The 67,005-nt window shown below is 54.0% G+C and overlaps 1 protein-coding gene across 1 annotated transcript; it reads left to right on the top strand.

Moving 5' to 3' along the window:
- The first annotated feature begins 22,841 nt into the window (after positions 1–22,841).
- AXIN2 (axin 2) lies at positions 22,842–50,536 on the top strand. The gene is made up of 11 exons (XM_004592963.2): positions 22,842–23,303; positions 24,491–25,465; positions 34,016–34,156; positions 41,481–41,583; positions 43,711–43,851; positions 43,954–44,477; positions 44,729–44,923; positions 45,226–45,456; positions 45,926–46,021; positions 47,016–47,183; positions 50,410–50,536. Exons 2-11 carry the CDS (start codon positions 24,651–24,653, stop codon positions 50,534–50,536), a joined length of 2,541 nt encoding a protein of 846 aa, XP_004593020.2. The 5' UTR covers positions 22,842–23,303; positions 24,491–24,650.
- The last annotated feature ends 16,469 nt before the right edge of the window (positions 50,537–67,005 follow it).

Here is a 67,005-nt window from a genome sequence, read left to right as displayed (position 1 = left end):
CTCCCCCAACCCTGCCCCATTGCTAGCACATTGGCCCTAGCAGAACCCCAAAGACAGGTAGAGCAGGGCCTTCCCTGGCTAGCGTTGCTGGGCAAACTTCAGACAGAGCCCAGGTGCTGTGCCCAGGCATCAACGCACCTGCGGTCACCCTACAGGAAATGCCAAAGGCAACAGGGCACCACCTCCTGGTCATGATGGCCACTTGGGCCCAGCTCAGGGTCCCCAGTTCCCCAGGTGCTGGTTAGGAGCTGCTTAGACTTCCAGGTCACTGGGGGATCCAGGCCTTCCTGTGTGTGGCTTCAGGCTGTCCTTTTGGCCGTTAGAAGTTTTAACAAAAGGCCTTTGAAATGGATCAACACTTGACCAGCTGCCAAGGCAGGCGGCCTGAGCCTCCCTCCGCAGGCCAGGGCAGGGCTCTCGGACCAAGTTCCTGGGCCTAGCCGGTTGGGAAGGTTTTGCCAGGTCCCTGCACCCCTACCATCAGGCCTCAGCCCAGAGCCTCCTAGGCTCCTGCACAGGGAGCCACCTGCCACCTCCAAGGACAGGAGCAGGGTGGAGAGGAGGAGGTGCACCTGAGGTCCCCCAGGCTGGCACAGAAAGGCTAAGTTCCCTGGAGGCATGCCACGCCCACAAGGCGTGCCCGACTCTCAGAGGGGGATGTACTCTCCAACAGGCCAGAGCTGATCACCTCAACTGCAGCCCTGTCACTCCGCAGTCCTCAATCCAGCTCAGGCTTGGGGAGACCTCAAAGAAAGCAGCAACACCTGCCTGCCAGCTAAGGGTTGTTGCAGCTAGAGCCGCAAGCCCAACTCCTGGATTGAGCTGTGCGCTCAGGCCTGTGGTGGGAGGAGGGGCAGAGCAGGAGAGCAAGGGACAGTCCCCTTTGTGCCTCGGTCAGCTGGCCTGCTCTGGAACCAGGAGCCCTGTGCCCCTTGGCCTCAGTGCCTGCAACACCTGTGATCTGGGCTGCTCGTCCAAGTTCACTTCCGGCCTTTGTATATGTATACACATATACATACATATGTATACACATATATACTCTTATTTCTTTAAAAATAAATAAAAAAGGAAAAAGGCTTTATTTGTTTTTTGTTTTTTGTTTTTTGTTTTTTTTTTTTTTGCTTTATTTGTTGATTTGAAGAGCAGAGAGAGGGATGTCCCATCTGTTAGTTCGCTCCCCGTATGCTCACAATAGCCAGGGCTGGGCCAGGCTGAAGCCAGAGGGAGCCAGACACGTGGGGTAAGCAGGGACTCAAGTAGTTGAGCCATTGCCTGCTGCCTTCCCAGGTCCATGAACAGGAAGTGAGGTCCAAAGCGGAAGCCAGGCAGCTCCACCCCCAGCACCCTGGTCTGGGGAGCGGGCATCCTAAAGAACAGCTTCAGCCGCCGCACTGCAGCGTCCATCCCTCCTCACTATTTGAAGTCCAGAAAATACCACTTGGACGAGCTGTGCCAAAATGATCAACCGTCATGGAGGGGAGTGTTTGGAAGAAGGGCTTGTGATGGACAGCCGTGTGTGCGTGGCCAAAAGTGATGCCCCGTAGTACACATAAGTTCCGTGCAAAGGCTCAATGGCCAGTTCGCATCTGGGGATGTGTGTTCAGCGTTGCCTGCTGGGGGGATTCACTCCAGGATCCAGTCTCCGAGCTCTTTAAAACCATCTGCTCATTTAGATATTACATGCCACATGCTCTGATGCCTTTCCAGGAAGAAAGAACTAAGAAGCAACAGGAAACATAGCATGGCCTTCCTCCTACCACCGCCCACCGCCCCCAGGGAGCCTCCTGCCTCCCCCAGAGCCCCTTGTCCACAGAGGTCAGGGGCACGAGCCGGTGGCACTCGGAAAAAACTGCTGTGTGTGTGTAGAAGCTGGTAACTGGGGCTGGACTTTGACTTTCATGGCACTGAAACCAGATGTCTCAGCGGACAACACATGTGTGGTATGCTGGAGTGAGCTCATGCGTTCAAGTCATAACAGTCATGTGCTCAAGTCCAGACTCCACCATTTACTGACCGGGTCCCCAGCCTCACAGGCCCGTGTGGTCACAGGGCCCAGGATCTTGTGCGAAGCTCGAGTTCTGGGCTTGTCAAGGTAAAGACATCTCACCGTGCTTGCTCTGAATGTAGCCCCTCGCTACCCAAGGACAAGTAGAGTCTAGTGTTGACATGGGGCTCCCAAGAGACCCCAGTCACCCTGTGACCTCCCTGCCTCTCCCTTCACCCCCCAACTCTGGGATACTACGGTGAAAGAGACAGAGAGAAACTGATGGGGCTTAAATGTCTGCAGTGGCCGCAATTACAGTTTAGACTTTCTTTGTTTGTTTTCTTGGAACCTGGAGAACTGAAGATAGGTAGGCTTTGCAAATGGCCTGGGGCCAGGGGGTAACATTTTAGAGGGAAGTCTCCCGCTTGTGGGTCTACCAGGGAGAGGATGTGTTGTCCTCGTTGCTGATTGCCCAAGAGAAACATGACGGTGTTCCTATTCCTGTAACAAGGACCAGGTTACCCTGCGGGGCTAAATGGGTGTGGAGCACCTGGAAGGTTTGGCCAGTTCTGGCTCTGCAGAAGGGTGAGGGGTGGGACTTGGAGTTAACCTGAGGCTGACTGAGTGTCTTGCCTGACCCAGAAGGGCGGCAGGCTGGCAGAGACCTGGCATGGGGCTTGAACAAGACCTGTCCAAGTGTCCTTGGCTGGTTGATTTTGATATGTACTTATCCTGGAGCCTGAAGAGGTGACTCAGTGATTAGTTCCTTTTTAGGTGGAAATGGCGAACCTCGTGGTATCTGTGGCTTTGGGATGGATCTGGCCTTAAGGGTCAAAATTCTAGCTTGTGTACCTTCTCGTCACTTGCATGAAGCTTCCAGGACAGCCCTGGGTGGGAGTCTTTCTTTGCCACTTGCCCTTGCGTGACATGACCCGCCCTTGCAGCAATGAGCTGTTTTGTGGATTTACAACATACCTTTAACATTCTTTCTGTTTATTTTCGTATGTATTTTTTATTGGAAAGGCAGATTCAGAGAGAGAAGGAGATACAAAGAGAAAGATCTGCTGACTCACTCCCTAGGTGGCCACAATGGCCAGACTAAGCCTATCCGAAGCCAGGAGGCAGGAACTTCTTCCGGATCTCCCATGTGGGTGCAGGGTCCCAAGGCTTTGGGTCATCCTCTATTGCTTTTCCAGGTGACAAGCAGGCAGCTGGATGGGAAGTGGAGCAGCTGGGACATGAACCAGTGCCCATATGGGATCCCAGCGGTTGCAAGGCAAAGATATAGCCACTAAAATACCGTGTCGGGCCCATATCTTAAACATTCTTTGAGAACTTTCCCAGGCTGGCATCCCCTCCCTTTTTTTCTTCTTTTTTAATCTATACGACAGTCTTAGAGATAAGAAGGATGGACAGACGGAGACAAGGACATTGAGTCACAGATGGGAACTTGACCATGCCTTAAGGTCTGTTAACCCTCAGGGGCAGCCTTTGGGTGAGCCCCAGTATTTGCCATCAAACACTGCTATAACCATTGACATGGTTCACAGTGAGCTCACAGGGTTAACACAGGGGCCAGCATTCTATTCTCTGTCATGATCTTTACCCCTCCCAGCTGGGAGGGAACTTTCTAGAGCCACAAGATTCCCTCCTTGACAAAATGGAGCTAACTCCATCTGTCCAGCTGAGCTTTCCGTGCCGTGTAGTTCTAAGCCATGCCAGTTCTTTGCAAGCACTCATTCCCGGCTAGGCGCTGCTGAGATGGGTGCTCGCCGGGTGCTCTGGCTGTCCTTGGAGCATCACACGTGGGGACAGGTGCCAGTGTTCTGCTGTTTGATGCATTTCCCCGCCATGGACCCTGTCTTTCACACTTCCATCCATGACTCTCCCTCTTGTGTCTCTGGTGGAAGCTACCAGAACCTACTTTGAGAGAAGTCAGCATTTGCGTCTCCCACCAACTTTCTTCCAACCAGTGACTGACAGGTGCTAAGGTACCCATCTTCAGAACTGTTTGTCCCCAAGCCAGGCCGATGGTGAGGGGTGGCTCCTCCCCTCCCGGTTTGCACAGAGTGGAACCGGAGTGAACGCCCCAGGGTTTCTTTATGTTATGCCCACCGTGGCTTCCTTCCCATCTCTGGCCCTGTCCACTTCCTCACTGCCCCGTAGGTTTTCCTGGAGATTATTTCCTAAGAATTCACAGGAATTCCCATCTCAGGTCAGCCTGTGGGGGACAAAAGCTGGAACAATCACTGGAATACAATGTAAATACTCAAATTCCACATCTGAGATTAGTGCAATGGACTCCCCAGAATGGGGGGGGCTGCTTTCTGAGTCTCCACCCTCCTCCGTAAAACCCATCTCCAACACTCCTGCACCGCGGAGGGTTTATTTTTAAAAAATACAATTTGGATTATGGGGTTCTCTTGCTACCTGGCTTGAGACCATTTGGTGGTCAGGTAAAGGCTGTGCTCTTAGCAGACCACTGAATTTCTTTTTTTTTATTATTCATTTTATTACAGCCAGATATACACAGAGGAGGAGAGACAGAGAGGAAGATCTTCCGTCCGATGATTCACTCCCCAAGTGAGCTGCAACGGGCCAATGCGCGCCGATCCGAAGCCGGGAACCTTCTTCCGGGTCTCCCATGCGGGTGCAGTGTCCCAAAGCTTTGGGCCGTCCTCGACTGCTTTCCCAGGCCACAAGCAGGGAGCTGGATGGGAAGTGGAGCTGCCGGGATTAGAACCGGCGCCCATATGGGATCCCGGGGCTTTCAAGGCGAGGACTTTAGCCGCTAGGCCACGCCGCCGGGCCCAGACCACTGAATTTCTTCTTGGCCCAGCCCCACCCACCTCCACCCTTACCCATCTCAGATGCAGCCTGGTGGAGGAGGGGACACGAGGCAGGGGAAGGAGCAGTTCCCACTCCTAAGATGGTTTGCATCTTCTGGGGGTACCATCCCCAACTGTCTTGGCTGCTTCTGCCACTTTGTTGGCCCATCAAGAGCCAGTGCAGGGCCCCTTGCGTCTCACCCTGCACCCTTGGCCCTCCCTGTTGTTGCTCCATTGTCTGTTCCTATGTTTAGCTCTCCCCACACAGCGAGGGCTCCTGGAGGACAAGGCTGTGTCTGCCTGCCTGTCACTTATACTGCCCTTAAGCTTTGACCAGTGTGTGGGCACACAGCAGGTGCCACCAGGGTGGACAAGTGTTACCATGGATCTGGTGTTGCTCTGTGAGGAACTTCAGGAAGCTCGGGCTGTGCACTAAACTGCATACACCTCCCACTTTCCATCTCCAAGTCCATGTGTTGAAGTCTAACCCCCTGGGATTTAGAGCTGGAGTCTTGGCTGTGATTGGATGGGAGTGAGAGCTATCTCTCACTACTATGCAAGCACGCACCCAGCAGGCGGCCATCTGCGGACCAGCAACAGGACCCTCCTGGGGAAACAGATTGGCCAGCACCTTGGTCTTGGACTTCCAGCCTCCACAAGGGGGAGAAAATAACTCCTGTTGTGTAGCACCTATCTGCGCGTGATGACAGTGGAATGCTCTTTTGTTTTAGGATATTCCGGGCCAGACTAGTCTAAAATCGGGGGCCAAGTCGCTGACCCCAAGGCACGACCTGCTGAGTCTCTACCACAGATCTTCAGATATGGGACTCCCTGCCACCCCCCGCAGGGACTCCCACACAGATGGCAGGTGCAGCTCCAAGCGTTGTCTGCACACCATCTCACCGGACAGAACTAAACCGCTCTCACGGCCACACCACTTTGTCTTTTGGATCCATTTTCCATCTGGGCTTCTCTGAGTCCTTGAATCTTACGTGATGTGAGCATTTGCATGCGATGTTTGTAGTAGGCAGCAAGGCCAGCATCTCCCCTGTGCCCCTTAGCTGGGCAGCGTGACTGCAGCAGAGAACAGAGCAGGCAGCCAGCCACTCCGGCCACTCTCAAGGTGTGTGCACATGAGCCTCCGCCGTCTGGGCCCTGGGTTGCCAGTCCCTCTGCCTCCGGTCAGGGCCTGCCGCAGGGGCTGAGTGTGCGCTCTCTTTACTCTGGCCTGCTGCAGGGACTGGCCGAGGAGGGACAACCTTGACCTTGGCCTGCTCCCATCTGCAGCCCTGGCCCCAGAGCAGCACTCAGTACTTCTTGGGGCCTCCGGGACTCCAGAGTGGCGCCACCCGCCCTGTTGGGGCCAGCACATTGGCCTTGACTGGGCTGCCTCTGCCAGCAGCCGGCACTGCCCCTGCCAGGAGCTCTTAACTCTGGTCCCCCCAGCCAAGGCTTTGCAGCCTCTTCATGAAGAATGAGGCTGTGCAGCTTCCTCGTGGGTGGATCAGAGCCCCCGAGGGGCCCCCTTCCTCCCCAGGCTATTGTCCCTTTGGGGAACAAGGTGAGTCCTTCTCAGGGGTGCCCGTGAGCCTTTTCCGGAGCTTCTCCAATGGTCTTGGAGCAGGTAGAGATGGACAGAACCCCAGCCTGGCAGGAAGTGTCCTCGGGTTCCCATGCAGCCTGCCCTGTGGACCCAGGGCAACATAAGAGTTAAGTTCTGGGCTGAAACTACAGTGTTCAATTTCTTTATTTCCTGTTGATGACATTATTGCCTTCCTACAACCATTGACACATGTTGCTTTCATCTGTTTCATTTCAAGACATGAGTACACTCGCTGGAAACTATGCTTAATAGCTAAACTGAAAACATTTGGATTTCCTTTCCTTCTGTGACTCTTTGCTGGTATGCTGTGTTCTCTGCTGGGTTTTAGGGGAGGTGGGAGTGGTGGTGTGCAGTTTTTTTTTTTTTTTTTTTTTTTTAATTTTCCAGCCACCATTTTTAACCCAGCAAAGAGAAGTCGCCAGTCCCCTGGCCCAGTGCCCGAGGCCCATCTGCTGTACAGGGACACTTCCCTGTCCTGGAGGAAGCCAAGCTCTCCCCGTGTGGTGTGGTGTGGTGTGGTGGGCATACAAGAGCATCCCTTCCTTTGCCCACTCTGTCCCCTGCCTGCCCAGGAGAGGCCTGGCACGGTGGGCAGGTGGGGGGTGGGCAGGTGGGGGTCTGTGGAATGTGGCCATGCCCTTGAGTTTGGACTTTACCCTTCCCCAGCATTCCTTGGTGGCACCAGCCTCCATGACTCCTGACTTGGACCTTCCAGGTGGAAGCTCTAGAATGGAGAAGTCAGCCTGTCAATCTAGACCCCAGGCTGCAAAGAACTGGTGGGCCCGGCTGCTTGCGGAGGGATCCAGGCCGGCCTCTCCCTCGCATGAGCGTGCATGGAAAGGCAGCCTTGGAAGCAGGCCAGCCTCATCTGGTTAGAATTGGGTTTTTCATGTGTTTCCAAACCTGATTGAAGAGCCATGGCCACTGCCATTCGTCCCCTGCCTGGGCCAGGACAGCACTGCCTGGGGACACAGAGGGCAGAAGAGTCTGCCCTCAGAAGGTCATTGCCCACCTACCCTGAGATGACCACCCAACTCCTCCTGGCTCCCCCAGTTCATCTTGGACATTTTCCTGTGGGGAAGCCAGATGGGGGAGGGGAAGAGCATCTATAGCCTGGTTTCGCAAGAGAGCATTTATAGGGAGCTTGCTGTATACATGGACCCTTGTGGCCATTCTCCCATTTCAACTTCCTGCAGGAAAGAGGTTTATTCCCATTTCTCAGCTTGGAAAATTGAGGTGCAGGAAGAGTGAATACATGCGCGCACACACACACACACACAATTTCTGCCCAAGTTCCCACAGCTTCTGAGGGTGAAGGCTGAAATTGGGAAATGAAACTGGACCTGAGGTGGCCAAAGCCTTCAGGCTGCAGCCTCCTTCTCCTCCTCCCCAAGGATGGAGCAGGTGCCAGGACCAGGAGGGGTACACTGTGCTACAGATGTGCCTTATGCCTACCCCATGGGGGTGTCCACCCTGCGTCCCTCTGGTTCGGCTGTCTGCATTTCAGCAGGGTGGACATTCACAGAAAACGACTCTGTAAACCTAATAAGCCTATTTTCTCTTTAGCATTTGTTTCTTATTATTTAATGTGAAAGGCTGACAGCTAAGCCTGAACCACACCTAAGCCAGGAGCCAGGAGCTCAGTGTGGGCTCCAAGGTGGGGAGCAGGGACGCAGGGCCTTGAGCTGGCCCCCAGAGTCCACATGAGCAGACAGCTGGATCCTAAGGGAATTCCACCACAGGTGTGCCCACAGGGGATGTGGGTGTCCCCGGCACTCGGGGCTGAAGCTCTTTGCCAAACATCCCCACCCCTTTCTTATCTGCTCATGTCCTAGCTGTGGGTGTGTGCATAAGAGAGTGCCTGAGTCGTGGTCAGAGATGGAGCTTGGCATGCCCGGGCAATGCCATGCTGCCTGTCACAGGTGGTGTTTCTGAGAGCAACTAGGCCCTGTTGGATTGGCTGGAAGGCCCCGCTGCTGAAGCCACGCAGCATCCCAATGGCCTTGAACTCTCACCGTTACTGCAGTGCTAGTAAATGACAGCAGACTGGCTGATCGGAAGCACAGAGGGTACCTGGGTTTTGGCAGTTCCTGTTGACGTTGTTTTGCCTTTACGATGATGTGAAAGTGCGCCTTGTGTGTTTGACTTCCTGTCACAGTCGTCCAGACAGAAATGCTGATGCTCAGACCTGGGTAGCCCTGCTTGGCCTGGCTCTCAGTAGCATGTTGGCCTCTGGACCTCAGTTGGAATGCCAAATCCTACCGAGTGGGCCACTTCTGCTCCCCCAGGAAAGTGAGCAAGTGAAGGCTGACTTATCCCAGACGGTGGCCGGACTTGATCCGCGTCCTTGCTGGCCCTCGCCTCTGGCCGCTGGCTGCTGGCCATCTTGCAGAAGAGCGATGGAGAATTAAGAGAGCAACCCAAAGTGTTGTGCCTGCCCGCTATGGTGTGGGCACTCCTGGCTCCACCGTCACTGGCTGCCACATGATCTTTCCCACGAAGCCCTTCAGCCCCTCTAGATGGGGTTAGCTTTGTGCCCCTGACACCTGTGCTGTCACACCTCAGCTCTATGCTAGAGTGAATGCCACTTTGCAAATGTTGGACAAGGGAACTATACCCTGGGAATTGCAGAGCATGTCCCGCCCCCCGGCCTGCTTGTCCTGAACAATCCGTTCAACACAGCGCCGGCGGCCTGCAGGAGTGGCCGGGTGGGTGAGGGGGCCAGGACATGGGCCTGAGTCCTTCTCTGAGGGCCTGGTCCACAGGAAATTGTGCCTCTGTGGCTGTTCTGGAGCCCTCCCCGCCCTGGGTGGGAACAGATGGCACCCGCTCTCTGCTGTGTCTGTCTCCCTCATCATCTTCCTCCCTGAACCCTGAACCCAGGATTCAAAGAGCTGAGGCAGGGACTCACACTTGGGAATGACAGAGTCCTGCAAGGTCTTATCAACATGGAAACTGCCCCACTTGTCTCTGGTTTATGGCAGCTCTTCCCCAGCCCTGTTCCCTTTATGGCCCTTTTACTGCCTCCCAGCCCGCAGGGCTTCAGACAGCGCCGGCTCTCAGTGGCGGAAGATGGCGCCAGGGATGGAGCCAGTGCTGGCCTGGCTCTCCTCCCTCTAGGGCACAGGGTTTGGAGTCCTGGATGCTGGGCGGTGCCGTCTAGAACATCTGGGATGACGCCTGACAAGGGGGCCCTGGAGCCAGTCCCAGGAGATAGAGGGGGCTCACCCTGCCTGGATCTCCAGGGTGGGCTTGCTGAGAAGGAAATGAAGATAACATGGACCACCAGCCAGCAAACATTCTGCTTGCAATGTCCAGCAGCTGTGGTGGGCACTGTGCCGTGGTGACCTCAATACCCCCAGCCTCCTAGGTCTGTTTGCTGCCCAGGACCAGGCTGTGGGACACACGGGGTAGAGCTGAGGGGCTGTTTTGGTCACAGGCAGCCCTCATGAGGGGTTTGTTTGCCTCATTCTATGGGTGGAGAAACAAAGGTAACAGCTTAGTTAGAGTCATAGCTGGCAGAGCTGGGATTTGGATCATTCATTTCTCTGTTTGCTTCTTCATTGCATTGTGTCACTTTCAAAATAAAGGGAAGCTTTGGTCCCAGCTCAGTGCCCAAACAAGCATCTCAGAAAAAAAAATCTAGCACTTTCTAGGTGCAACACCAATATCCCAGTGCAGGACATGTCTGGAAGCAAGGTGGAAAATAGACTTCAAGAAGGGGCTCACTGCAGCTCCCTACCTCCTTTGCCCACTTAGGAACCAGCCATGGGGTGCCCTAGGTAAGGTCCAGCCCTGAGAATACATTTAGAAAGCAGACAACTTCTAAATTGGGGGTTAGGGTTTGCGGAGGGCTCAGGCACAGAGCACAATAAGAGCAAACATTGGATCAAAGCTATAGAGATGAAATGTCAAGTTCAGGTCGTATAGGTGCAATGACAATAAACAGCCATCAGAAACTTCCTGGAGCTGGGTCTCAGGTTAGGCAGACTTCCGGCCTGACACTGCCTTGGATCACCTGGGACCTCAGGCGGAGGTGGGGAGTGGAGGAACAGAGGAACAGGGACCCCTCTACAGGCCAATTCCAAAGAGGAAGGGGCAGAGCTATGCACAACCACCAGGTTGATGTTGCCGCTACTTGGGGAGCCACAAGGAAGCCAGAGGGCAGGAGTGTCCCCATCCAGAGCCAGCCCCCTGGCAGATCAGCAGTGGATATAGCAGGGTTAGAAAATGCAGTCAGCAAAGAGATGCACTCACGGTACCCGTAGCCCAAGTCCTGGGAACTTGGTTTGCCTTCCTGAATCGGCAAGGCCTGGGGGGAAGGCCCCCCAAATGACTCCTTTGCTCTCTCCTGACTCTGGGCACAACCCCGCCCAATGCTGGGCCCAACCCCGCCCAATGCTGGGCCCACTGTACCTTGCAAAGGTACCCAACTTGCCTCACTCACCACAGTCCCCAAGCTCATCCTGAAGACTGTCAGTCACTGCAGACACATCCAAATGCATCGTCAGCATCAAATACATCCAGAATGAACAGGCTCACTGCTCCCCACCCCCACCTGCTCTCAACCAGCAGCTTCGTTAGCCTCAAATGCCAGGGGAGACTTGATGGGTTGGCAGCCCCTCCAGGGTTCTTTGAGGAAGCGCTTGGGCTGGGGAGCCGAACGCAAGGACCCAGATCAGGCACATGTAGCAGGAGGACACAGAGCCAGGGCAGGGACTCCTTGCGCAACAGGTGCAGAGAGAACGGAGTGTGGGAAGAACATGAGTCACGAGCCTGGTGCTCAGAGGACTGGAGAGGAGCTGCAGGGCCTAGATCCCAACTCAGGCTCCTGTTGTCACCTTTTTAAAATTTTTTTTTCCTGTAAGATTTCTTTTTTGTTTATTTGAAAGGCAGAGTTATGGGAAGAAAGAGAAATCGTCCCTCTCCAAATGGCTGCAATAGCTGGGGCTGGGCCAGGCCAGAGCCAGGAACCAGGAGCTTCTTCCAGTCTCCCACACGGGTGCAGAGTCCCAAGCACTTGGGTCATCTTCTGCTGCTTTCCCAAGCACATTAGCAGGGAACTGAATGGGAAGTGGAGCAGCAGGGAGCCGGTGCTGCGGATAGTGGCTTGACCCTGACAATACCAGCTCCTCCTTGTCACCTTAAAAGCATCCTGTCACCAAGACATGTCCCAGGGAGAGCAGCTGAATGCAAGAGGAGCAACCCCTGGGCCATCATACAGCTGTAAGGACAGAGAGACCCACCCTGCTGCAGGGTGTGTCTGCCACCACTCCTCCCCAGCAGGAAGCCAGGAGCTGCTGGGAGAACTCTGGGCTAAGGCGTGGGCATTTGAAGTTCCTGGATGTAAGTCACAGCTCTCAGCTTAACTTCCAGTTCCAACTTCCTGCTAAGCCACCCTCTGCGAGGCAGCAGGTGATGGTTTAAGTACTTGAGGTCCAGCCACCGACAGGGGAGACTCAGACTGACCAGCCTGAGTCCAGCCTGGCCCAGCCCTACTTGCTGCAGGCGCATGGGGATTGAACCAGGGGAGTGGAAGATACCGCCTATCTGCCTCTGCCTGTCTTTTTACCTTTTGGGGGGAGTGGGGGGTGGGGAAGTCAGGTGTCTTGCTGAGGGGCCAGCACACAGTACTTGGCAGGCCCAGTGAGGACCAGACCATGTGAGACCAGCAAATGAAGCTCAGACCACGGGCTGAGGGTGAGGCCTGGAGGATAGGAGGTGGTGGTGCTGGGGGAACCAGCAGGCCAAGGGGTCACCAGTGCTGGGCACAGCTCTGGAGTCCTGGCGCCAAAGCCAGCTCCCACACGCAGGTCCCTGGAGCAAGGCTTGGGGTTGCGGGGCAGTGCCGTGTCCTGGGGGGAAAAAGGCAGAGCTGGCTCCGGCATGCCACCTCGGCAGGTCTTGTTCCCAGTCACCCACAGCCACCATCCTACCTCTCCTGCAAGAGCCTCCACCACAAATATCCAATCAGTCTCCCATAGCAGGCGTCCCTGGGGGGGCACTTCCTGGGGGACCCAAAGGCGGGCTGCACTGGAGGTGCACTTTCCCTAGCACCCTGGGCAGTGGGCTGCAGGGCCAACAGACCCCTCATTGTCTTGCAGAGTCTAAGGCTGTCACCTTTTCACAGGGGAATTCGGAGCCTGAGACACCCTGGGGATGGCAGTAGAGCAAAGGTCAAAGCTCCAGGCACGGAGGCTGGGGAGGGTCAGGTCAGCTAAGGATAAGCCCAGTCGGGTGAACCAGCTGTTTGACCTCCACCAAGTGGGTGGCCGCCCGAGGAAGTGGAAATGGGGTGTGTGGGGCAGTGAGGCAGGGGAGGCCTCCCACACCCACCCCGCATTCCCATCCTGGGTGGCTGCCGGGTGCCTTTCAGGGTCCTGGCCTCTGGAAGCCGTCCTGCAGCTGGGGGCATACCCAGGGTGCCCTCCGCCCCTCCCACCCCGCCACACCCTGCAGCCACCTCTCAACCTGCCATTCACACCTCTCCCATTGTCCACGTGGAGTCGCCCCACCCCATCTCCTCTCTGACCTTGGCCTGAAGAAGGGCTATTAGGCAGGAGAAACCCTCTACCTCCACACTCTACCTTCTATCGGGGCACCAGGTCTGGATCGTTTTTCTGATCTGGGAATTAAGTGAACATTTCGCAAAGGCAGACAGATTTAATTTATTGAACACATTGATCTTGGCAGTTCTGAAGAAAGAAGAGCTGGGGTAGGAGGGGCACGGACCCTATCCAAGTGCAAGGGCTGCCTCTGGCTTTGCCGGTTGCTGCTCCAGCTCTTGAAGTGGGTGGCGTCTGCTCCAGCTCCCTGGTCAGAAAGGTCGCATTTGCTTGATGCGTTTTTTTCTTTTATCTATTTTTCTTTCCCGAATATCCCTTAAGTTTGGGTGATTGGTTGAGGTTATCTGGATGGATTTTAATTTTTTTTTTAAAGATTTATTTGTGTATTTGAAAGGCAAAACAAGAGAGAGACTTGCAACCGCCAGGGCCAGAAGCCTGGAATGTCACCAGGGTCTCTCTCAATGGGTGGCAAGAACCCAAGTACTTGCGCCATCACCTGCTACCTCCAAGGGCATTAGCAATAATCTAAAGGGCAGTGGAGACAGGGTTTGAACCAGGTGCTCAAATCCTGGGTGTGTCCCGAACAGCACCACAGCATCTACTTCTGTCATCTCAACAATTATTATTTCTTCACCACCCGCACATGTTCTGCAAAAAAAAAAAAAAAATCACTTGGGTCCCCAGAGGAGATGTTGGGGTACACCTCTTAGTTCACTCATCATCCTAAAGTTTTTGTCAGGAAAACTAATGCAAGTTTTTAAAATTGGCTGGAAACACAATGTAAGCTATCGTCTTTTGTACAAAATGTATAAGTGAAAAAGAAAACCGTTAGGCTCAACCATACTGAGGTGCTGCAGTTTCTCCTTGTCTGTCCAGTAAACACATGCCCAGGGTTCCCTGGCATGACGATGGTGGCCGGAAAATAGTATAAGGTTTTTACCATCTCTTTCTGGGTCATCCCGATCAGAAATCCTTCCATCCCATCTTGTCTAGTTCACTTTCTGCTTGGCTGTCCAAAGATCATTGCTGTTTGGAGAGCTGGGTCCCTGTCTGGGGGACATTGGGTACTACAGTTAAATCTAGGTGATGCCTTTGTGAACATCTTAACTTGGAGGTGATCTCTAACAAATAAAGTTCACGTTTACCTTAAACAGATGCTGGCTCTCCACCAGTGGTGGGGACAGGTGGGGAGTGCAACAGCAGCCCAGATGTTATCCTGAACAGGGCTTCATATCTCTCACCAATAGCCCAGTTTAATCTCAAAATGATTTGATTTTCCCTTCACAGTCCATGTGGAGAGCTTTGGTAGATTTTCTAGACACTTCTAGCAATCTTTGAAAAGCTTCACATCTGTTGCGACGATTGCCAGTTTCTATGTATTCTCCATCAGCGTGCTGGCATCTAATGAGGCAGAGACGATTCATGTCATCTGTATGTTTGGCAACTTGGTTCTTTCTGTTGGAAATCAGACTAATTGACAAGACTTGTGACTGGGCAAGAGTCTTTTCCTTAGATCGGTCTGGCCACTTCTGCCAGAACATGGGTCTTCATCTTTGGGTACAAAAGCTGGATGATCATTCAGAGTAGGTTAGGTGAGGACTGGTTCCTGGCCATTTCCTTGTTTTATGGCAGGGTTGCCTCCTGACTTCAGTGGTATAAGTGACAGTCTTTTTAACAATCTAGTATCAGGGGCTCTCCCATCCCATGCACCAGATTCTATGTGTTAGGAGACAGGTCCAGCCATGCTCACAGGGGAGGAACACTGGGCATGGGTCCCAGGAAGAATCAACCCAGATAATGGCCACCATTGGCTGCTGCTCATGTAGCAGCTAAAGGCTCCACTCTGGCGGGATACCCCAAAACCCTGCGCCAGGACCTCGGCTGGTGTGAGTTCTGATCGGCTGCTAGGTATTTTATTTATCATTCCCGTCTTCCGTCTAGTTCAGCCACTTGACAAGTCCCCTAGATGACACTTAGAAGCAGGTCCTGGGCTGAGTTACAAGGATCCTTAACCATAGTCCTTGTCTTCAGAGAATTCATGGTCAAGCCAGTGGAACAATGAAGCACCTCAATCCAGATGTCTTGTGGCAGGTGAAACCCAGGTGTTGCACGAGTGTGGAGGAGAGGTGCCAGTCCCAGTCCAGGGAGAGGGAGGCAGAACTGGAGTGAAGAGGTGCAGAGGGAGACCAGCTGGCGAGGGAGGGGAGGAGGGCATCTTCAGCATGCATGCACAAAGAAAAGGAAAATATGAGGCCACCATGGGTGACTGCGCATGATAGAGGGCATGATAGGGGGTAGCTGGAGACTGGCCTGATTGTGAGTGCTACGGGCAGGGTCTGGGGCCATGACCTGAAGGTCATGTGCAGGCAGGGCAGGAGGATTTAACTGCAAGGGAATGACTTGGGAGTGGGGACAGCGTGATAACTCAATTGGCTTATCCTCTTCTTGCAAGCACTAGGCACTGGTTCATGTCCGGACTGGTCCACTTCCCATCCAGCTCCCTGCATGTGTGGCATGGGAAAGCAGTGGAGGATGCCCCTGGACCCTATACCCATGTGGGAGATCTGGAAGAAGCTCCTGGCTTTTCATCAGCTCAGCTCTGGCTGTTGCAGCCATTTGGAGAGTGAACCAGAAGATGGGAGATCTTTCTCTGCCTCTCCAATAAAAATAAGTAAATGTGTTTAAAAAGGGGGAAGAGGGATTGACATGGTCCATTTTTGTAAAAACTGGTGTATTTACTTATTTGAAAGAGAGAGAGAGAGAGAGAGAGAGATCTTCCGCCCACTGATGCAGTTCCCAAATAGCAGCAACAGCTAGGCCTGGCACTCAGCAGGTGATGGCTCCAGTAACTGGATCTCTGCTGCCCATGTGGGAGATGCAGATGGAGGTCAGGTTCCTGAGATCCTGTCAACCCAGGCCTGGGCTTTCTCAGGAATTTGGGGAGTGAGTCAGCAGACAAGACATCTCCATCTCTCTCTGTCTCTCTCTGTTTCTGTGTATCAGTGTCCCCTCTTTCTACCTTTGAAATAAATCTACATAGAAATGGAAAAATAACGGACTTTAGAGAGAATATAACTTTAAAAACTAAAAACTTAAAAAAAAATGATGTTTACATAGTGGATCAGGGTGGGAAGGATCTAGAGTTAGGGAAAAGTGCTGAGATGATTGTTTCCAAGTTTTCTTTCTCTTCCTCCTGTATCTGGGGGAAGTGGAGGAGACAAGTGGAGAAGCCACACCCAGCGTCCCAAATGTCCCAGTACCTGGGGATGGTGAACGGCCACCTAATATTAACCCAGGGTCCCTGATGGAGATCATGTTCCAAGGGTTCTGCTTAAGAGGTTTCCATAGTTCTGAAATGCTGTCCATCTCACTGATCCAACGATTAGGAAATCCGTCTAAGGTCCACTGGCTGACATAGTCCACCCTAGAGTCTCCATTCGCCCAGATATTTGCTGTCAATGCTTGGCTGGTGTGGTTGTCCAATTTGTTCTGTCCTCCTTCTTCTACTGTGTTAACATGTCCTCTGTGGACACTAGTGGGCTGTCATATCCTCCATGTACATCTGGGTATGCTGTCCACTGCTCCATCTTTTCCACTGAGGGGGCCCAGTTCTGACACATGCACTCCATGGTCAGTTCACTGATCCTGCAATTCTCCCCATGGTTGGAGTTCTGAGTGCAGGAGTTCAGTTGAGGGGAACCCCCAAAGAAACGTGGTCTGAAGTAATCCCAGACCTGAGTCTTGTATGTGTTTGCCTGTATAGGGTCTGGCTCAATCTATTACCTATATCAGCCTACACACATAGTGGTCATTGCAATTACTGGGTTAGTTCTGCCTATAGCCCTGGCTTTTACACAAACCAATGGGTGCCGCAGCCCAGACCAACCCAGTTCATTACACACTCAGCCTTCACGTACACCAGTGGGAACTGCAGTCTAGTCAGAGTGACCCCCAATGACCACCAGGCCAGCAGCCAGCCCTTGTTCCTGTGCATGCCAGTAAGTGCAGCAGATGGTCCAGTCTTTCCCAAAGGAACTAGAAACTTTGTGGATCAGTTTGACTATTGATGGAGTCTTTTAACTCCAAGGGCAAGATGTGCAAAAACTCAGTCATTGATAGCTCTGATTATAATCCATGTTAAATGCACTTGAAAGCAAATCAAATTAAGTAGCTTTAAATTATAATTTAATGGGGCCTGGCGGCGTGGTCTAGTGGCTAAAGTCCTCACCTTGAACGCACTGGGATTCCATATGGGCGCTGGTTCTAGTCCTGGCAGCTCCACTTCCCATCTGGCTCCCTGCTTGTGGCCTGGGAAAGCAGTCGAGGACGGGCCTGGGGCCTTGGGACCCTGCACCAGTGTGGGAGACCTGAAAAGAAGTTCCTGGTACCCAGCTTCGGATCGGCGCAGCACCATCCATTGTGCTCACTTGGGGAGTGAATCATCAAACAGAAGATCTTCCTCTCTGTCTCTCCTTCTCTCTGTATATCTGACTTTGTAATAAAAATAAATACATCTTTAAAAAATTATTATTTAACTATTTTTTAAGATGTATTTTTTCTATTGGAAAGTGAGGTATATAGAGAGGAGGAGAGGCAGAGAGGAAGACTTTCCGTCTGTTGATTCACTCTCCAAGTGGCCACAATGGCCAGAGCTGAGGCGATCTGAAGCCAGGAGCCAGGACCCTCTTCCTAGTCTCCCACGCAGGTGCAGGGTCTGAATGTTTTGGATAATCCTCAGTTGCTTTCCCAGGCCACAAGCAGGGAGCTGGATGGGAAGTGGGGCAGCTGGTATTAGAAATGGCGCCGATATGGGATCCTGGTGTGTTCAAGGCGAGGACTTTAGCCGCTAGGCCACCACGCCAGGCATTTGACTATGTTTTAAGTGTAACACTTCTGCAGGTCCACTGAGGGAAAATGCCACTTTCCCCCTTGTGGCTTGAGGATGCCCACCTTGGCACTGCCAGTCCCTCCTCAATAAAGGGAAGAGGAAGTAGGAAGAGAGTGGCAGGAAGTAGGATCCAGCTTGTACCCCCTCGCTCCTCCTCTCCAGCTCCTAGCTCTCCCTGAGGTGGAACAACCCACTGAGATACCCAGGGAGACAGCTGTCACCGTAAGGACAAACCTGAGGGAGATGGAACCAGCGCATTCAGGTTGACCCCCAGGTCCAGGGTCAACGCCCGAGGTAGGTCAGAGTCAGAGGAATTTCAGGCTGAGCCCTGTTGTGAATCTTCTAGAAAAGCATCCTACACAGTATGTAAGCACTTTAAAAACCTTGTGGCAAATGAAACGCAAAGCTACCCTTGGAAAAAATGGAATTAAAAGCTACACTTATTGGGGTACAAAACATTCTGCAGTCCATGCATGGTTGTCAGTATTATGCATTTGCAAGAACTTGTTGGAGCCCTTTCATGTGGAGTCCTGCCCTGGAGGCCAAGGCCCCTGGAAGCACAGGCTCCTCTCACTGGCCCTGCCCCGGGGCCTCCTGACCCTGGTGTCGAGGTTGAAGAAGATGGCGTGAGATCCCCTGGAAGGTTCCAGCTCAGCTCTGACTGGGGTGAAGTTAACAGTGGAGACAGGCCTTTACCATCTCTTGGCTGAATTTTCCTCATCTCTTAGAGGATGGTTTAGATGCGCTGGTGCTTATAGGGCCCCTGTAGTGTCTTAGGGGGCCTTGGAAAGTGGCACAAAGGCCCTGCCTCCTTTGGCTCCTAGGGGACTCCAGTCCAGCTTGTGGGTGTCCTTCCTGGGGAATGTGGCTCCTTACTGGAGGGTGTCTTGGCTGGGGAAACAGAGGCTTTCTTCACAGAACAGGTAGCAGGTGACAGTGGGAGCACCAGGACCACCCAGAAACAGTCACTGCATCCTGGACACCTGCTACGTGCCACACACGCCTTTCCCTGGATGCTGCGCCTCCTAGCAGCCTTCATCTGCAGAGTGAACAAATGGTACTCCAGAAGGGTCAGGGACCTTACTGCGCTAACAAAGTCACTGAATCATTTCCCACCACCTTTCCCAGACACAGGTATACCAGCCAAACAGACTTTTTCCCCAAGAAATAAAGGACAGAGGGGCTGGGTCTCAGAGCTCTGTCCCTGTGTCCCGGCAACCCCAGCTGGTGCCGACTGGCCTCCATTTGTTACAGTGCTGACCACAGGTAGGAGATCTGGCCAGGTGCCTCCATAGTCCTGGTCTTATTGTGATTCTGGGGACAGGAATGTCTCTGTCCAGGTTGTAATCCAGAAAAGAAGAAGGCTCTATTGCCTTCAGCTTGTCTGCACTTGGGCAACATGGCCTGTTTGTCTTCTGTAGGGTTTTCTTTAAGGAGGGGTGGGAATGGAGCGTGAGCCTGTGCAAAAGATCCATCACCTTGCTTTCCAGTTTCCAGGCAACCGTGCAGGATTACAACAAGTCACATGACCGCGTCGCTGCCAGGGAGAAGGGGAAAATGGAAAACTGGGCTAGCTTGAGCAAGGGGCCAGGTATCAGCCAAGGACTTGGGACTCACCCCCCAAGAAAAGTCCCAACGGGCAGTGAACCACACACAGGCTGGAAAAGGCTTCAGGTTTCTCAGCACGTAGTCCAGCCACCAGCTATGAAGCTGGGGATGTGGGAGGAAGGAGGCCAGGGCAGAGGGGGATTGGCAGCGATGGTGGGGATGCTGTCAGTGGCCTGAAGTGAGCCAGGCACCCAGAATTCAATAAGACCCCCATGGGTCTCCTTCTAGCCTCCACACCCTTTTGGTCTAGAGGAGCCTTTCTGCATGAAGCTGGCTGGGGGTTAGTGAAGGGTCAGTGGGGACAACGGGAGGAGAGGACCACCCCCCCACCGTGAAGACCAAGCTTTCCACTTCCTCTGTGGAAGCCTCCTCTTTGGGAACAGTGTTTGTTTGGATTTTGGATGCTTTGGTTTTTCCATCTCCCCTCCCCAATGGTGAGTATGTGCGTGTGTGTTGGGGGCTGGGATGGCGTCCTTACTGCTGCTGATAACTGTAGGCACTTCTCTGGCAATGCCTCCCCCTCTGAATCCACTTTTTGTTCCAGTAATAACACCCTCTGTGGCCTCGGGACTCCCGGGAACCGCAGAGACAGTTTGGTTCTTGGGATTCCTGGGGGTTGGGGTGCCAGTAGCCGTGGATCCCACACATCCTTTCCGCTATGATGCAGGCCACTCCTCCTGCAGGGGGGGCGCTGCGGTCAGTTCCTGAGAGTCAGACTCTGACAGTCCACCAGCTCCTTCCTATCTAGTAGTTGTTCCAGGCACAGATGGAACCAGTTCACAGCCCAGTTCGCAGGCTTTGCACCAGGTTGACTGCCCAGGGCGGCGAGCCTGGAGGGGTGGGCCTTGGGAAAGGAGCTGCCTCCCTCATCCCCCATCCCAGGTGCCCAGGAGTTGCAGCCTTGGGCCATGTCAGTTCCACAGCCCTTAAGGCACCCTGTAGACTGGGAGGACAACAGAAGTGGTGGAGTTCCCTTTCCTCTTTCTATGGAAATCTACTCAGTCACACCTGAAGCTCCACCCACATGCCTCCTCTACACGTGAATGTGGTTCTCCATAAAGTTCATTCTGAAAGTGAATAAAAGCAAGCCGGAGAGCTGAAGTCTCCAGCAGCTTGGCCTGTCACTTTCTGCATCTCTCTGATTCACCCTTCCATGGTGCTCAAGAGGAAGCAAGGCTGCCCAGCCCATCACCTGGAGGGATGCGCACACAGATGCGCGAAGAAGGGATATTAGGACAGGGGGTGTATTTTCTTCCTTTAAACGGGAAGGAAAGGTTGTGCCTTAGAATCATTTAGGGGAGGACATGGAGGTGGAAGTTCAAAGGTGACAGCAGGGTGAGAAGCGTTCAATATACCAAGCCTGCGTGTGGAGCAGAAATCGGTGCTCGGTGTCTGTTTAGTACGGACCATGCGGGAGGACCAGGTCCCTGGAAGCGTGGAGGCACGTAGCTGTTTTCTTGGGCACGGTTCACGTGTGCGCAGTGAAGGGACTGACTCCTGAACTTTCAGGGCTGTAAAGTCCGCTTTTCAATCCCCGCGCCAAGGCACCCACCCTCTGGCATCCACTAAATGCACACCCCACCTATCCCACCTCTCCCAATCGCAGTACTGTTGTCACCCAACCTCTGAAGCCCCGCGCACCGGCGCGCACGTGCGTGCGCACGGCCCTTGGTCCGCTCGGCCAGTCGAAGCCCGGCTTAGAACTCCCTTCGCAAGGTTCTCCAAAGGCCCAAATTCTCAGGGAAGCTTGAACAGCGATTGAAAAATGTTCGATGATAGGAAAAAAAGAGGGGGGGGGGTGGCGGAAATCTGCTTGCTTGCAGTTCTGGCGGTGACCAGAATGCTACAAGGAACTGTTGCATTCCAGAGCCTGGGAGGGCCGGGCCAGGCAGGGGAGCGGGCGAGAGCCAAGAGGCCGGAGAACTTGAAAGACGAAATCCGAACTCGGGCAGAGAACGCCCCCATCCCGGGGCGGGAGGCGGGGGACGCGACCGGGGGCTGGCAGGGGGCGGCGGAGGGCAGGGGAAGGGTTAACGCCCGAGCGGAGCGTGCGCCGGGTGGGCGGGGGGCGGCCGCGGGGCGCTGTCCCTTTAAGGCAGGAGGCGCGGGCCAGCCGAGCGCCACGGTGATTGGCGCGGCGGGATCACTGGCTCTCCGCGCCCGGCCCGGGGGAGTCGGCTGGAGCCGGCTGCGCTTTGATAAGGTCCTGGCAACTCGGTAACAGCCGAGAGCCGGGAAATCAAAATAACCCCACGGAGCGATGGAGCTCGCGGCTGCCCGACGGCCGAGGCGCCCGCCTCCCCCGCCTCCCGCCCTGCTGTAGAAGGTGCGGGTGGAGACCCGGGCCCAGCCCGGTGGCTTCAAAGGAGCCCCCTTCCCTCCTTCCCAACCCGCGCCTTGGGCTGGGGGGGCGAGGGCGAGGGAGCGCCGGGCCGGGCGTGGGCGCGGGGCGCGACCCTGGGGGGCTCTGCGGCGCCGAGGTCGGGCCCCGAGGTGGGTGCGGGCCGGGCCGGGCGGCCGGGGGCTTGGCTGGGGGCTCGCGGGGGGCGGCGCGGGGCGCGGCAGGCGCCTACCTCCCTTTCAGGACCGTGCGCTCGGCTGGCGCCTTTGAAGTGCACAGTTAAATCCACAGCGCAGTTTTTGTTGGAAGCGCCCGGAGGACATTTGGTGCGCCGGGTGCCTGCTGGCAGCAGGACCTGGGTGGAAAGCCGGCCCGGGCGGGGGCCGGAGGGGCCGGGGGCGGCCGCGGCGGGGGCGGAGGCCCACTCCGGGGGGGGCTTTTGCATAAAAGGGGCGGCGGGGCTTCCCCCTCCCCGGCGGGCGGATCTGGCTGTAACCTCGGGATCCTTGCCTTCCCGCACACCCCCCACTCCCCCGCCGCGCGTCTCCCCATGTTCTCGGCCGCCGGGGCCGGCCCGGGGGGGCCCAGGGCCGTCGCTGCGAGCCGATCCGGGGGCCGGGGCGCCTGCCGGGGCTCGCGGAGGAGCGCGCGCGCCGATCCTTGGTGAGTGCCGAGGCCGCGGCGGCCGGGGCTGGCGGCCCGCGCGCTTTGATGTGTCGGACGGATCTTTGAAGTTGGCAGGCCGGCTATTTCGGGGCGCGCTCCGGGCCGGCGCGGAGGAGAGCTGCGGGCCCGGCGCCCAGCGCTCCGGGGGTCTTGGCCCGGCCGCCCTGCGCCCGTGTGGGGGCCGAGGTGGTGGTGCTGGTAGGGGCGGCGCGGAGACTTCTCCAAGTGGGGGCGGGGAAAGGGCAGCTGCCCCCGGGGGTCGCGTTGCTGTCGTTTTGTGAGTGTTGCGCGGGAATGCCTTTAGGAGGTGGATGAAAGGGTGGCGGTCCCCCCCCGCCCCCGCCTGCTCTCCCCTCCACCCCACTCCTCCCCGCCCCTCTCCCCTCCTACCTCTCTGCCCCCTCCCCTTCTCCCCTCCCGGCTGTGGTCCGAGCTAAGGGGCCCAGAGTGCCCGCGGAGGCTCAGTCTACGCGCAGGACCGGCCCAAGCCCTGCTGCCCGCGCCCCCCGGATCGTCCTCCGATCCCGGGCCCTGCGCCCCTGGCCATTCCGGCGCCTTTAGCGGAGAGGTTGGAGACTCCGCGCGTCGCCATTTCTGGGACCAGGCTGCCGCTTTCCGTGGTTTTTCGGCGCCGGGGACCGACCCCTCGCCCCGGGTTCCGGGCGCCGCTCGCGCGTCCTGGGGGGCTCTGGGCCCCGTGTTCTGTGTTCTGGTCTGGAGCCGGAGCTCTGGAGGCGTTGAGTTGGATGGGGTCGGGGACCCAGACCGGTGGGACTTGGAAGAGATGAGAACCCGGCCTCAGCGGCCTTCGTCTTCCAGGTAACGGGGCCGCCCCCAACTCCCCTGCGCCAGGGTTAGCGGGCTATCCGTAGCGCCGCCACTCCGCGGGCTGCGTTGCCCAGCCCTGTGACCTGAGCCCCCGTCCTGAGGCCCCCGGCACCCTGCCGGGGTCGCGCGCCTGGTCCTTTGGCCCGCCCCTACCCTCCTGAGTTTGATCCTTGCTGTGCCAGGGAGAGCGGCCTGTTTATTGGTCAGACAGGACTTTTTTTCTTTTGGGGAGAAAAAGATGGGCTCGAGAACGGTAGAGTTTGGGATTCAAGGCACAGGCGGTAAGAGCGTGAGGCGGCCTCTGATCCGGTTTCGGAGAATTCGCGGTTCCGGGAGGTGGGTTGTGGGGCCAGGGGAGGAGGGTCCCCAGGTTGCTAGGCGCTATCGCAAAGTTTGAAGATCAGAGTCTCCGGCTTGAATGAGTTCGTTTCTGAAGGGGGGTGGGTGCGGGGGGAGCAGAGAAGACCGAGTGTAGACTGAGCCAGAGGAGGGCGCGTGCAAGAAATATTTACATTTGGGTTGGGATCAGGGCTGGGCGTACAGGCTACATCTGGAAGTCCGAGAGCCTAGTGCGCCCATGCTGGGCGGGTGCCCTGTGGGGCGAGGAAGGACCTGCTGAATTTTTAAGGAGTGGGAAGGGGGAAGCTCGGAGGGAGGGGGCTGTGAGAGGTGGGGGTGGGGAATAGGAACCAGATGCCGGGAGAAGTGCGCGTTGGCGCTCCAGTTATCTGCGCAGAGCCAGTGGGGGAAATTTGCCGAAATTGGTTTCACCTGCTCGCAGCCCAGCTGCTGGAGCGCGCCTCCTTGGAGTTGGTGCTTTGGGGTGGGGGAGGGGAGGTACGCAAGTGTGTTTTTGGGGGGTGTGTGTGGAAGATTGTACCTTACACCTTGTCGTCCATCTCCTCCAACCTCACCCCCTTATACCCGCACCCCCCCCCCCCCGCCTTGCTGCCATATCACCTTCCCCGTCCCTTTCTCCCCCAAAAAAGTGCGCTGGGAGATCAGATTTCTGCGTCTGATACTTCAGAGGAGCGCCTCGCAGATAGCTGGCTGGCTGGATTTGAATCTGAGGAGTTGAAAAGCCTGTTTACTCTCTTGCTTTGATGTTGGGTAGATCTGGTTTTGATTAGATCAATACCCTTTTCTCTCTCCCCACCTCCCCCTTCCTTTTCTTCCAGAGAGGAGACTCAGATGAGCCCCTGCTGACTTGAGAGAGAGAGAGAGAGAGAGAGAGAGAGAGAGAGAGAGAGGCAGACAGACACTACACTGCCAATTGCTGAGAAGAACTGGAAGAAGCAGAAAGAATCCCCAACTCGTGGTGAGCAGCGCGCCCTCACCATGAGTGGTGCTGTGCTGGTGAGCCGCCTCCCGGACCCCAGCAGCAGCTTCCGGGAGGATGCCCCGCGGCCCCCTGTGCCTGGAGAAGAAGGGGAGACCCCGCCGTGCCAGCTTGGGGCAGGCAAGGGCCGCGTCACCAAGCCCATGCCTGTGTCTTCTAATACCAGGCGGAATGAAGACGGGCTGGGAGAGCCCGAGGGGCGGGCGTCCCCCGACTCCCCCCTGACCAGGTGGACCAAGTCCTTGCACTGCTTGTTGGGCGATCAGGACGGCGCGTACCTCTTCCGGACTTTCCTGGAGAGGGAGAAATGTGTGGATACCTTGGACTTCTGGTTTGCCTGCAATGGGTTCAGGCAGATGGACCTCAAGGATACCAAAACCCTGCGGGTGGCCAAAGCCATCTACAAGAGGTACATCGAGAACAACAGCATTGTGTCCAAGCAGCTGAGGCCCGCCACCAAGACCTACATCCGAGATGGCATCAAGAAGCAGCAGATCGACTCCGTCATGTTCGACCAGGCACAGACGGAGATCCAGTCAGTGATGGAGGGCAACGCCTACCAGGTCTTCCTGACTTCGGACATCTACCTGGAGTACGTGAGGAGTGGCGGGGAGAACCCCGCCTGCCTGAGCCACGGGGGCCTGGGCAGCCTCAAGGTCCTGTGCGGCTACCTGCCCACCCTGAATGAAGAGGAGGAGTGGACTTGTGCCGACTTCAAGTGCAAACTGCCCCCCACCGTGGTCAGCTTGTCCAGCAAAACTCTGAGGGCTACAGCCAGCGTGAGGTCCACGGAGACGGCTGAGAGCGGATACAGGTAAGGGGAGGGGGCAGGGCCCAGGGAGGGCGGGGCATGCAGACCTTACAGATGGACAGGCCAGTGGACGCATGTGCTGCGGAGGCTGTTAACGGCCAGCACCACTGCCCTTGGACCCTTTGATCTTGCTTTTTGTTGTCTGGTGTGTGTGTGGGGGGGGAGGATGCGCTCACTACGGACTAACTACCTGCTGTCTTCCAGGGCTAACTTCAAACAGTGACAGCAAGCAGTATTCATTAATGTGGGTTACTTATTATCCTGAGCTAGCCTCTTAGAGGTGGGGGGGGGAAGGGAGGGAGGAAGAGAGAGACGCAGAGAGAGATTGAGAAAGAGAGAGAGGGGACAGCAGCTTTTGATGTCCCTGAGTCACCAGATGCTGTAAGCACCAGATGGGCAGGGGGCATTCCCCCGCGCGTCTGTGGACAGTGGGTTGAATGTGGTCAGGGAGGTGGCTGGCTAGGCTGTGGCCGAGGCACCAGGCGAGCCCTTCGCAGGGGTCAGCGGGCCCTTTTGAACTTGTGCGTCCAGATAAGAGTCAGCTGTGGGTTGCTTAGCAGTCAAGCTGTGTGTGGACTCATTCCAGCTGGGGTATGGCTGCCCGTGCACGCATCCAGGTTTTCGGGGGTCTGACCTCAGTCCAGTGTCTCTGCTGTGGTTCAGTGCTGATGGAGAAGGGAGAAGGTAGCCTGGCCAGCAGCGCCGGGGGGTCCGGGGGAACTTTGTCTTGTTGAGGCTGCACAGACAGACGGTTCTTGAAAGGCTGGCCCAGTCTTCAGACTGCGCACCCTTGGGAGCAGCTTCAGACCTTCTACTGGAGTGAGTGTTTGAGCGTGTCCCCCCTCCCTGCTTCCCCTACTTCCCGGTGCTGGCTGGTGAATGGGCCTCTTTTAAGTGGAGGTGGTTTCTGGTGAGGGGCGAGGTTGCTGTTTCTGTGGCCGGCTGCAGATCATACAGTCCTCCAGGACTCTGCAGGTCCCTAGGTTAGGGACTGGAGATGGTACCTGGCAGCCGCCCCTGAAGAGTTCCCAGTCTTTTGGAGGCGTGGCCTGTGGCATGGGGCCTCTGGAGGCGGGGGATCCCTAAAGGGGAGTTATTTTGCTGATCCTGCATGCCTGGGGGTAGCCAGGTCTGAGCCTGGCAGGCCAGGGTTTGGAGTGACTTGGAGAGCGGCTTCTGCTCTGGAATAGAAGACGCCACCAGGGAGCGCTCTCTCAGCTGCGGGAGCCGCTTTTCCCCACACTCGGGGGCTCCACACCTAAACGGATCCCCAGCTGGCTCTGGGGAGGATGGGGGGACCGGTGTGCACGACTCTGGCTCCTCATCATCGTCAGGGCCGATTCTGAGTCTGGGCCCCGCGGCAGGGCAGTCCCTGGCAGGGCACCTGCCTCCACTGCCCGGTCCCGGAGTGGCCTTGGCGTCCTTGCCCTGGGCTTGGCAGCCACAGTGGAGTACTTAAGGCCTGTGGTGAGGCTGCTCCTCCATGGGCCTTGCGAAGGGGCCAGGTCCAAGAAGTGTCACCTTTGTAAATAGCATGGTGTGTGGTTTTGGAGAAGGCTGCTTTCCCAGTGGGTGGGCGGTAGAGACCTGGCCTGGGCTTTGCATCATGAGGCCAGGATCCTCGGGGGAGGGGAGGTAGGGTGCTGTCAACTGTGGGTGTCACTGATTCGTGACTGACAGTATGTTGAGAGCTTCTGCAAGTAGCATTTGGGTATGCTTTGGTCTGCTGAGTCAAAATGAAGCATTTTACCTGGACCACGCATCTTGGCATCATCAGAGGGTTCCAAGTAAATCCCAATGATCCGATTGCATTTTAACGTGCAGGATACGCAAAGGTAGTGGGAGATGTCCCAAGTCTCCCGGAGACCCCAGCCTCAGCCTTGTCCATGCCCACTGCCTGCCTGTCTGTGAAATGGGCGGGTGCCTGCCCTTCCACCGACAACACAGGGCTGCTGTTAGGTTTAAAACAACCACTACGGGAGCCCTTTGTCCAGGGAAATGTTTTGAACACCCATGAGGTGTTATAATTAGTCTAATTAATAACAACGCTAATTGCCTAGGGGAGAAAGGGCAGCCAGGGTAGGATGTGGCTTTCGAATGAAGGTTGAGCTCCATCCTATTTCTCATGGCAAGGGTTCAGGGTGTACCCCCTCTTCCCATCTGACTGTACCCCATTCTGCCTTTCTAGTCGGTTCCCTGGGTGGTGGGGAATCTCTTCAGTTGAAGCCCACGCCTCCCCTCCTCCACACACTCACCCACCTACCCAAGGGTCCGCGGTGCTCGGGAATTAGTCGGGTTACTGAAAGGCACTGAGACCCCCTCCGTCGTCTGTGAAGGAGGCGCCCTGGCAGCTAGGTGCCCGCCAGCCTTTCCCACCCCATGTTTACCTTGGGCACGCCAAGCAACCTCTTTCGCTCACACAACCTGTGTTCGTACTCCCCAGTTGGGTGTCTGGAAGAGGCAGGGCAGGATCGTGGTGTGTGTGTGAGTGGTGCGTGGGAGGGCCTGAGCTTCTCATGACCTCTATAAAGAGAGAGCTCCCGGAAAGGGCACGTGGCACATCACCCCTGTGCGCACAGCAGCGGGGTGCGCACAGCAGCCAGGCGCGCACACAAGCAGCCAGGGGCGCGCACAGCAGCCAGGCGCGCACATAGCAGCCAGGAGCATGAGGCAGATGCCTTGGACAGGTGGCAGGGATTCAGGCCCCCAAGTCCCCCATTTATTTCCAAAAGAGTCTGGGGCCAGGTGCAGAGAGCACTGCCCGGGTCCCTATCTCCCTGCTCCCTGGCCCCTACCCCGGAGGGTTGTTGTGTTCTGCCCTGGCCTCACTTGAAATGAGCTGGGGCCCAGCAGATGGATGGCCGTGCTGGCTTCTAGCACTCCCTGTTGCCTGAAAGAACTCGCTGACGAGGCCCGTTTTTGTGCGAAGCCCTTGGAATCACGCTTGGCTTCAGTCATCAAAGAAAATGATGCCATAGGAAAGATATGCGGGCAGCAGGAGTCGGCCGCGAGAGGATGGGCGCTCGCGAGGGCACGATGTTGCCAGGTACCAAGAGAGAGCTGCCCAAATGCACAAGGCCCACTCCCCGCCTCCTTCCTGCCCTTGCTGTCCTAGCCTCTCACTGAGACCCCCCCAAACACACACACACCTTAATCTGGCCTTGCAGAATGCTTGTGGCTGGGGGTGTGACCTTGTGGGTGAGGTTACTAGAGCATGCACCCCAGCGCCAGCAGCAGCCAGTATTTGATTCAAGTTGCATTGAGGAGAGACCCTGAAAGAGCTGCCCCGCCCAGAGCTGCCTCTGTGGGACTCCTCCTGCAGATGTCCTTAGCTCTGCAGGCGCCTGCAGAGGGCCGGAGGCTGCAGCCTTGCGTGGAGCTAGAAGAGGGAGGCCGGCTAGCAGCAGAGTTCCTTTCCCCTTGAAGTCCCAGGGGCGTCTGGCACCTGACGGCTGAGCGCCGCGTGCTGCGTGTGGACGCTGCAGCGCATGCGTGCCCGCCCAGCGTGCAGCGGCGCATCTGGGTACAATTACTGCAGCATGGTCGAGTTTTCTCCCCCCACCCCTCGCGCCACCCCCCTCTTTTTTTTCTTTTTTGAATAATCACAAGAAAACAGCTCTAATGCCTTTTCCTGAAGTGACGTGGTGCCTTTGACAAGAGTTCTGGGTTCTGAAACATTGGCTTTCTGGCTTCTTCCCTCAACCCTGCCTGCTTCCTCTGCCCGGTCAGTTAGAAATACGGAACATCCAAGGACCGGATTGGGATTAAGTGTGGCTTCAGCCGAGTTCAGCCTGGCCTCTGCCCCACTTAATTGCTGGCCGCACAGTGTACACTGGTCCTCTTGTGCGAGTGAAGGGAGAGCAGGCTGTTTGAGGACCCACGTGTGGGTGAGGCAGCAGGTGTAAAGCCGTGTGGACACACGTGGGTTTGACTCAGGTGTCTCGCTGGACAGGAAGGCATGTCCACTGAATCATCCTCGCCCACCTCGCCCTGCACCCCTAGGCTGCAGCCCGACTCTCACTATTCAAGACATGGTCGGCCTGTTGCCAACAGGACAGCAAGACACAGGAGGGGTAGACCTATCTAACCTTGGCCTACACCCCTTTGAAAACGCGTCAGCCACCATGTGGTGGCCCCGGGGCCTTCAAGCAGATTCCCCAAGTTCCCAGCTCGGGGCACATGCCACTGGCCACTTAGCATGTCGGAGACATAACTGGGAGCAGGACAGGACCAGGGGCTTCCAGTGTGCTTGAAAGGGACACACGGGGGCGGACAGGGAACACTCTGTCGCATGGTGTTGGACGGAGACGCACTCCAGCCACAGCTCCCGTCAAGACTCCAACGACTTTGGCAGGAGAGGTTGAGGTCCTGGAGTGTTACTGTTATTTCTCCAAGTCACAGGGCCCCGCTGCATTTACCTGGCCATGTCCCAGGTGATCTGCTCTCCCACCCCCACCCCCCATTCAGGTAGGCTGGCCAGCCCCTAAACTAGCACCCTCCCCAGAGGAGCCAGAACACGCTTGTCGCTGGTTTCTGACATGGGAGGGGACATCTCACTTTGAGGCCTCACCCGGGTACCCAGGCCACTCTCTGAGCTGCCTCTCCCAACTCCATTGGGAAGCCCATTTGCTCGTGCTCTGCCTCTAGTGGGGACAGCGGGCTGCGAGGCGCCCCCTCTGTGAGTTCCATGGTCAAGCAGGAGGCTGTCTCTCCCAGTTTTGCCCACTTCCCTCTCCTTCCCTGTGCCAGAACAGACAGGGGCCTGTGCTTGGCAGCCCCACCCCTACAGCTCTGGTGTCGGGAAACTCCAGACTGGGCGCACAGGGGGGAGCAGTGGGCATGGCAGATCTTGACCATCCTCATTAAATTGTCACCCCCAAATGTCCTGGGAGCTGGTGAGACTTGCTGCTCTGGATAGAAGAGGGTCTGAAGGGCCCACCTGGTGAGTACCCACTTCTGGCTGGCACCTGCTGGTCCCTTTTGTGCCCATGCCAGGTCTCCAGGGCATGGAATTCTGTGCAAACGTAGCAGAAGAGGGGCGGGGGTCGCAGCTGCTGTCCAGCTCCTCCAGCTGTATCTCCCTTGGTTGGGGTGGGGGCTCAGGGCTCCATGGCCTGCAGGGTGACGATGGACATTAGGGTTAGCAGGTACCCCAACTGGACATTTCTAGAGTGCCAGCCCTGTTCCCAGTCATGCTGTCCCCCTCGAGGGAGGTCTTGTGTCCTATGGTACTTGGGAACAGCATTGCTCAGCTGTGTCTAGGGGTGGGTGGGGGCGAGTCTATTCCAAGGTTCCTTCTGACTCAAAAATGTTATTCATCTCATGAGACCCTCATAGCTAGTTGTGGCAGCTCCCCACAGCCCCGGTTCTGCCTGCTTCCTGCCACCCTCTCCCCTCTTCCTGGTGCCTGCCAGGAGACTTGTAGATTGCTTCCTCCTGGCCCTTCTGGTCAGATCTGACAGACTCCAGACACGTGCTGCACACCTGCCTTTTCTCCAGCAGGCTGGCTTCGGCCAGCAGTTCACGCTTCCTCCCCGCCTAGCCTGCGGGCCACTCCTTACCACCGTTCCCTTGGCCCGGTGCTGGCGGGGGGATGGAGGAGGCAGCTGGTCCCTTGAATTCCTGTCCCTCCATCATGGTGCACCTTATCCCAAGAGGGCTGTCCTTACCTTCCCTCCTTAGGGACATCTGTCCTGGGTCACACACACCCTGTCAGACATTTTGAAGGACTCTTTGTAAGGCTGGTCTGTGTGTGAGGAGGCAAAAGGAGATTGAGTAGACAAGTCAGGTTCAAGCCCACCGGTGCCACCTGTACCATCCTGGGCTGACTGCTGTGCTAGGAGCCCCCAAGGGCCTCATCTGTAAAATGGACACAGCACTGTCTGTGTTCTTTCCTCCCACCCTCCACCAGGACGAGATGACCAGGGCCTCCCTCGCAGTGACCCCCTGCCCCACACGGTGCCAGGAGCCTGAGAGCCTTAGGCTGCCAACAGTGCTGGTCACATGGTGATCACATGGTAGCTCAGGATGTCTGTCACCTGCCAACCCCAAGGCAATCTTTTTTTAAAAAGTTTATTTTTATTGGAAAGTCAGATATATACAGAGAGAAGGAGAGACAGAGAGGAAGAGCTTCTATCCATTGATTCACTCTCTAAGCTGCCGCAATGACTGGAGCTGAGCCAATCTGAAGCCAGGAGCCTGGAGCCTTTTCCAGGGTCTCCCACACGGGTGCAGGGTCCCAAGGCTTTGGGTCATTCTCAACCAGTTTCCTAGACCACAAGCAGGGAGTTGGATGGGAAGTAGGCCACTGCAATAGAACTGGGGCCCATACGGGGTCTTGGTATGTGCAAGATGAGGACTTTAGCCACTAGGTTACCGCACCAGTCCCTTTTAAAAAAATCTTTTCAGTGATGTTTACACAGTTCAGAAGGATGTATGTCCATGTGGACCACTGATTAGGGTCGGAAGGGTATAGGAATAGGGGAAAGTAGATGAGATAATTGTTTGCCATTTTCTTTTTCCTGCATCTGAGAGAAGGGGGGAGAGAAGAGAGGGCCCCTCCAGCAGTGCAAACACATCAGTACTAAGGGATGTAGCTCATCCCAGGGTCCCTGATGTGGAGCAGGTTGCCAGGGTACTGCTTAAATGGTTTCGATAGTTCTGAGGTACTGTTGATTTCATAGCTCCAAGGTTGAAGAAATCCCTCCGTGATACTAGACGTCCATATACCCCATGTGCATCTGGGCATGCTGTCCACTGCACCAGCTCCAGCAACTGAGGAAAGCCCAGTTCGGACGCATGCACTCCATGGTCAGACCACAGATCCTGGGATTTTCCTCATGCTTGGTGTTTTGAGTCTAGTCATCGAGTTGGGGGGGGGGGTGGTCCTCAAAGAAAACCTCACCATGGGTGACCCCAGAGCCAACTCCTGTGTGTGCCAGCCAATGCGATGTCCAGCTCAATCTGTCACCTTAATCAGCCTACACACACATTGGTGGTTGCACTTGCCAGGTCAGTTGGGAACCTGGCTCCATCTCATATGCAAACCAATGGATGCTGTGGCCCAGGGTGACCCCAATGGATGCTGTGGCCCTAAGTGATACCAGCAGGAACTGCAGTCTAGTTGGAGCAACCCCAATAATCCCCACCAGGCCTGTCCCCAGCCTTGGTTCCTGCTCACGCCAGTATGTACAGCAGACTGGTCCAGTCGGACCCACATCCCGTTCAGTCCTTGTGTATGTACACTAATGGGTATTGGAGCCTAGCTCAACCCAACTGACCCTGCTATCCAGCCCACCCTTATGCTGGTAGGAACTGCCGCTTGTCCAGCCAGGACCACCTCCAGCGCTGGTTCTTATGCTCACTGGTGGGAGCCGCAGCCCATCAGAGGGATGCCCACCATTTCCCCACTAGGCACACTCCCAGCCCTGGATCTTGCACTTTCCAGGTGGTTCTGTGGTCTAGCCTGATAGGAGTTTCCCCCAGTCCTGGCACTTGCCAGCTGATGCTGTGCCAAAGCCCAAGCAGCCCAAGGCTGTCTTTATAGATCAACTGCTGTGACCTCAAAGCTGTGTTGTCCCAGTCTTGCTCTTCTCTGATGCTTTTGCTGCTTGTAGTAGATTTGGTGGGCCCAGGGACTTGTTCAATGAGGGCTCCTGCAACTTGGGGCTCTAGCAGATTGCAGAGGGGTCCTCTCTTCTGCAGCCCACTGTTCCCTCGCCCCCTTTCCACTCCCTAAGTCCCTCACTGGTGACACAAGAGGAATGTGGCCCAGCAGGAGGCAAGCACACTGGTGGTTCAAGTGGAGGAGATCAAGAGAGTAAAATGGGGACCCAAAGGCCACAGAGACAAAGGGCCAGAGAAGGGGGCCTGGCCTGCCTTTGAAGCAGCTGTGCTTGCTGCTTGAGTCCTGCTGCCCTAAGCTGCACCCGTGGCGAGGAAGCCCTGGACTGTGGACACTGTGGGAGGCAAGATGGTGGGGCAGCGCAGGGAAGCTCAGTTCACAGGTGGAGTGCGAGTTTGCTGTCCTGTCTGTCCCCTCGCCATGGGTCCAGGGTCACGGTGGGAAGGCTGCAGAAGGCCTCTCTGGCCAAGGTTGACAGATCCCAAACAGGAAGTGTGGGTGCTTCAGATGTGTGGGGACCCTGAAGTTATGTTCTTTGGGGACAGACTTGGATGTGTGGATACAGACCTGGGGTGGGAAGGGATGACAGGAAAAAGGCAGCACCTCCTCTGCCCTTCCCTCCCCCCCCTTTCCCAGACCTTGGTCATGCCCCTGCCTCCCTGACTTAGGATGGGCAGGTCCCCCCCACACACACTCCCGGGCTGCCTTGGGCACAGTCTGCCCTGGCAGGCCCGTCTTGTCCCCTGGGTAAATCAGTCACTCAGCAGGCCTGACTCTTGCAGCTGCTGCCTCCTTGCCCAGGTGAGCAGCTGTCCCCAGGCAGCGGGTTGGCCTGGCGTTTGCAGCAGCATGGTGATGGCTGGGTTGTCCTGGGGGCTCTTGGCTTCCTGGACAGCAGTCACATGCTTGTTCTTGTTCTTCTCTCAAAGGTCCTTCAAGAGGAGCGATCCTGCTAATCCCTATCACGTAGGCTCTGGTTACGTCTTTGCACCAGCCACCAGTGCCAATGACAGCGAGATCTCGAGTGACGCTCTGACCGACGACTCCATGTCCATGACGGACAGCAGTGTGTAAGTGTCTGGCAGCCACTCCATGGGTGTGGTCAGTACCACGAATTGGGCTGGGCTGGGCTGGGCTGGGCGGAATCGTCAGCTGTGCCTATCTGGTCTTGCCAATCTCGTGTGTGTGTGTGTGTGTGTGTGTGTGTGTGTGTACCTTCCTGCAGTGGGAAGGCAGTATGGGTGGTAGTGGCATGGTGTTGGTTAAGGTGGGTGACATGGGTAGGCTCTGGGTGATGTTGGAAGAAGTGTCTGATGCTTTAACAGAAGAAAACCAAAGTATAGTTGAAAGTCAGATGAATATTTAGTGATGGCTGGAGTTAAAAAAAAAAAAAAAACACAAGAAATCTACTTGTCCCCACTCGACTGGTCTTGAAAGCAGGTGCCCTGTCCGCCCAAGAGGTGCGTGACAGCACGGCCTTAAAAGAGCTGTGTTCAGGTACCCATTGTGTTGTGGGGCAGGGGAAGGCCTTGAAGGTGGGGATCGGCAGGCTGGAGATCCCTGACGGTCCCCGGTGTGTAGTATTCGTCATGGAGGTGTTTTAAGCGGCCATGGTTCCATTCAGCAAGTGTGTGCGGAGGGCTGGCCCTGTGGCAGATACTAGAGATTCTGGGTAGGGGCTCTCTTTAAAGTCAAGTTTGATCTTGGATCCTTAGCAAGATGGCTTTGGATGACCTTGATTTTGTTTTACAGTAAGCCAGGTCAGTGCTCTGAGGGGCTCAGCAGATCATGGGGTGAGGGCAGGCTTTGAACTTGGGGCCATAGAAGTCAAGCTATGGTAATCTCTGCAGAGAGAACGTAGCGATGGGTCTCAGAGTCTTGGATCTCATGAGAGTGTGTGTGTGTGTGTGTGTGTGTGTGTGTGTGTGTGTGTGTGTGTGCATGCATGCGCACATGTTCCTGTGTGGAGTGCTTGGACTAGGTAACTCCATCTCCTGCCGATCCCTGATGTATCGATTCGAGAGGGCCCCAGAGAGCTGGGGCATGGGTGAAGTTCCTCCGTGGCTTCTTGCCCCACACCCAGTTGAGAATCATTATTCCAGAAATGGACTCCAAGCCTTTTCAGCAAGTGCTTTGGAGTCAGACTTGCGACTGCTGAAGGAACAGGTTTGAAAGGCAAGTCGGTGGAGCTGTGCCCACTCTGGCATACTTATTTAGAGTTGGTTCCTAAAACTAGACCATCTATCGTGCCAGTTTGTTTGCAGCTCTGGCTTCCATGGGCCAAGGTTCTGTTGGTTGGTCGTGGCATGGGACCAACTCGGGATTCGTTTGAGACTTTTAATATTGATTTCCCTGGGTGGCTTTCATTTTGTTACCTTGAATTCCCTCGCCAGCAAAGGCCGAGAGATCCTTAAGGTGTCATTCTGATAAAAGCATGGCGTTTTGCCATTCGGGAATGCCGAGTAAGGGTATGCCACCTTTTTTAATGAAGTTTGAGACGTGGAAGGATTCACAGAGGTGAGTTTTTCCATACTGACCAAACTGTCCTTTGATGGGTGTCATTCTTAAAATAGGTTTTGTTCCAAATTAGTGTCGAGATCTGATTTTATGCGATGATGTCATAATTACAGCGTGGGCTCTGTGGCTGCTTAGGGTCGTCTGGGCTTATACCTAACGCTCCCTATTAAAACACTCTCCCCCACCCCCACCCCCACCCCGCTTTGTCGTGCTGCCTGCTGGCATCTGTTAACCGTCTGTGTGCCTGCAAGCAGGCTCACACTACCTCAGCCTTTATTACTTGGTGGATTACCTGGGAATCTTCGTGTTATGTGAAAACTGAGAGTCAAGTTGGAGTTGAATGAAGGCATTGAGTGACTCGCCTAAGTCAAATATAGCTTCCTTAAGACTGTAAGGCTTCTGTTTAGGTTTCTTCGAGACTATTTTTGGCTGGCTTCCTGGCCCTTGGCCACATTTCAGTCCCCTTCATTGAGGTGTTATTCTGGGTACATGATGAGATAACTTGGGTGTAGTCCCTGTAGCTTGTTTGTTTGATCCCTGCCGGACCAATCAGAAAGATAGGCAGTTCCTGGTGACTGAGAGGTAGTGCTGAGGCCCAGTGCTGCTGGAGCTGTTCATGGCAGAGCAGATCCCAGGCACAGGCCAGATGGTGGGGGTCCTGCCCTGCGCCCCCCTGTGGCCTTCCCCAGGGCACAGATGTTCTCTGCTTAGGGTGTGCTGACTGCACCTGTGGCTCGTGAGATCTGTGTGACACTTTGGGGTTCTTGCACTCTTACTAGCATTGATCAGACTGCTTAAAAACAGCAACAGCAACAACAACATTGGTTAGCTGGGGGGTAGGGAGGAGCTACGTTCTAAGTTCTCCTCTCCAGCTTTCCCATTTACCTCTCTTGTTCTCTTCCCAGAGTGGGCAGGGATGGGGGAGTGCTGTTTCGATTTCATTTAGAGGTGACTTTAAAGCTTTTATTCCTGCCCCTTTAAGTAAAGCACAGTGTGGATCCAAAGGACTGGGATGCCATCCCAGCCAGTCACCTGTTCTGGATGAGCAGGGGATGAGCCTCGGGGCTGGCAGGGCACATCCTCACCCGGGCACACAGGCCAGCTCCAGCTGTCGCGAGTCCCTCCTACAGTGTGACCACTTTGCAAACCAAGAGACCAAGAGAAAGCACCTGTCACGTGAGACCTGGAGGCTTGCTGTGTTGATGCCAATCTTGGCAGTGCCCTTGGGTGGCTTGACGCTTTCTCACACCTAGATGATGGGTGGGTAGTGCAGCTGTCACAACCATATGCACCTGTGCATATTTAGTCCCACGTTAGGGATGGGGGGCTGTGTTTGGCCTCAGCACCAGCTCTCCTTATGCCCTTCTACCCAAGGTGGGGACTGAAAGGGTTTCCAGAAGTGACAGCCTGTCAGACAGGGGCTGGTCTGTGCCGAGCAGGTTGCCATTGGGTGCCAGGGATCCCATGGGACGCAGGGGGGGAAGGGGACTCTGGGGCAGTGTGAGGTGCTGGCTGACCAGCCCTGTGGGTGTGTGAGCTTCCGGGTGTCCACAGTCACCCCGGATTCCCATGGCCGGGATTAGACCCCTTCCCCAGAGTTCTGCCAACTGTGGGCTTTGTGCAGTTGCGAGCGCCAGGCGAGGAGTAAAGTGTGTGGGGGATGAAAAGCGGGGCTGAATCGCTTTCAGCCCATTGTTCATCAGGGGAAGCTTAGAGGGATGAGAGGGGAGCAGGCCGCTTTGAAATTGCCCCGAACAAGTGAATAGCAGGGCCCCATAAAGCATGAAAAGGGCCCTGGCCAGCACAATGGGCAGCATGGGCTGCGAGGGGCTGCAGAGTGGGGAAGGGAGGGGTGTCGGGGGTGGTCATGGGCGGGCGCAACAGACTCCAGAAGGTTGGAGTTCATTGGACCACATGCCCAAGGAAGCAGTCATGTCATTTGCCACCAAACGCATCAAGTCCTGGGGACCTTTGTGAGCAGTCTGGGTGGCATGTGGGGCAGGAGCTGGCTTGCACTTGCTTCTTCAGAGCAGATGAGGCAGGGGCTTTCTAGAGAAATCTCTGCCCTCTCCCCAGGCCCACAGCCGGAGTAGAGTCTGGTTTCCCACTAAGTTAGAAGCCCTGTTAAGGGTGGCTCCTCCCTCTGCCTCTGAGAAGGCAGCTTTACAAGCTGAAGCCTGCTTTCTTGGAAGAAACGCCTTTTTACTTTTTTCCTCCCTTTGGAAAGTTGACTGCCAGACTCCCAGGAAAATCCTAAGAATGTCCATCCTTTCCAGTTGTGTGGGCCAAAGGGGCTTGGGGTGAGGGGACTACCGGCAGCCACTGCTGCTGTGTGTCCTAGGTCTGTAGACAGGTGGTCCCAGGCGGCCAGCCATGGCCAAAGCCAAGTCGACGCCCTGCAGTGGCTCTCCCTGTTGGCAGCGCCGCGTTTCTAGGTTGCTTCTGCTTGCATTCCCACCGCCCCCCAGCAACAGCATGAGCTGGTTCCCTCCTGCTCCATGCAGGGGGTGACACCAGTCCCTTTATTTATTTATTTTTATTTCCTTCCATCTTATTTATGGGGGGTTGACTTTGGTCACCAGGGACTGCATCCAAATGAACTTCAAATGCTACCTCCGCTTACAAACCGAGCGTTTGATGTTGTCCGTGATCAGAGGCTGCTTCGGAGTGGCTGCCAGATGAAGGTGCGAGTGGCCGCGTGCGCGTTGCGTGCCAGTCTGCTCTTTCAAAGCTGCCGGAAAACGACATTCGGGTTAGGTCGGGGCCGGCGCAGTCAAAAGGCTAAGTTAATTGGCTCGGCTTAAATGGCAGCTAAGTGGAGTCCGCACTTCAAACTCGATGCTCCCCCAGAAACAGCTGGGCCCGGCAGTGGGCTCGTTAGCTAAAAATGTTTATAATTAAAGGCGACTGCGGAGAGACCAAAAACTCTGGCGCTCTTCAGCCCATGGTTTTGAACAGCCAGGAACCTGTTTCCAGAGCCTGAAGGAAAGAGAGCAGAGAGGCCTCAATTTAGAATGAGAGGGCTGTTTGCAAAGATGACTCTTGGCTAGGGTGTGTGTAGGGGTGAAAGCCACATTTCCTTCAAGGTCTCCTATTGAGCCTCGGCAGCTGCGGTCTCTTTTTGCCTGATCACAAGTGGCTTGCCCACAGGGGGATCCTTAGCTTGCCCTGGCGTGGGTGGCCTTGGGGGTGTGTGTGTGTGTGTCGTAGTAGTGGGGGAAGCATGCTTAGGAAATTGTTTCTCCAGCCTTCTAGCTGGCAGGGACCGGCTGCCACTACGTCCCTCTCCACCCCCACTCCCATTCTGTTTTCCACTTGCCACCTTCCATGGAGCAATCAGAAGCCATATAAAAGCCTTAAAAGGGGGTAAATGGCAAGCCCAGAGACTCTGAAAGTTTATGGCACCTGTTAGCATGGTGGAGTCCATGGGCTGGTGCTGGGCGTGGTGGAGTCCATGTGCTGGTGCTGGCCTTCTGCCTGCCAAGATGGAGACTAGGAGGCTGAGGCAGAGAAGGGTGGTCAGGAGGGAGGGTGCAGGATGTGTCTGGCAGCCCTGGGTAGCAGGAGTCAGTTAAAGCAACACAGACCCACCTCTGAGGGCCCCTTGACCACTCCCTTCACTCCACAGGGGATTCTGGGTCAAAGATAGGAATGCTTTCTTTGTGCCTTGGAAACCACCTGCTGGGCCCTGTAGCCTGTGAGTGCTAGTAGACGGTTGGGGAGGGGGATTCCCAGAGCCTTCTCTGACTTTCCTACTTGTCCTTACTGAATGCTGAGGGATGGGTTCCTTAGAGCTTAGGAATGGTCCCCCCCCCCCCCCAGCAACCCCCATTCAGCCCATTGGGAATCCCAGCGTCTAACCTTGCCTGAGAGACATCCTAATGTGAGGACCCGAATGTGGGTCATGGAGTTAGAGACCCCTGCTCTGGGCTCCAGCAGCAGCAGGATTAGGGCTCTGGATCTCATCACTGAGTTGAGGGACATTCCTGAGCATCTGTAGCATTTCATCCATTGAGGCTCCTGTGAGAATGTCAGTTGCCTTACACCACCCACTCACACGTGGCAGCTGGTTGCTGGTCAAGCCAGGCATGCTCCTGGGAGGCTCGCTTTCTTACCTCTGTTAACTTGTAGGAGGTTACGAGTGAACCCCCCAACGTGTATGAGGGAACATAGAGCTTTGGTAAATGAGTTTCAGGTGGCACAGTAAGTTGCCAGGAACCTTACTTCCCGCTTGGTCCTCCAGGGCCCATCAGAAGTCATACCCAGGAAGTAGGAGGCTGGTGGGTTCTTATGGGCACAGGCTGTTTACCCCTGTGCCTCATGTCTGCTCCCTTAATACTCTCTGAGGCAAGACCCCCACGGGGAAGTTCTTGCTTTAGCTATTGGTCTTGGCTGACATGGATCTGCCACAATCCCCAGAGTCCCCTCCTTGGCCAGTAGCCTTCTCTTTCCTAACTTAGGTCAACAGATATCCAGAAAATACAGCCATGGAGAACTTTAGGTCGTCACAGGTGAGAAACTCGGGCCAGCCAGTTATTCCTGGCTGCTCCCCAGGCCATTTTTAGGCATTGCTCATTTTCACCCATTGCTAATCAGCCAAAGATGTTTTTCTTCCTTTCCACCTCATGATGAAGAGAACACCAGGGAAAAACAAATAGCCAAACACCTCATTTCAATATTTACAGCCTCAAAGAACGATTCATTTTGGAAATGTCTGAACCTGTAGGCTTTTGAAAGGAAGCCCATCAGTGGGAAAAGCTGCGCCTTTGACCATCTGATGGTTTCAAGAATCGGAATTGTTTTTTAGAAAGTCAGCAAGTGCAGGTCACGTTTTTCAGTACACCTGCGGTACTGTGGGAACTTTGTTTCAGTTCTTCCATTTGACATTTTGTTTGTTAACATGGTGAAAGGCTTGTGGGGGCATATTTCCTCCAGGTCATTGCTCAAAAGGTGACTCAAAAAGTACCTGTTGGTTTCCCCCTCCATCTAAGATTGGAACTTTCCCATCCCCAACAAGTCCCTTTTTCCCAATGGTGTGACAGTACTTTCCACCCTCCAATGGGTCCTACATTCCACTCCATTCAAATATAAACTTCTTCAGGGCGACCGTTTAGCTTTTTAAACCAGCTTGTCTGCTGCTGCCTTGCCCAATGTGAGGTCAAATGCAAACATTTTGTTGACTTATTCACACACTGCACAGTAGGGGCTTTTCTCTCTCTGCCTATGTTGGTCATGCATCGTCTTTGAGAATTTTTTGTTTGAGGGTGTGGGGTTTGGAAACAGAGACAAAAGGAGGAGCCCGAGTTTGGGGAATTGATTGCATGATTGACTCTTGGAGAATGGTGCACACCTTCCCTAGTGTCTGGTTTAGGCTTTTGAGGGTTTGAATTAGTGTTCCTGTAGCCTTTCTCCAGTATTTTCTGTAAGAGACTGGTTTCCCCATGGTAGGGTTGTATTACAATAGTGGTAACAAACTGTCGGGAGCATTGAAAGGAACTAAGAACCTGCTTCTGCTTAGGGCACCTGTCGAACAGGATAGCCCTCTACTCTGCCTGGGCTGGCTGGATTATAACCAAGTTCTCAGACAACAGCCCCAGAGAGGAACTTCCCAAGCTCTTTCCAGGGCAGTGGGTCTTGCCATCTGAGAGGAAGCCAAGTTTCCAGAGATGATTGATGGGCAGGAATTGAAGTTGGTCTGGCAGTGTGAACTGAATGGATCCTTCCCCGGGGGAACACTGAGGTATCTGGAGATGTGGGTGAGCTGCCGTAAAAGGCTACGGCCCTGTCTGTTGGCGGGATCACAGGGTGGCATGTGTGAGTCAGCCCACGTGCTAGAAGCAGCCGTGTGAGCGTGTGGATTTTCTTCCTTTTCCTTAGAGATGGGATCCCTCCTTATCGCATGGGAAGTAAGAAACAGCTCCAGAGAGAGATGCATCGCAGTGTAAAGGCCAATGGCCAAGTGTCTCTACCTCATTTCCCGGTGAGTATAGGGGATAGGGTTGGGGCTGCTGTCTCTCTGAGACCTGAAGGAAAAGGGTGGGGCGTAGGGTGCTGAGGCACACAGAAGGTAGGAAGAGGAGGACACCCTCGGTGCCCAGTGAGCAGGAGGCAAAGACCTGCGTTAATAGTAACACAGGATTCTCTAGGATGTGTTGTTGAGCAGTGATGTGGTTATGAGATTCAAGAAGTTTGAAAAGTTCCCTCTCAGGAGTCAAGCAATGATGCAGGCTTTGTTAGATTCCCACTAGAATGGATGCTGAAGCTTGGGGTCTGGTCTGTGAGCTTCTGTGTCCAGACTAGAGCAGTGCCTGATGAATGAACGAGGTTAGGGGGAGCTGCTGTCCTCTCTGGAGAGGGAACAACCACGTCTTGTCTTGATGGTGTGACTCAGTCATTTCAGCGTTCGTTGATTTACCCGATCATTTCTCCTCTGGCCCTCGGGAGGCCTGGAAGGCGGCTGCCCCATCTTGTCTGGTTCCGGCCAGAACGAGGCTTAGTGCTTGCTGTTCGGGCGGTGCCTGACAGGTGGCTCACAACACCGGGATCTGGCAGTGAGGCTGCCACCAGCAGCTTCTTCCCGTGGTTGAGGGCTGCTCTGGGGTGTCTCCTGCTTCCTTGTTTCACGAAATCAGCCACCCACTTCAGGCCTGCGGTTCTGACCTGGCTGCCAGGGTGTTCTTCCCAGTTGGAGAAGGGAAGCGAGGTGTATCTGTTGAATCTTCCTACCAACTTCCGGTGACATTGTAGAAAGTTCATGTTAAACTCCTAAGCCCGTGTTGCATGAGTGTCCAAGTTGTAGTTCTTCCCCCTCACACAAGGGCAGACTTACCTTACCTTCAAATCAGCATGATCACACTGTGGGTTATTTCATTTACTTACTTATTTATTTATTTATTTTGAGAGGGACCTTCAGCCTTGCCATTCCCCCAGACAATGGTAGTGATGGCTAGCTCATTTTTTTGGTGGTGGTGGTGATGGCCTATGTGCTAACAAAGGAAAAGTTGTATCTCCCAAGCTTGTAAATTGCATGATTTTACCTATCTTAGTCGATTTTCTCCATTGGACAGTGCTTGGATGGGACTTCTCAGACCCCACCTGTGAGGGGAGCCACCTGCCCCATGTTGGGCAGGGCCTTTCTGCACCCTCTCCCAGGTTCAGCAGCTAAGCAAGGCCACCCCCATCCCTCCCTCCGGCTAGGGACGATGCAAGTTGGCTCTCTGTCCACCCCACCCTGCAGGAAAGGGCAAAGCAAGAAGGAGGTGAGGAGAGAGGGGAAGGCCAAATGGGGGGGAGAGATGGGGGGAGTGAGATGACAGAAGGCCCGAGAGCTGGGAGGTGGGGGTGCTGCCCTGCCGGCTTTTGGCAGGCGTGCCCGGTGCCTTTTTATATTCTGCACCGGCTGTGGAGATGTTCCCTTTTCCCTTGATAGATCAGCTTCAGGCAGCCAAGCTCAGCAGTGGTCTGCTACTAGCCTGCAGCAGCTTCCTTCATTTTCTGTACAAAGGGATGGGGAGGAGGGGAGGAGAGAAGCGAGGGAGGCCGGGACCATGTTGAGACAACAGCACCTCAGAGGTGCGCAGTGTGCAGCCGGGAAATGAATTACTGCTGCTCTGATCCGGCCGGCCGACTTCTTCTGCTTTTTTTTTTTTCCCTTCTTCTCCTCCCTCCTACCTCCTTTCCGATCTTATTTTCTTTAATTTTCAACTCCCTTTCTGTTTAGACTCTACTTTTTATTCCTTGAGCTGATCTCACTCCCCTCCCCACCTCAGAGGGCTGCCGCCTTTTTTTTTTTTTTTTTGATGTTTGACAACAGTCTTTGAAGATTTTCTACTTCAGAGTAGCTACTGATGGGCTGGTTGTACTACAGAGAGAACAAGCAGGGCTTCTCGGAGTGCGACCAACTGCTCCTGCCCAAGGCAAACGCTGGTGGGGACCATGGCTCTCCATGAGGCCGTGGCGCCAGCGCATAAAAATCCCGAGCAGCCCCGGCTGCCTTGCCATCCGCTCTCCTCGCCAACAGGGGCCCAACCAGCTGTGGCTGAGCCGGTATGGCTGCCCGCCCGGCCTGCTAAGCGGCCCTCGTCCCTTTCTTCCCTGCACCCCGCAGAGAACCCACCGCCTGCCCAAGGAGATGACCCCCGTGGAACCCGCCGCCTTCGCAGCCGAGCTCATCTCGAGGCTGGAGAAGCTGAAGTTGGAGCTGGAGAGCCGCCACAGCCTGGAGGAGCGGCTGCAGCAGATCCGCGAGGTATGCCCTGGGGACCGGGACCAGCTCTGCTCCACCGAGCTGTGCACCTGTGCCTGCTGGCACACCCACACGCCACGTCCCCTCTGCTTCCTTCCCTTCCAGGATGAAGAGAAGGAGGCGTCCGAGCTAGCACTGAGCTCGCGGGAAGGCGTGCCAGCCCAGCACGCCCTGTCCCTGCTGCCCTCTGGCAGCTACGAGGAGGACCCCCAGACAATCCTGGACGACCACCTGTCCAGGGTTCTTAAGACCCCCGGCTGCCAGTCTCCCGGCGTGGGCCGCTCGAGCCCACGCTCCCGCTCCCCTGATCACCACCACCATCACCATCACCAGCCATACCACCCCCTGCTCCCGCCAGGAGGCAAGCTGCCCCCAACTGCTGCCACCACCACCGCAACCCTGGCCTGTCCACTGCCCGGCGGCAAGGGCTTCGTGACCAAGCAAACCACAAACCACGTCCACCACCACTACATCCACCACCACAGCGGCCCCAAGACCAAGGAGGAGATTGAGGCCGAGGCCACACAGAGAGTGCGCTGCCTCTGCCCCGGGAGCCCCGAGTATTACTGCTACCCCAAGGGCAGGGGCCACCCCAAGGCTCCAGAGCCCATGCCCGGGGAACAGTTTGGGTAAGTGCTGGGCAGACTGCAGTATTCCACGTGGGGCTTTTCTCCCAGCCAGAGTCCTGGGTGGGTGTGAGGTGGGGTCCAGGGTCACAGGCATTGAGCGAGGAGGGAGGTTGGGTGGTCACTGTGGAGCGGGCTGGGAGGAGCAGGTGCATGGGTCTTTTGTGGTCGCTGCCCCCTGCAGACCTGGTGGCCCCATCCAAGGAGTCATGGAGTTTTAATGGAGGTCGGGTGTGGCTCTTGGTTTCCCACAGTGGCAGCAGAGGCAGTACCTTGCCCAGACGAAGCGGGAAAGGCACGGAGCCCGGCCTGGCCCTGCCGGCCAGGGAAGGAGGGGCCCCCGGTGGAGCTGGGACCCTGCAGCTTCCTGGCGAGGAAGGAGACAGGTCGCAGGATGTGTGGCAGTGGATGCTGGAGAGTGAACGCCAGAACAAGCCCAAGCCTCATAGGTAAACCCCACGCCCAGGGCCACGGGCCCTCAGTGCCAGGGTATTGTGGGGATGGCTATTTTTGCAGTCCACTGAAAACAAGTGTGACTGTTTGCTCCTGCCATCTTAATATTAAACACTGGACTGAGAAGACCACAAAAATGTCATGTTTTGGCAACCACTCCCATCCTTGTATGGTAGAGTTATTTTTTCTTCTCCCTGTCTCAGAGCAGAATAGACAAGTTTCTACTGAAGTCACATTTTCCAATTTTTTCTAACCCAATCCCTTTCTTTCTGCTTTCTCTCCCTTCATCCTTGTTCAGTGCCCAAAGCACAAAAAAGGCTTCTCCCTTGGAGTCTGCCCGAGGGTCCCCAGGTGAACGAATCAGCCGGCACCATCTGTGGGGGAGCGGTGGGCATCCCCGCACCACCCCCCGTGCCCACCCCTTCACCCAAGACCCTGCAATGCCGCCCCTGACTCCACCCAATACTCTGGCACAGCTGGAAGAGGCCTGCCGTAGACTGGCTGAGGTGTCGAAGCCCCCAAAGCAGCGGTGAGTGGAAGGGGGGGGGTCGGCAGGGATGGGGGTGGAGGAGGACCTGGGTCTCAGCTTCTGGTTGACCTTTACGGCCTCTGGAGACGGTTCTCTTTAGTGATGTTGGTTGTGCCAGACTTGAACCAGGGTTTATGAGAATGAACTTGAGTAATTCCTTACAAAACATCTTGATCACTGAAGGCTGCTTTAGCTGAACGTGGAAGAAGCCCCGACTAGCAGAACCAGGCTGTGGTTGTCCTGGTCTGGGTTCCCCTGGGGCCCTCCAGAGCTGCCTGCAGGGTGCCTTCTGGACCTCCTCCAGCCACAGCTACCACATGGCCTTGGCTGGATCTCCATGGACGTGGAGGTTGGGTTTGTTTGTCTTCTGGAGGCCAAAGAGAGTGCCTGCTTTGTCTGCTCCGTCCCCTGACCCGTGACTCTGAGGGTGGCTGCACCTCTAAGGCCCTGACCCCGCCTGTGTCCTCAGGTGCTGTGTGACCAACCAGCAGAGGGACAGGAACCACTCGGCCGCGGGTCAGGCAGGAGCCGCATCCTTCTCCAGCGCAAGCCTGGCTCAGGAAGAGTGAGTGTTTTTACCTGCCCGCTGTTGCTGAGCTCCACCGAGTGGGTTGTGTTTCAGAGTGTGTGCTACCCAGAGACCTATGATAGCCGACAAAATCCCCTCAATTTTGTCACCAGCAGTAAGGGACAGGAAGTGCAGGCGAGTGCCCCCAGCGAGGATCATGGAAAACCCATGGGTACTGAGGAAGGCATCACTGGCCACAGAAGGTCAAGAGCTGGAGCGTGAAGGTGCCAGCCAATGTGGGAAAGTTGTCCCTGTAAGCCCTGTGCTTCGGCCATGGCAGAAGTTGAGAGCAGCACCAGCCCTGTGTTTTTACCTGGAGAAGACTGTCTTCTCCAAATGGACCATACATCTTTTTGTTACATTCTTGAAAGTGGACTGAAAAGTCTGATCCAGCTTAGCAATAGGATGGGGAGTTTAAAAAGAGATCTGCCACAGAGATCTAAGATGAAAGACACACAGTTTCCTTAGCCTCCCTGTCCTGAGCAAGCCACCCTCCTGAACCCTTTTATTGGCTGAGTTGGTTGACTTCAAGTCTACCAGCTGTCCAGCACAGCAGCGTCTTAAGCCACTCTCCCAAAAGTACAGAATAAATGGAGAAGTAGATATGGCCGGGTGCTAACCCCCATTTGCTGAGTCTGTCCTGCCACCTTGGCGGGTGGGCTTCAGGCGTCCTGGGGGAGGTCCCCTATTCTGGGCTTGCTTTGCTGGCATTCCCTGCTGTAGGTACACCCTGCAGCCCCTCCTTGGTGAGCACCCCGTTTGCGCTGACCTGAAAGAGGCTGCTGCATACCCCCATGGGGTGCCAGAGAAGGAAGTGACAACAGCTCATACAGCCACAAGGGACACAGCTCTCCTTGTGCGTGCCCAGAGCTGTCCTGTGGCTCCTGGTTCCAACCCCAGGGCCGCCGTCTAGGAATGTGTGTGCCTGTTTGCGTGCAGACACGCGTCTGTTTTTAAATGCTGAGTTTGTGGTGTTCTATCTTATTTTCAGTCACAAAGAGCCAAAGAAGCCGGCAGGCGTCCACGCCCTCCAGGCCAGTGAGTTGGTCGTCACTTACTTTTTCTGTGGAGAAGAGATTCCGTACCGGAGGATGCTGAAGGCGCAGAGCTTGACATTAGGCCACTTCAAAGAGCAGCTCAGCAAAAAGGGAAATTATAGGTAAGAGTCCTGTGGCTTTGCTTGCTCTGGAGTCTGTTTGCTCAGAACCAAAAGCTGCAACCTGGTGAATCTGGGAGGCGCTGGGGGGGTCGGGGGGGTGCTTCAGAAGCACAGGACAGCGGGGCTGTTTGGTTCCTTCTCATTTCCCCTCGCCATCACCAGTAACAGCAACACTTGCAGCAGCCGCAGCCAGCAGAGGGAGGCTGCTGTCTGGTTCTCCTGGGATCTGGTGGGGCCTTGTCTGCCAGGTGGACCAGGCTCAGCACACACGCAGGGCTGCGGTTGGCCATGTCCGAGGGAGAGCTGGCTTGTAGGACATCTTGCAGAAGATCTCGGAAATTGAGGGATGCTGGGCATTGGGAGGAGGGACTGAGTGGCAGGGAGGGCCTGAAGGCATCATGGATTGGGTCTTGGGAAGACGCCCACACCCAAGGCTCAGGGGAGGGTCGGGAAATGGTGGCAGTGTGTTCATCCCTCCTGCCCTGTACTTTGTGGGTCATTGGAGACTGGGTTGCTGTTTGCCCATAAGAAAGCAAGGGCTGCAGGGGTGAGTGGGTAATGGGGCGTGGCCACTCTTACCCCCTGCCTGGGCTTCCCTCACTTCCTTTTCTTCCCTGGTGGGGCTTTGGGGAGGCAGCTAGGCCTCTGGGCCTCCTCTGGCCATCAGCAGAGTACAGGCCCACATCTGCTGAACGTGTGTGAGGCCCCGGAGAGGCTTCTGGAGTGGAGGAGGGCGAAGGCCACATCCGTGCTGTTGGATGTTCCCGTTCCTCTTTGTGAGGGCAGGTGGCCACCCTAGCTGAGATCAAGTAGAGTCCCGCCTGTGCCTTTTCCAGGCATCATCCCAAGGGACACGGGCACCCAGCCTGGTCCACACCAAGAGGCAGCAGCACCATGTGTTTCCTGTTGGACTCTGCAAGATCACAGTTGGTGTCCATCAGCTGTCACCCGGTGCCACCACCAGCAGAGGGTTGTATGTGGAGAACCAGCCTGTGGGCTGGGCTTGGAGGCGGCCACCTGCTAGGCTCTGAGACCTTTCCCCTCCAGAGCAGGCGGAGCCCAGAGCATGTTCATTTCCTGGGAGACTGTGCAGAGTTGGGGCAGGTGTCCTGCGGGTGATGGAGCGGTGTGGGGGGGCGGGCAGCTTTGAAAAGTTATCAAAGGAGTGGCAAGCAGGTCTGGCAGTGCCTGCTGCTGCAATCACCCCCCGCCCAATTTTGAAAAGACTTAAGATGAAGCTAATGACACCAGCGTGGCCCTCCAGGGATTTATTTTGATGTCAGCTTTGCCTGGGCTGGACTTTGTGTGGAACTGCAGGTGACCTGCGGGGGGGAAGAGCCGTGGGCCGCCAAGCAGGGGCCACTGGAAGGTGCCCCGCTCAGCCTCTCTGACCACATCTGGCTCTGATTCTTTCCTTTTTTCTCTCTCTTTTTTTTTTTCTAAGGCACATTTAATAAGCCTGACTTTGAAGCCCTGGCCTCCCTTTTAACGCACAAAGACTTGCACAAATGGTTGACTCTCAAATTCTTTCCTGATTGGATCAGGCTGTGGGAAGGCCTTCTTCCTGGCTGCCTTATCTCTGCTCAGTGCCCTCCTGGGGGCAGGGGCAGGATGGACAGGGTGCCATGTTCGCCTTCTGAGCAGAACTGGCATCTCAGTCTGTACTTGCCTCCACCCCCCTTGGCCCCCTGTACCCCCCAAAAAAAGTCCAGCAAGGTGGAGGTGGTGAAGCAGGGGACCTGGCCTGCATTGAGCAGTCTCAATGTGGCAGGGCTTCAAGAAGCAAACAGTCACTCCAGACGTGCCAGACGCTATTGGTGCCAGATGTCGGAAGAAAGCAGAGTTTGCCACATAAAGCATGTTGCCATGGAGAAAAATGAGGGCGCCACATGGCGTTTGAAGCCCGGGGGTGGGACAGAGGAGAATCCTGCCCCTGCCCCCCTGAAAGGAACTTGCAGTCCTGTCGCAGGGCACCCCAAGAGCCCAGCTCAGGTGACCCTTGGTGGTCAGAGCCCCCAGAAGCCCAGGGTGTGATAAAGGGTGGTGCTGGGATTGGAGCCCCCTCTCTGGAAGTGACCCCTTGCCTGGCCCCAAGGCCCTTTCCTGTTTCCTCACTGTCTGCTCTCGGGGTCCCCCCCCCCCAGGAATTTGGAGTCTTCACCAGTGACCCATCAGAAGCAGGTGATTGTTGGACCACAATCAGCCCAGTCAGTCCCTGGATTCTTGCCACCTTATCTCCTGTAGGAGGTTGCAACTTACCTTCCTTCAGGAAGAAAGCCATTGTGCCCCAGTGAGGTGACCCTTTGTTGTTAAAGGGGAAAGACAAAGACAAAAGCCAACCCCCCAGGGACTGTGCCCCCCCCCCCCCTCTGCTGCCGCCACCTCCCTCCCTTGGGGGTGTGGCCGTTAGGGGCTGGAAGTGGCCACTTGTAGGGGCGAGCTTCATACATCAGAGGGGTCTCCCTGGCTGTTGACTGGGAAGGAAGAGGCCCCTGGCTGGATCTCCATGTAAGGGCCTGAGGTGGCCCTAGCTGTTTCTGAGTGTCTTTTGAGAGAGGCCAGTCATTTGCATCAGTTAGAATTAACTAGTCCTAGAGGGCAGAATGGGGTCAGAGGAATCTTTAATCATCAGGTGCAGTAGAAGGGCCCTGAGCAGATGACACTGGAAGGCTTGAACCTCGACGCAGCCGCCGGTGTCATGATGCCAGCCTGTCCCCTGCCTGGCAGTACCAGGCACCAGTCACAGGTGCTGGCACTTGAGTGTGGGAAGGACAAGAGGCCTGGGGTCTGTCTTCTGCAGACTTTGCAGGTTGGGGTTCTGTGGGTTGGGAGTTCAGGCTGCTTGAAACTTGGCTGAGTCCAGGGTCAGTGGAGGGTCAGCCGCACCCCAGGTTGCCATTGGAAATGAAGTGCCATAGTCTTGTCTTACCCACAACCCCACTTCCCCCGAGAAAATCCCAGAAGGCAACTTCTCTGCTTTCTGCAGTGTCTGCCTGTGACACAGCGGCAGTTCTGTGCCGGGCCTTGCACTGAACCCGGAGGGCTTGCAGGTGGGAGACCTGGAGCATGCTGCTGCCCGGAGGGTCCCGTAAGGGCAGCTGAGGTCACCACCTGCAATCCCAGTTTAGGATACACCTGCAGATTCTGAATGTTGATGCATTTCTCTTTTAAGCCGACATAGAGCAAGTCCAAACACCTAAAAAGGTCTCCTGGTTTGCCTTTCAAGGTATTACTTCAAAAAAGCGAGTGACGAGTTTGCCTGCGGAGCAGTTTTCGAGGAGGTCTGGGATGATGAGACGGTGCTCCCCATGTACGAAGGCAGGATCCTGGGCAAGGTGGAGAGGATCGACTGAGCCCGTGGGCTGCGCTCGGCTCTGGCGAGCCCTGCAGCCCCAGCTCCCGCGAGCTGCTGGCCACGTGAGCGGCGGCCCTAGAACAACTTGGAAGGAAAACACAGCCCACGAGGAAGACAGAGCCTAGGAAGGCCTTGGCCATGGGGGCCTTCAGGAGGGCGAGGCAGGCTGGTGGTGAGGATTCACGAACTGGGTCTTGAGAGAAGAAAAGCCTGAACTATTTATTAAAACCATGACCACTCTTGGCTGTGGAAGATGCTGACCATTAGAGAGACTGCCATACATAATATATGACTCCCTAGGGATCTGAAATCCATAAACTAAGAGAAACTGTGTACAGCTTACCCGGACAGAAGTCCTTTCTGATATTTATTGAGCGGTTGCTTCCCCTGCCCCCGTTTATGGATATGCTGCTTTACTCGTGGAAGGGGAGAGAGAAGGTCCTATTTGTTCCGTCGAAACTTGGGAGCTGAGCTCTCAAAGGATGTTGGCGATTTCTTCAGTAAAGAGGCGTGGCCTGCGTTTCTCCCAGTGAAGACAGACTGTCAGAAAAGGGTACCCGCCGCTGACCCGCAGAACGCAGTCCGTCTCTTCATGCTGCTGCTATGTCATCATTGCAGTCTCCAGGGTTGACCGTCGGCAGTGTCATGGCCATTCGCTGGCTGGCCTGATCCAGCGCGTGTAGTGGGGGCCCTCACTGAGTGTCTGTGTAGGTGGGGGTTTCCCCAGTGTCGTCCTGTGACCAAGGCATCGTGTCTTCGAGCCCCTCTGCTGGCACAGGGCGTGGTCACTGAGGCGGTCCCGGCGTCACCTCCTTGTGGTTCAAGCTTGCGCTTTGATCGAATTGCTTTTTCTTCCCACGGACTTTTCTTTCTTCTTCTTCTTTTAAATGAGTCTTTGGACAACAGCTATCCAGGAAACTACACTCCCTCCCACCCCAAGAAATGAGCGGCTGTGGGGGAGACCCAGCGGCACCTTCCTGCAGACACCCTCACTTTGATGTTTGGATTTTTGTGTTAAGTTATGTGTACATTCTGTTTGCCATCGGTCCTTGTACTTATACGTGTGTGTGTATATAGTGTACGGCAAAAGATATCGATCCACTATCTCTAGTGCTTGACTTTGAACCAGTACAGTACCTGTACTTGCACGGGGCCCGCTCCGTGTGTCGCCCTATATTGTAGGGCTCCAGCTTTCCCTTGGTTTTTAAAAGGGGCTTATGTATAAATATATTTTATGCCTTTTTATTACAAGCCTTGTACTCAATGACTTTTGTCATGGCATTTTGTTCTACTTATACTGTAAATTATGCATTATAAAGAGTTCATTTAAGGAGAATTACTTGGTACAATAATTATTGTAATTAAGAGATGTAGCCTTTATTAAAATTTTATATTTTTCAAGAGGTTGGCCTCATCTTTGGATCTGTGTGTGTGTGAGTGTGTGTGAGTGTGTGTAGTGGGGTAGGCAGTGGGAGCAGGGCCCACAGAGCCATCTGGCTGTAAAAGTTCTCACCATGCTGGAGTCCAAGTCCTTGGCTGCTCTGGGCCCACCCTGACGTTGGGTGGAATAATTTCCTCACAGTCCCCTAGGTGCTAGCTGGCTGTCTTCCAGGGGCAACTGCAGATACCATCTGCTTGAATGCCATCTTCCTCCTAGGTGGGACTGTCTGCCGTCTAACCTCAGCAGTGCAGGTGACAAGGGGGCCAAATGGAGGTCTTCCTGGGAGTGGGCCTGTGCGCCTGGGATGTCCAGGTGGGGCCAACCACTGTCCTCCCTTGGGAATCTGATCCTCAAACCTGACTGACCCCACCTGGGAAGCGGGCAGGCATGCTTCCTGTGCAGGGGCTGTGGCCAGCAGGTGTTCTGCACACATACCTGTGCCCTTGGTGCACTGAGCACCTGTCAGGATATCCTGGGATGAAGCCTTTTAGGAGTCAAGGGGATGGCAGCTGGACTTCCTGTGTCCCAAGTTTTCAAGGGAACATCTATGCAGGATCCGGTTGGCTTTTGTCACCGCTGTCATTAGGGATGGGGTTGACAGGATAGAGTAGGGCCAGGGTGCTGGCAATATGCGGTGGAGTGGACTGGAGTCCCCCAACTTGAGTTGAGGCTACACCATGCAATTCTAGGCTACTTCCCATGTGACTCCTGGCTAGAATGGGGGCTCCAGCAGGGGTGCTTCACATCCATCTGCTGAGTTGTAAGAATGAAGAGATGCCATCTGTTATGTGTGCAGGGGTGAGGGTGGCTTCCATCTTCCCCTTCAGACCTTTTAGTTTATCTGGTGATGAGAATGGTGTGAGGGCTTTGGGGCTCGGAGATACCTGTGTTCAGGGCCTAGCACCAGCACCTTCCTCTGGGTGGCTGGGCCAGTGGATGCTCATGTTCCTTCCACTTCCAAGGAACCTGTATTGTGCTAAGAACATAGCATGAGAGGGAAAAAACAAACAAACAAAAAAATACCTCTTCTGGCAAAATTGTCAGTGTAGAATATAGTATTGCTGGCTTGAGTCTGAGATGAAAACATGCTTCATGAAAACAGAAGCATGCAATACCTGTTCTGTGACAGGCTTGTTTGCGTAATGTTCTCAAGATCTAGTCATGTGTTCACATTGTGGGATTTCCTTCTTTGCTAGGCCTAACAGTGTTCCTTTTATGTATGGGCCACTTTTTCATCCATGCATCAGTTGTAGGACATTTGCATGGTTTCCATGTCTGATTGTGAATATAGAAGTGAACATGAAAGTGCGGTTAGTGCTTCAAATGACTGATTTCAGTGAATATCCAGCAGTGAGACTGCCAGGTCACATAATGGTCTACTTTTATCTTTGTTCAGATTTATTTATTTGAAAGGCAGGGAGTCAGAGATCTTCCTTCCTAAATGGGCACAATGACCCGGACTGAGCAAAAACTCTATCTGGATCTGCCACACAGGTGGCAGAGACCCAAGGGCTTGGGTCATTCTTTACATTTTTCCAGGCACATTGGCGGGAAGGTGGATCAGAAGTGGAGCAAGTGGGACTTGAACCAGCACTGTGATAGGTCATGCTGGTGCCACTTGCAGTTTAATCTGCTGTGTCACATTGGAGACCTCAATTTTTACTTTTTAAAATGAATGTTCATACTATATTCCATAGCAGATGTACCATTTGGCAGTCACCACAGGATGCAAACATTCTAGTTTCTCAACATCCTGTGCACCCTTGCCCGTGGTCTTGTTGATAACAGCCATCCTAGGAGGAATGAGGTGATAATCCTATGGGGGCTTCCGTGTGCATCCCCCGATGTTGATGGTATAGGCATCTTCATATATGTTTCTGTCTCCCATAAGAGGGAGAATCGCTCTCTTTTTTTGAAACCCTTTTTTAAAAGATGTGTTTATTTTTATTGGGAAGGCAGATATACAGAGAGGAGGAGAGACAGAGAGGAGTTCACTCCCCAAGTGGCCGCAACGGCTGGAACTGGGCCAATCCGAAGCCAGGAGTTTCTTTTGGGTCTCCCACGTGGGTGCAGGGTCCCAAAACTTGGGGCTTTCCCAGGCCACAAGCAGGGAGCTGGATGGGAAGTGGGGCTGCCAGCATTAGAACTGACACCCATATGGGATCCCGGTGCGTTCAAGGCGAGGACTTTATCCACTATGTTCTCAAGCCGGACCCTGGAGAATCTCTTAGTTGCTCTTTAATTTTAGCCATTGGGCTCTTTTCTTTCAAAGATTTATTTTTTATTGGAAAGGTAGATCAGATTTACAGAGAGGGGGAGAGATAGAGAGGAAAATTTTCTGTCTGCTGGTTCATTCCCCAACTGGCTGCAATGACCAGAGTTGAGCCATTCCAAAGCCAAGAGGCAGGAGCTCCTTCCAGGTCTCCCGTGCAGGTGCAGGTTACCAAGTAGATCCTTGAGGATACCTCAAAGGAAACATTAAAAAGAAGGAGAGCTGGCAGCATCTCTCCTTCACAAGTCATTGATGTCTCAGCCATGCATGCAGCTAACCGTTAAGATGCCCAGTTCTGGAGAGCCTGGGTTCAATTCCTGGCTCTAGCTTTCCATGAGTGCAGAGCTTGGGAGGCAACAGAGGTGGCTGTACTAGCTGGATCCCTGCCACTCACATGGCAGACAGATTTAAATCTCCTGTTTCCAGCTTCTGCCCAGCTCAGCTCTGTTGTGTGCATTTGGGGGTGAAGCCACAGATGGGCAGTCACTTCCTCTTCCAAGGACCCCTCTCTTCTACAACCCCTTGTTAGTGTGGTCTGAAACCCTGTGGCATCAGCCTCCCAAGGCCCAACGCCAGGTCACCAGGAGCTGTGTGTTTCCCACCTCAATAGGAGATGCCCAGCCTCTGAGTCCTCTAGCTTCCATTGGGATCCACGCAGTCATCGTTTCCCTGGGCTTCTCTGCATTCTTGAATCTTCCTTCATCATCTGGTACATTCTCTCCCACGTCCTTGGAGGTCAAGGGCCGGGCAGATCTGGCTTGGAGTTGGCTTGGAGCTGGCTCATGCTGACTCTTGCTGCGGAGCCACATTGTCCTCGTCTATTCAGTGAGGATACTCAAGGCATCCTTTGTCTGGAGTGGTCAGGGGTGAGGACCTCAAGCAGGGCCGTGCGCCTCATGTGGAAATGTTAGCGTGGACCCCTTCAGCCACCCCACCAGTGGTTTTGTAGGCTGCTGGAGTCAGACACAGACCCCTGCTGGAAGCTGCCTGGACTCGGGACCATCTTTTCCCAGGCCTTGAGCTGTCACCAGGGTGACCGGTTGCAGGTTTTTTAAATGGAGAATTGTGAAAAGGAAAGACCCCACCTTAGTGTGTCAACCCCAGAAAGCATTGGGACCAGAATCACAAAGAGGGAAAATGGACGTTATTCCCGGGGAAAGTATTAGAGTCTCTCAACAATTAAATTAAATGTGTTTGTTTATTACTAAAGAAAAATATTTTCTTTCTTTTAACCTTCAACAGTAATCTGGGCATGTGGAAATTCCCAAAACAACATAGGAAGTCCATCAGTGATTGCATCTTCCTTAGCGTTTAGCCCATTTTCCTAGAGTAAGCCACTACTGTACTCCGTGACTCATCCTAGGAAGTGGGCAGTAGCAACTTGGTTTAAAAACAAAAACAAAAGCACCACTACTGAACATTTAAAAAGTGTTGGCTGTTACTGGAATTTTCCAGGAAGTAGACAACCTGTTTGATAGTCTTGGGGCCCAAAGGGAGAATTGGCACAGCACCTTGATCTGGCAGCTTAGATGTGGTGGGGAGGGAGAGGGGTGAGATGGGTTCTGCCCCTACCCCGCCCCCCCACCTGGCCCAACATGATGGTGAACCTGTGCTCTGTCCACACCTTCCGACCCATTCCCCCGGGACTGCTGCTTTACTCTCCAAGTAGCCACAGTGGCCAGACTAAGCCTATCTGAAGCCAGGAGCCAGGAGCTTCTTCTAGGTCTTTCACGTGGGTGCAGGGTCCCAAGGCTTTGGGCCTTCCTCAACTGCCTTCCCAGACCACAAGCAGAGAGCTGGGTGGGAAGTGGAGCAGCCAGGACACGAACCAACAGCCATAGGGGATCCCAGCACATGAAAGGCGAGATTTTAGGCACTGAGCCACTACGCTGGATCCCCAGCCGCTGCACCTTGACTTTGATGTCAGAGGTCCTCTCTGACACTGGGACCCACAAATGCCCCGCATTGCCGAGCGCCTGTCATTTCCTTCCATGACATTCAAAGGTGTAACTACACTGCAATCATTTAACTGCTTACTTATTCATCCAGTTAGTAGGAAATGACATGTCTATTTCATACACCAGTCTAGCCCCAGCTAGATTTTGGTTACTTATTTGGCACTCAGTGTGTGTGCAATAGAAACAGAAGAAGAAACTTTCAATTACTTAGTCACAAGATCAAGATAAGCTCCATTAACACTTTGCAGTGTACCTCCAAATTAAAATTTGCATGTTTACATATCTGCATGCAAATTGGACCCTATAGTATGTTTTTTTAATTTGTCTCTTTCACTCAATAAAATCATTGATGTATTTTCATATCCTGAATTGCTGTATTCTTCCACAACCCGATTTTCTCTGAACTGTATATTATTAGCCATTTAGGGTTAGGCATTTATACACGGTCTCCAAAAGCCTACAGTGGTCAAGATGTTACACTCAAGTCTTCGGAACTAAAGCTCCCTAGCTCCCTCCACATTCACAGCCTAGGTGACCGGGATGAAGGATTCTTCCATAAATTGCAGGACTGAAGCGATGCCTCTTTTAAAAGCTTTCCCCACCTCCTGCCACATGATCGGCGGTGGTAACTTGTTTGTGTCTTGGAACCCTGGGTGCCTTGCATACGGTCGACTCTCTTGTCATATCCGTGCCATTGATTTAAATCTGCAACCTTGACAGCCAAAGTTCCACTTGGGCTACATCTGCCTTCCTGGGATTGCAGAAGCTCCTCCACTTCTGATGGAATTACACTCTCAATAGCCTTTTGTCAGCTGAAAACCTTTCAGCCAAAAATGCATCTCATTGCACCTACCTTCTCTAGTATCCTCACCTACCACGGGCTGGCTGGGAGCTGTGCCCACTGCTGCTGCCCAGCCCTGCCAGAGAGGACTGTAGCTATGGACAGGGTCCAAATTAGGAGTGCAGCCTTGGCTCAGCTTGGTCACTCTGGGACCATCAGAAGGGCAAGACATCACAGGTGTGTCTGTGCAAAGTCAGGAACCACCTGCTTTTCTGATTATTAGCTGAGTAGCCTTGAACCATGAACTACTCTCTGCTTTGATCTGCCTTCTTGGTAGGGATGGAGTTTGCCGAGGTGCGCACGGCTCCTGGAAGAGAGCCTGGCTGCTGCTAAGGGCCGAGTACCCGTCAGTTGCTATTCCAGCCTGCTGAGCCCTATCATCTCGCCTCATGCCTGACCCTGCTCAGCCCTTGTCTCTCCTGCTTCTTCACCTTCAAGGCCTGGCTCCTCCTCACTGTCCACTTTCAGGCTTCCTGCTTAGAACCCTGGCAGACTCTGGCATTTTCTGGCAGTCCTCACGTACTTATGTGTGCTTCCGGTTTTTGTTTGTGTGTTTGGTTTTGTTTTCTCATATGGGAACCTTTTAAGTCCTGGCTGCCCCACTTCCAATACAGCTCCCTGTTAATGTGCCTGAGAAAGCAGTGGAGGATGGCCAAAGTCCTTGGGTCTTTGCACTCACGTGGGAGACCCAGATGAGGCACCTGCCTGGCCCTGCTTTGACTGTTGTGGTCATTAGCAGAGTGAGCTTCCTTCTCTCTGTAACTCTGCATGTCAAACAGAACAAAATAAAATGTCACCTAAGTGATAGAAAAAGTCGAAGGAAAAATGCATCCAGATGTCCTGTGATCAGGCTAACCCTCCCTAACGCAATGCCAACCTTGGTTTCACTTTCCCGGCCTTGATTTGGGCTCAGGTTCTACGGTGGGAGGCACCTCGGTACAGGGCACATGATTGAAGTGGATCTCACCAGCCCTCTCCCAGTGATCTTGACCGTGACGGAGACCCAGAAATGCATTGTTTGTGATGTTCAGGGTTATCAGATTTAGCAAGTCAAAATTAAAGGATGCCTTGTCAATTGGAATTTCAGATTAAACAGTGACAAATTGCTCATTTTAAGTATGTCTCATGAGGTGAGACATACTTATACTAAAACATGTGTCATTTCCCTGGAAATTAGTTAGCTGGGCATGTGGCCGTGGGCCTGGGCATGTGGCCGTGGGCTGGGCATGTGCAATGAGGTAGCTGTGGAGGGTGCTGTGGATGGCCTGATCTTCCTTCCCCCCTTTTTATTTCTAATGTGCTTTCTTGAACTGCAGAGATGGGGCAGCTCAAAACTCTTCTCCTGGCTCCCTTGGGGCTGGAGGCCAACCGGGTTCCACCACTTTGGTGTCTTCAGCAGGGGGCAAAGTCATCCAGGCTGCCGACCAGCGGAGTCAGGAAGAGGTCAAAGTCATGGAAGCTGTGCAGCAGGCTCATTACCGCTGTTCCCGGCCCCCTTGTCTGCGGGGACTGCAGCTGCTTCCCACTCACAGGCAGGTGATTGTGACCAGGTCTCAGCCCCTCCCTGCTGGTCTGTTATCTAATCAGAGCACCCAATTCTCTTTCTCTGTCTTTACTTTCTGTTTAAAATACTGCTCCAATTCCCTAGAGCTGCTGTAAGAAGTTCCACAAGCTGGTGGCTTAGGACAACCAATTCTTTGTTGCTCTCAGTTCTGTAAGTCCAAGTTCAAGGTGTCAGCCGGGCCAGACTCCTCTCTGAAACCCGCAGGGGAGGGACTTTCCCCTCCCCTCTTGCAGCTCCTGCTGGGGACCAGGAGTCATTGGCTGGCGCTGCACCACTCCAAACTTCCCTGGGCCTCCTCCCCGTGTCTCTGCACCAAGTCAGCCCTCTGTCCAGACATGTCTAGGTCCAACTTCTGCCCTGCCCTAGTTTTACTAAATTTTTAAAAACAGATCTCTATTTATTTTCATCGTTGTGCAAAGAGAGATAATGTACATGTTCACGAGACAGTCAGAGAGAGGAGACAAGGAGAAGCAAACAGAAATCTCTAGAGACCCACAACAGCCAGGGCTGGGTCAGGCCCAACAGAGCCAGGAGCCCAAGACTCCATCTGAGTCTCTACATGGGCAGCAGGGAGCCATGGACTGACACGTCACCCACTGTATCCACAGGCACATCAGCAAGAGGCCCACAGCCTGGGTTCAAGCCCAGGATTCTGATCTACAGAAGGCAGGTATCTCAGGGAGGTGGCTCACCTGCTGTGCCAAATGTTTAGTTCTCAAATGTGGAATTAGAGCCTGCTCTTGATGATCTCAACTTGCTTCCGTATTCCCAGTCAAGGTCACATCCAAAGGGATTGGGAATTAGGACTCCACCTTATCTTTGCGTGAGGACACAATTCAACCCGTGACAAATAGTTAGAATGCCATCTGTCTCCTGACCGATAAGATGGTCACATCGGTCATTTTGCCTGTCCTAAGAGAAAAAGAAAAAGTACCGATCTTTCCAGAAGAAAACCTTGAAGCATGATTCCATGGGCGGGACCTCTCCCTGCCTATCACTTCAATCCAGCTTGCCTGTAATGCCAACCCTGGGAGGCAGCAGGTGATGGCTCAAAGATCTGGACGCAGTTTCTGGCTCAGCTCCAGCTGTTGTGTGCGTTGGGGATGTGAACCATTCAATGAATGGAAGATTTCTCTCTTTTTCTCTCTCTTCCCCGTCTCTGCCTTTCCCTCCATGCTCACAGAGAGTAAAAGCAGAGATCTCCTTGTCCCTCCAAGACCATTTCACAGTTGCCAGGATTTGAAAACCTCTGAAAAAGACCATGGGTTGAGAAGAGGAATCCATAAAGAACAATGTGCATAGTTCATGATTTTTGTAGCCCTTCTAGCCTAGAGGCCGTGTGTCCCCACCAGCTGAGCCAGCCCAGAGCTCCCTGTCTGCTAGTTGCTAGAGAGGAGGGGTCTGACTCTGGGGGAAGCGCTTCTGCCTCATTTGTCAGGGGGACCCTCTGATTCCTCTTCCCTAGTCAGGCAATAGGCATTTGAGGATCTGTGTTCTCCAGGTCATTTGTGATTATCAGCCACATGCGTGATCGCGGGGCCAAAGACAGCAAGAAGTAACGAGTCTTCTGATCCCCAAGGTTTGTCCACATAAAAGGCTTGTCCTCCAGATGAAGCCCATCTCTTGGTGTGGCTGAGACGGCCACAAACCCTTTGTTGTTGATTCATTCTGCCGGAAGCAGCCCAGGAGGTGTGTGTGGTGGGGGCGGAGGGGAGGTCACAGCTGCCGTCCATCTGAGCCCATTGCCTCTACAGCAGCCAAGCTCAGTGGGAGCCCGGAGCTGGGCTTCCAGACCCCCGCCCCAGCTTGGAGAGACAGACATCCCTCCCAACCTCACTGTAGGGGGCAGGACTGCCTCAGCCACCTGCTCCCAGTGGGTCGGAGGCCATTGTCTGAGATTGAGGGATAGCCAGGTCCCCAGGGGCAGGGACAGAGAAACGGTGAGAAAATGAAATCAATGGAAAAGTGGATTATCAGAGTGAATGATGGGCATATAGAGCCTTGGACATGAGCAGCTGAAGGATTTTTTTTTCTCCCTTTAACTTATATTTTTCCTGCCCAGAAAATTAAGCAGCCGTGGTAGAAAAAATTGGAAACAAACAAATAAATAAAAAGCACATCGAATTATTTAAGAAGACAAAGAAATATACTTGCAAACTTACCATGAGGAGATATCAATATTACTTTTTTTTATTATTATTATTTCCTTCCAAAATAGGACAAATTCTGTGGCTGGGTAAAGTGTGCTGAGCATCTTACAACTGTTCAGCTCAGTCTCCTCCCATGTGAAGACTGTCTTTGTTCCAAGACAACTTGGTGCCCCGTTCATCATCGCAGTGCAGTCCGGGAACCTAATTCCTGTGCCTTTTCTAACAAGCCGCATGGAGGTCTCACAGCCCATGCTGCTCAGGCTGCTTGGGCTAAGGCAGCCTGACTCCCAGGAACAATTTAAATAGGTTGGTGGACTGTGACAGAAATTGGCTTGGGGTTCCTGCCTGCCTTGTTCCGTGCTTTATTTTTTTCTTAATATATTCTTTTATTGATTACATTGCATTATGTGACGCTGTCTCATAGGCTCTGGGATTCCCCCATCCCCTCCCCATCCCCTTCCCCATTCCTCCACCTTGTTGCAGTATTACAGTTCAAATTCAGTCAAGATTCTTTCATTGCAAGCATAGAGTCCAGCATCTTATTGTCCAGATAAATTCAACCGTTTCTTGGGGAGACCATCTCTGGTTTGAAAGCAAAGCTTGTCCCGTGCTTTAGTATGGGAAGGTCCTGCTCCCTGGTCTCCTGCTTGTCTGCATGACCACTCATGGGTTCTGTAGCTCCATGCCTCCTGCTTTTGAATAAGATCTTATTTCTGGCCCTGGTTCATCCCCCACCTCCAACTGACCGCCAATACTTTGTGCCTTTCCACCACGTCTCTCTGGGATGCTCTCATAAATGACACCAATGAGATTTGTTCCTACAGCGGGCATCTGATGCTTTAGCCAGCCCAACATTCAGGTTTTTGTCTCCTGGTAATTAACTATAGCTTGATTTTCCTTTGGGGACCACTCCTCAGCTACAAAGATGGACACACAATCTGTCCAATTAATACAAGTCCGTCAGCTTGACTGCTGTGATTGGTTCAGGGATGGACATGTGATTAAGATAGTCCAGTGGGAGTCCATCACCAACTCCCATTGCGTCAGGAATTCTGAGAATGGGTGCTAAGTCCTTTTCTACTGTGATGTTTCAAGATGTTAAGATAAAATCCAGGAGCTTCTGGGAGTGCGGCATGGTAGTGTGAAGAGTTCTTACCTGGGATTGAGGCCAAGGACGAGGAAATCGGTCACGAGAGGATGGGGTGGAGGCAGGCAAGAATCTTGACCAAGTCCTAATGACATCACTTGGGTCCTTGGATTCAACTGCTCTGAAAGCCAGCCGCGTGAGTCAGCAAATCTTGTCATCTCTTTTTCTCCAAAGTCGATTTGAATCAAACCAACATCAACCTGACTATGAACGTGGCTCCTGTGCCAGGGGGTGGAGGAATCTGTCCTGAAGGCCACATTGGATATCCAAGAGCTCAAGCTGCTAGAGGATGAGGCATACACACCCTATGGCCCAGCGCAGGGAGTGAGAAGACTGAGAAGAGAAACTGACCACTCAGCAAACGGGAGGAGGGTGATGAGATATCTCAAGTTCAAGTCACAGAGGAAGCCACACTCATTTATGTTTCACTATTTGTTTTTATCTTATTTGAAGGGAGAGGAAGAGAGAGATTTCTATCTGCTGGTTTGTTCCTCCAAATGGCCACAAAAGCCAGGCACCCAAAACCCAGAATTCCATCTGCCTCCCCCATGAGGGTACTGGAGCCTCCCAAAGTAAGCAGGGTACCTGCTGCCTCCCAAAGTAAGCAGGAAGCTGGGTCTGAGGCCAAGGAGCCAGCACTGCAGCCAGACACTGCTGTGCAATGCAGCATCCCCATCCCCAAGGGCCTGCCTCCAGGATGCCACGGGTGGGTGCTGCTAACTAGAGCTTGGAGCATCTCATGGCTGTTATCTGAAGTAGTTCATGGGACCGCAGACTGCTCTTTGTCTCTACCTGTCATCCACCTCCCAGCAACACCAACACCTGCTAAGAGCTTCTGTGCACCTGTGTGAGGGTAAGTCCCTCACTGAAGGCAGCACTGGGTGGAGAGATGAGGATTCAGTGGGAGAAGGTGTTTGAATGAAACTTGTCTGGAGACCCGGAAGAAAGGCAGGCTCTGCGTGGGCTCCTAGAGGAGACTGGGGACATCTTAGGAATTGGCAAGGGTGATTGTGGCAGAGAGCACAGATGCAGCCAAGCACAAGGATGAGAAAGAAGAGTCGAGAGCTGAGGTAGAGCAGGTGGGCAGGGGTCCTGAGCTTCCGAGGCTGGGGTCTGCCTCCAATGAAGGTTGGGGGTCAGAGTAGCTCTGAGAGTCCCTGGAAGGTGCTGGAAGTCGGACAGAGAAGGTACCAAAAGCTTCAGCTCTACCTAAACAATCGGTCTTCTTGCTGTCCCTCCCCCCACCCCATCTCTCTCTCTCTCCTTTTTTCCTTCTTCATTTCCCCCTCCTTCTCCCCATCCACCGTGACCTTCCTTCCTCCCTTCTCTGCCTGTGGCCCCACATGCTCTGCCCTTTTGGAGACCCAACCCCCTGGGTGAATGGCAGGGCCCGCCTCAAGCTTATTTTGGCCAATAGATGTTCTGCCCCACCCAGCCACCACCCCGCCTCCAAATGAGTCCTGGCACTCCACCCCCACCCACGCCATCCCAGGAAGAGAGAGCCCGGTGGGGGCGCACAGGGAAGCTGCCAGTGAGAGAAGGGAAGTGAAGGCAGACCTGACTTCCTTATTATTTTTCTCCCCTGGAGGCCACAAGCAAAGACTTCTGGGCTTGGAGTCTGTCATAGATTCTCGCTCCCTCGGCAACCCAGCGCTCCTGTCCAACCTGGAGTGTTTAATTACCAAGGAAAAGAATGATTTTTTTTCCTCCCCCCTGAGAATCCATTTAATTATTTGATTGCACAGTAACCAAAGAGTGTGAGAGGCCTGTAGCCAGAAGGGACTTCAAAGCAATACCTTGATGTTGCTGAGTGGGGCATTAATGGGTTCTGAAGGCAGGAGATTGCTAAAGAGAGGGAAAGTATTCAAAGCGCCCCGCCGTCCTGGCAGCAATCTCTCGAAAAATGCATAAACAGTGGAATGCTCCGCGCCGAGAGGGAGGGCGAGTTCAAAGGGGCTGGGAGAGTGTTCATGTAAAGTTTAGAGTTTAAGGCGTGACTGTTGGCGACGGAGCTTCGGCGTTTGAACTCTTGTTTATGAAAAACAGTTTCCCAGCCATCCAGCGGCTTCCCGGAGACAACAGAGCAGCCGGGCCCTTGCAGCGGGGGCAGGTTCAAAGCCGGCGCCGACTTCTACCTGGGGTTCCCCCTCTTGCACTCCCGTGCCTGCTTTCTTTCGGAGTTTTGGTGCTCCCCGCCCCTCCCCGCCCCTCCAAGCCGCCTTTCCTTCTTTTTACTTATCAGATTTTCCAGTTTCACTAGTAGAGGGAGCTGGCAACAGAGACAGGATCCTCCCCCAGCTCCACCTGAGGGTCCCCCTCCCCGCCCAGCGCCACTGCCCGACCTCCAGATGCCATGGGAACCCCAAGGGGGGCAGGCTTCCATCGGAGGCGTGCCCAGCGCTTGCATTCTGGCTTCTGGGCTGTGGAGTTCTGTGCCACTCCGGTTCCCCTGGCCCTCACTTCTGTTATGGCTCTGCTGAGGCTCCTCTATTAGTCTTTTTTTTTCCTTCCAGATCTGATTTCCAAGCCCAGAGCCATGGGCTAAGAAGATGGGGTTAGGAGGAGCAGTGAATCACATTTTAAAGATTATTCAATTAAATGCTGAGAGAGCACTGCAGGCATAGAACCATCTATGGCTTCCACTTCCAGGATTTCAGTTTTGCTAATAGTGACAGAACCACACCTGGGGTGTCTGGTCCGGCCCAAGGCTGTTCATGTCAAGAGGCCATGAACTTGACCCCAAAGTCCAGATCAGCCCCCAGAAAGCCAAAGACAGCTCAGGGCAGATGTACAGTCCATGAGAACTTTGGGCAGAGGATGTTTTCCCCCTATAACCTGGACTTGATGTCCTGGAAAAGCAGCCAGAGGGTGCAGGGCAAGGTTTGCTGGGCAGCTTGGGCATGCCTGGGGCTCCCCTTGGAGCCCTGAGGCCAGCCAGCTGGTCCAGGGTGCCAGGGCTGTGTGCTCAGGAGGTCACCGCTGCTCTGGTACCCTCTCAGAGAAGAAGGCGGCTGGCTCCCTGCCAACAGCCGCAGGTGGAGCACTGGGCACATTGTCAATGGGGCATCTTGCTCAGTCCAATCAGAGACTTCCATGTTGCCAATCACAATTGTCTTTGCAGCTGCTCTGTGGCAAGTCTCACCTGCCCCAATCCCCTCACCTGGGTCTTCCGGACCTTGGAGGTGGTTCTTCGGGCAGTTCCAACTGTCTCTGTGACAGAAGGGGGGAAATGATCTATTCCAAACTGCAAAGGCCGGTCACGCCCTCGCACGCTCTCTTTTCACTTGAAATGCCATTGCTGGGACTCGGTGGTGTGGCCTAGTGGCTAAGGTCCTCGCCTTGATCCCATATGGCCACTGGTTCTAATCCCGGCAGCTCCACTTCCTCTCTGTCTCTCCTCCTCTCAGTGCATCTGACTTTGTAATAAAAATAAAATAAATCTTAAAAAAAAAAAAAAAAAAGAAACGCCATTGCTTGCTGAGTCATAGCCAGTGGTACTGGCCAGACGGATGGGAAGGACAAAAATAAAGTGTATTTTGGAATAACGTTCAGATTCATTTTTCTAGAAATCACTTCTATGCAGGCCTAACTTGCAAGATAGAAAACGTTCCCTTCTTTCTTGCCCTTCTTTTCCATGAAGCCTCACTTTTGCTGCCCAGCCAATGGCAGTGGCCAGCATGGTCATTTTTCAACAGGTGCCAGAAACACATACCAATCTGTGACAGCCAAGTTGGTTTCCAGATATTTGCAGAGACCATCCCCTGAGTACCAGATCAGCCGCTGCTGAGTTTAGGATTTCCTGCAAATGACTTACACCGCACATGCTCATGCTGGCTGCCTTTGCTGAGCGTGGTTGGCTTGTTCTCTTTAGAGAAGTGATTGGTTCCTTCCTACTGCCCAGTATGGGTCTATCGAATGGGGAGACCACTGGCGCTTGCTGTGTGTCCCTGTTGTCGGATGCCTGGGTTGTTTCCAATTTAGGAATCTTCTGGATATGTTTGCTATTTCATTGACACAGATTTATCTGTTCATATTTTTCCCTTTTAAATTCATATTAAAACAACAAATGGAATTCATATACACGGTTTTAAGACCATGTTGGTACTTCCTGTCATCCTTGCCTTCCTTTCTTATTCTTTTAATTTTTACCGTGACATATTTTTAGTTTATTTTTATAAGCACAAGCTTAACCTTCCACTAAATAAAGAATTGTACAAAGTACTAAGTAGAAATACCACTGTTTCTCAAGAGTGTAGGTGGGGGCTATCCACAATAACCAGATCTCTAAGTGTCTACCTCACCCACATACACCACTATTTTGGGGGTATCACTATTTTCTTGGTATCCTGTACATTAGTAAGCATAATCAGGAAAGACATATATCTTTTAGGGACTGACTTATCTGAGTAAGCAATATGATCTCCATTTGCATTCACTTTGCTGTGAAAGACAAGATTTTATTTTTACAGTTGTATAGTATTCCATAGTATAGATAAACCACATTTTCTGTATCTAGTCATCAGTTGATAGGCATCTGGGTGGATTCCATAGCTTAGCCATTATGGCTTGAGCTGCTATACACATGGGGGAGAGCTAACTTTCATTTGTTGATTTCGCTTCCCTTGGATAAATTCCCAGGTGTGGGATGTCCGGGTCAACTGGTAGATCTATTTTTAGATTTCTGAGAAATCTCCATCCTGACCAGACAGGGTCTCCCTAAGAAGCTGAGACAGGTGTCACAAATCTGGATTTTCTTTCATTTTTAAGAATCATATATTTCGAATAAAATAATTGAAAATTACTTATTTAAAGCATGTTAGCAGATATATAAAAAGTGTAACTATTTAAGAGGGCGTTAGTATCTGTAAGCATTTTGCTGCATGAATATGTCATGAAATGTCCAACCTAAATAATGTTGTCTTCTTAGTAGAACTGGTTTACCAGCACAGCACTGGGGTCAGGAGGGTTTGATCCTAGGAACGCATCACAGGGTGAACTCTTGCCTTTTTGTTTGCATAACACACACAGTTCCTAGCAACACACTTTGATGGTGTTTCCTGAATTAAGTGTCACATGAATGGGGTGGGGAGTGTC

The sequence above is a fragment of the Ochotona princeps genome, chromosome 17 (assembly GCF_030435755.1).
Source record: "Ochotona princeps isolate mOchPri1 chromosome 17, mOchPri1.hap1, whole genome shotgun sequence".
Lineage (NCBI taxonomy): Eukaryota > Metazoa > Chordata > Mammalia > Lagomorpha > Ochotonidae > Ochotona > Ochotona princeps.
The sequence above is the reverse complement of the archived record's forward strand: the minus strand, read 5'-3'. Positions and strand labels throughout refer to the sequence as shown.

Coding starts and splice junctions, on each gene's coding strand:
- AXIN2 (XM_004592963.2), top strand. CDS start 24,651: ATGAGTGGTGCTGTGCTGGTGAGCCGCCTCCCGGACCCCAGCAGCAGC. Junction 25,466..34,015: donor ACGGCTGAGAGCGGATACAG/GTAAGGGGAGGG, acceptor CTTCTCTCAAAG/GTCCTTCAAGAGGAGCGATC. Junction 44,924..45,225: donor AACAAGCCCAAGCCTCATAG/GTAAACCCCACG, acceptor ATCCTTGTTCAG/TGCCCAAAGCACAAAAAAGG.